The 72089-nt window shown below is 30.8% G+C and overlaps 2 protein-coding genes across 2 annotated transcripts; both read left to right on the top strand.

The window, feature by feature from the left end:
• Positions 1 to 3513: 3513 nt before the first annotated feature.
• Positions 3514 to 5473, top strand: LOC107422223 (protein PAL OF QUIRKY). Its single transcript, XM_016031646.4, has 2 exons — positions 3514 to 4113; positions 4248 to 5473. The coding sequence occupies exons 1-2, from the start codon at positions 3867 to 3869 to the stop codon at positions 5300 to 5302; spliced, it is 1302 nt and encodes a 433-aa protein (XP_015887132.3). The 5' UTR covers positions 3514 to 3866; the 3' UTR covers positions 5303 to 5473.
• Positions 5474 to 58562: 53089 nt separating this feature from the next.
• On the top strand, positions 58563 to 59236 carry LOC107422213 (uncharacterized). The gene is made up of 2 exons (XM_016031638.3): positions 58563 to 58994; positions 59090 to 59236. The coding sequence occupies exons 1-2, from the start codon at positions 58563 to 58565 to the stop codon at positions 59234 to 59236; spliced, it is 579 nt and encodes a 192-aa protein (XP_015887124.1).
• Positions 59237 to 72089: the final 12853 nt, after the last annotated feature.

Raw genomic sequence — 72089 nt, 5'->3', positions numbered from 1 at the left:
GATGAAGTTGGGATTGGAATAAGACTTCATTCATTTATAATTAACAAAAGACAACTAATAAACTTATAAGGGATACAACCACAACACTTAAAAGCTAGGTGACCACCCATTCATATGGCAAAACATAGAATACAAACTAAAATATAATAATAATAATAATAATAGATAATAAATTGAGATAATTCTTTCCCATACTCTCCATTTACACCCTACAAACTCTACATGCAAGCATAGAAAATGGCTGAATTTAAGGTTTATATCATGGGTGAATTGGATTAAATACAAAAGTCTATTTGGATTGGATGACCATTTTTAAAAATTAATCATTATTGGATTGGTTTTGGTTATTATAAAAAATTGTCAGTTTAGGACCGATAAGTGGCTATAAATAAGAGGTGTTGATAGTGGAGCTGATGCAAACCCTTTTATGCTTAAGTTAGGTTGTTTCCTAAAATAAGTTATTTTGGCTAATTTCTGGTAGAATAACAATAGTTGGGAGGAGAGAGATTAGATTGGAATATCAAATATTCAAATGGGCCCTTTATAGTAAGGAGGGTCTTTAGATGTGTGTTGAGTGGCTCTCCAGTTGTCAAATGGTTATCGTCTGGAACTTCAATCATGTTTTGGAAATGTTGAGTGGCTCTCGAGTTGTCAAATGGTTGTCATCTGGAACTTCCATCATGTTTTGGAAAGTTCTCTAACAAGTGTAGTTCACAACTTCTCAAGTGATGCTAGCTAGGATAACAAGCTTTGCTTACTTGGAGCTTATGCGTTGGTGTTTGAATCCTAACTAGCTGATTTTCTACCCTGGCTCATCTAAGAGTTTTAGATGAACTTGTGACAAGTAGTGCTTTTCGTTGGTTTATGACATGATAAGTTAATAGTTTACTTGTTTCCCGCACAATGATAAATATGCAGTCTAGGAAACACCATACTACCCCATATTCTCCATGCTTGAGCAAAGTGTTAGGAATTAGTTAACAATTAGACTACCATAGATTTGACCTGCTGCCTTTAGCAAACAATAGATCGAGGGAGACAACTACTATGGATTAATTGTGTAAGAGTTACTATGTGAAGCACAAAAATGCCAAAGCAAGGAATACAAGGAGGGGCATCTAAAGGCTCCCTCGACCAACAAATGAGAGGAAATAAGTTGGCAGGATGATGTTGCCTACCATTTAGAGAAGGATTTCATCCACATAGTGGGCATATATATATATATATATACACCATTTTGATCAGTTAGGAATATACTGTCTATTTGGCAAGCTATTTCAAAAGAAAAAAAATTTATTTTAAAAAATAGGAAACTGTTCTCTAGACACTTAGAAGATATTTGACCATTGTTTTCAAAAAATAATTTTTAAAAAGAAAAACAATTAAAAAAAATGAAACAAAAACATTATGGATTTTCTCTTGTTTTGGAAACAGTTTTAACAAAATAAAAAGGAATCTTAACGTTAATTTGATATCACCCAATGAGAACGAGTTCTGAGATGCCCAAACAAGGTTAGGGCTTAGAACGAGATAAGGGTCTGAGAGCACTAAAATGGGCTTTACGTAAAAGGACTGCTCGAATGGACTTAAGATCTAGGCTCTGGGACCACCCAAATGGACTTGTCACATATGACTACTCAAATGGGTTGGGTACCAAGGACTGCCTGAACGGACTAGATACCCAAAACCACCGTACAAGTTTATGATCTTAGATTGCTAAACACCCATTATTTTCTAAAACAATAGAAAACTGTTCATTATTCTCTATTTTGCAAACAATATTTTTGGGAAAAAAAGAAAAAAAGAAAAAACACAATTAAACATGTCCATAGTTTCGATCTTATATTGTGCACCTATTAACATAACAATTGTGAAGGATTGATACTTTTGCCCAATTAAGGTTTTAGTTTTAAATCATTAATTAATATAATACTCTCAACATTTGACATATTAACATATTATCACCTTATTTTGGGAATATATTCCTACATATCATACTACTCTATTTATATTTATATAATTTGATAAAAAGAAAAAAAGTGGTAAGAGGTGGAACAATTTATTTGGGTTTTATATTTAATTTTAAATAACTAACAATTGGTAATGCAGCTAGATAATTTGCTAAATCAAAATGAAAAATGATATTTATTACTATTGGTGATCATCATCAGTAGGATCTATATTTATGTTTTAGTTACTAAAAACATTTTTAATGGAAATGTGGAATATAAAAATAAACATATGCCAACAAGCAATAGGAACAACGTTTTAAATAAATTGTTCTCAAATGGTAATGTTTATAATAAATGTCAAATTGATGCGGCACACAATTTATCAAGATGAATGTCGATTTCTAAAATTTATGTGAAAATGAAAAGTTTTTTGAAAAGCAAAATATCCTTTTAAAAACAATCTTGTTCTCTTATGTTATGCCTTTTTTTTTTTTTTAAAGTTAATAATATATATATTAATTAATAATCATAAATAATTTTTATGCATATTGTTATTGAAAAGCAATTTTAAAATCAACTGTATATTTATATCATTTAAATTTAAATAATATCAATTTGTATGCTACATAATAAATAATTCACATTTACCATTAAAGATGATATAATATATTAATGCTAAGATTTCACTTTCTTATATGGTATTTTAGTTTTAATCATTAAAAAAATCAAAACTGGTTTACATGCAACCAACTACTAATTGATATGTAAGCATAAGACACTTTGATGGTCACCTACGGTGAGAATCTAGAATTTCCAAACTGGATAGGAATTATATTTTGAAATTAAATTTATAAGGTTGATCCAATATATGAAATCAATCTTTTATATTTAATTTTAATGCTAATACCCTGTCTAATTAAACAAATCAAACAAACTTATTGTTTCATTATCATTAGTGGTGATGATCGTATATTGAACTATTAGACAGTTTACTTATTGATATAGTTTAATTATGTATTAATTTTTTTATTTTAAAAATTAATTTGGTAAAATAAACCATAATCATTAAAATTGTCAAATTGATAATAGTCTATAGCAGTATTAACAAATAAAATATTTCGTTATATAATATATATATAGATATGTATAAAATGTTGGTAAGGTAATGATTGCCAAAAAAAATTTGCTAAGACCATCTTGTCAATGTTAATTGGTTACTACTTACTATATAAGAAAAATAATTTGCTTTCTTAATTTTGGTAAAGAATCCAACCCAAACAAAATTAATTCCTGTAACAGCAACAATTGGTTCTCTCTCAATCAGGTATCAAAGATTCCGAACCCTTTCTTCTGTCAACTTGCATCGTGAAATAAAACAATAAAATTGTAACAAATATATATATATATTAAGCTGGCCGGCTAACACGAGAGTAGTTTGTGGCTACTACTCCCCCAGCCCTCTCACGTCTAAAATAAAATGATTATATATATATATATATATATATATATAGAGAGAGAGAGAGAGAGAGAGAGAGAGAGAGAGAGAGGAGTTTTCAACAAGTGGTGGGTGGCCTAATATTAAAGAAAAATTAAAGTTGAGAGACTTGAGAGTTGGCGGGACCCAAAATGCATAGCTGATGTGATGTTCACCGTCCAAACCGATAACCACTGTTCTAGATGCGTCTACGAATGACGCTCATCACGCCCTTTACAGTATGCAACTCCTCAGACACTGACATTCCTTACCTTCTCACATTTCCAACTTGTCGTCGTCCAGGGCCATGGCCAACCGTACTTGTTTCCTTTCGTTACCAATCCTTACTAACCGCTACAACATTTTGGACATGATCTGATAGTTAATTGCTTCATTTCAATTTTCTTTTTCTTTTGTATTTTTTGGGTTGGTCCCGGAGGATGACTTCGTATCACCAGTACGAGCTGGAATCCGGCACCACAGATTCGGTGGCATCGTCCCCTCGCTCCGATCACCCGTCGTATGATCTGAATACACGTGCAAGGTTCATGTGCAGCTTCGGCGGCAAGATCTTACCCCGTCCGCACGATAATCAACTGCGTTATGTTGGAGGTGATACTCGCATAGTGGCGGTGCAGAGGAACTCCACCTTCTCCGCCCTTCTCAACAAGCTCTCTAAACTCTCAGGCAATTGAATTTTGATTTGCTTCTCTTTTTCTTTTTTCCTTTTTCTTTTCTGTTTTTGTTGAATGTTTTAATTTGTTTTGTGAAACGAAAAAAAGGAAAAAGAAAAAGAAATGGTATTTTTTTTTTTTTAACAGGCATCAGTAACATAAGCGTTAAATACCAGCTACCCAATGAAGAACTCGATGCTTTGATCTCGGTTACCACTGACGAAGATGTCGACAACATGATGGATGAGTACGACCGCGTGGCACTGAATCAAAACCCCAAATCAGCTCGTCTCCGTCTCTTTCTCTTCAATAAAGACGAGGATATCTCAAGGACCAGCAGTATCAGCTCGCTCCTTCATGGCTCAGCCAATCGTGAGCACTGGTTCCTTGACGCTATCAATGGCAGCTCGGCTTCGGGGCTCGAGCGTGGCCGCTCCGAAGCTTCTTCTATTGTTTCCGAAGTGCCCGATTATCTATTCGGGTTAGATAATTCCGAGGACCCTCAGCCTCGCGGCGAGCCCAAATTGAAGAACCGCCTGGCTTTGAACGACAATGTCTCTGTTTCGGATCCGGGTTCTCCTGCCCCGGTTGTCTCGTCGCCGTTTTGCTCCACCTCTTCATCCGTACCTTCTGTTCCATCGATCCCAAATCTTCCACCCGTAAAGACCAAACCCGAAAACTCAGCTCCGGTTCTAGAATCAAAGGAGAGCCAATTTCACGGTTATACAGAGACAGTTGAACCGCCTCAATCGCTGCCAACCGGGTACCCGGGCAATCCGGCATGGCAATACGTCTCGGATCCTCATTATTCGGGTCAATCCGTACAGCCAGTGCCAGTTTACTATGTTCCGGGTCCTGTACCACCCGGTAATGTTTCTGTCCAACCGTTTCAAGTACGGGCTCCGTATGTCCAGCAGCACTACCAAGCAGTACCGGGTCAGATTCCAGTCGGATACCACCATCCGAGTCCGGGTGTGGGTCAGGTGTACAGTGGAGGGGTGAGGCCGATATCCTCGTTGGATCCATATGATGTATCAGCTAGGGTAGTTCCTGATGGAGCGACCCAGCAGGTCCTTTATGGTGCAAGAAACGCTGGCATGGTTTCTGCTTATCCGGGTATGGTAGTGTCAACGGGTGAGGAATTGCATGGGTCTGGGTCCGATGTAAAAACGGGTTGGGTCTACCATGAAAGAACTGGATAGTGTGGTTGGTAATGGTACAGTAATTTTGAGATTTTTTGTTTGTCTGTAAAAGGTTTGCCTTTTTTAGCAGTACAAGGTTTGACTGTGTTTGAGGCTGAAGAGCCACATGATTGGATTGTAATTAGTTTATGTATCTTCTCAATATAATTGTGTGATGCAATTGTGAATGGATTTTGGAAGATTTTAATAATGTAGAGAGAACAACAAAATTTGCTTCATAAGTTCTTCTTGGCAAAGAAGGAAAAACTTCCGTTTTGTATTATTACTAATTGTTGGTTTTTATCACATTTCGTCCTGCCCAATTGAACCAACTTTTGTAGTTTTCTCCTAAGATAAAACTTCCTTATTGATAAACTTAAGATTGATCCTATTTCCTCCCAGTAATATTTGTGTCTATAAAACCTTGCAGGAGGGTATATTTTACCTCGCTGATTTGTAGGCTCCTTTCTTGGAAGTTGGGCCTGATGATTGCTTTCAATATCATAGGGCCCTTAAAGGCAGATTTTGGTTGAGCTTGTTGATCATCTAATTAGGTAGTTGCTTAAAGACACTCCGAAATACAAGATGTTTCGGGTAGAGATGTGCATAAAATCGGAATGATTGAAAAAACTAACCGATCAGCACCAACTGATTTTTCCGGTAACTGCCGGCTGGTTAACTGATTTGGGATTCAAATAATACAAAACCAGTCATCCAAACTGGAGTAAAATTATTTGTTAGAGGTTTATTAATTAACTTACTATGTATATATATATATATACATATATCATATCAAATTCAATGATTTGAAATGATTTGGTATGGTTATCCTTAACTTAAAAATGTTGTTATTCGAGTCTAATTGTACATCAATTATATATATATATATATATATATTCATATAAAATCTTTAAAATAAAGTTTAAATTAGAGAAAAATTTTGGTACAATGGTTATGCCATATCATGTACATAATATTCATTAATCAAGTATAGTGGGGGAGCCAGTTATAGAGTGGGGGGCCATGACCCCTAAGCATTTTAATTTTTTTAAGATACATATAGTGTTGACGAAGTGGGTAGCTCCTGTAGTTCAGCATTTTTATTTGTGCTCATGAGAATACAAAAAGATTTTAGATAGTTTGTAAATTAGGTATTTGTTAAAAAAACACAAAGATACGTACAGTGTTTTTTCAATAAATTATAAAAATAACTCTTTAATTAAGTAGTTGACCCCAACTATAATGTTTATCTTTTCTGTCTATATTATTTTTTTTTAAAGTATTTCTAAATGATAAACTTACTTAGTTGAATTATGTGAGTATTCTTTATCTAAAAAAATGAGTATTCTTGTTTTTCAGTTTGATACTTAATATTTATTTTATTTAGTATTTACTATAATTTTTGGCATTTCATTTAAAGTTTTGAATTTTCTAATTACTTATTAATTATTGGATTTTTTTAATTAGTGGAGTTTTTATTTTGATTATAACTATACTCTTTTTCTTATTGTACCGTTTATATTTTAATGTTTAACATTTATGGTTGTCTTACATTTAGTTAAAATAAATTCATTCTCTAATATGACATAAAAAAATATAAAAAAATTGTCTAACAATATTGTTATTTCTATTTTAATATTCCATCCAAAAATAATATAAGTATAATGTTCTAAAAGAAATACCATTTTTGGTAACACCCTGTCTCGAAATATATCGGAATTTTCTCTAGTTGACCGAAATTGACCGGGTTTGACAGCATTGATCGAGTAGGGGTAAATTTTGACTTTTTGATTCGGGTTGAATTTTTCATTGACAGAGCCACCATTGTGAAGTATGTGCCGACATGAATTCGAAGACTATTAGCATGTCAAAAAAAGGGTTACGGTTTGAAAAGTTATGAGCAAAACAAGTTGAGGTCTACAATGTCCGAGGATGCTGGAGTTGACTTTTTATTCTTGCAAAATTTTAGTTTGACTCCTATATGGTTGTAAAATATTTGTTGATAAGAGTTCATAAACTAGCGGCACATCTGATGTGGAAATGTAGTTTCAAAGTTACGAACTCGTGAAGTTTTTTTCGAGACAACATTTACTCTTCACGATCTGTGTGAGTGTGTACATAGTGTCACCACGTGTCAAAATCTGGCCAACCCGTGAGTGCATAATGGCACCCACGAGAGGCATTTTGATTAACTGAGAAGAGAGGAAAGAGAATAAGAAAGAGGAGAGAGAAAGAAGAGAGAGGAGAGAGAAACAGGACCACCACCCTTCGTTGTTTTCCGGCCACCATTAAGCTACACATGCTCAACCACAGTGACACCCACCTGAAAATCAGCCAGCCACCCAAATTTCACAACTAGATCGTCTACGATATGCCCAGATCGAGGGGTTTTTCTATGACAGTATCGTTTATTTATTTGCTAAATTCTTCTAATATGGATTCTATTATTTATTTATTTATTTGTGACTTTATTTACCTTATGGTATTCTATTATAAATTCAATTAATTGTTACTAAATTATTCTCAAGGTAAATTTTAAATTCTCAATATTTGTACTCTATTTGCATTTATTCATTTATGGATTTCCTTAATTTTTGGGGTATATAAATGTCGGGTTTTATGAAAGGGTTTTAAAAAGGGGGAACCTTTCCAATTGAGTGAATTATGAGGATTTTGAGAGCAATGTTATTTTCAAATATTTATTATTTTGTTGTTGGACTATTATTATTAATATTATTATTACTATTATATAGTAAATTTGGTCACTCACTGAGATGATTAGCATCTCACATTTTTAAATTTGCTCTCCTAGGCCCAGATTAGTAGAGATTGATCGTCCAGGAATGAGCTTGACATCTTTTCCGTTGCTGATAAATTCAAGGAGTTCTTTCTTTTCCTTGTTATCTATCGTGTACTATTTCTTTCCATTCCCTGTTGTAACAACTTTTATATTAGTGTTTGTAACTTTAAATGCTCTGTATACTATATTGGACATCGTTAGATCTTGTATTGCACTAGTTTCTTGTTTATTTTGGGAGTGCTGTAAACTTGTGGAGTAAATTGTAGTAAAGTAGGAGAAATAAGGGGATATTGTTAGAAGTTTGTTTTCTGTGTAGGAAATTTTTATGGTAAGTCTAACCCTTACGGAAGATGCTGTTGGATTTTCCATTGGAGGGTTTGGTAATATTTCTTTGGGATCAAAGCTTATCTAAGGTTTCGGCCAGAGATCTTGGATGGGTCCTAACATTTTTTTCTTGTAAAGAATCATACAAAATTCTTTTATGTTGTGCTTTTAAACATTTTTTTTTATGAGTTATAAGATGCACCCCCTCCCCCCCATTCCGCTCTGATCATGTGTAACTTGCCAACCCAAGAAATTGCCTGAACTTGAATTTTTCATCGAGTTTGACTAAGATTGACCAAAGTTGATTGAAGTTCACCAAGTGGGTTGCACGATTGACTTTTTACTACTGGAGAAATTTTGTATTGATCGAGATACCATGATAAAGTACTCATCAACATGAGTTTATAAATTGGTAGTATGCCAAAATTGGAGATAAGAATAAAAAGTTATGGTCAAAACAAAATGCGATTCGGAGTGATCAACGAGTATGGAGTTGATTTTTTATTTACATAGATTATGTTGACCCATTTGTTATATGAAAGTAATCATCGATACGAGTTCCTAGGCTAATGGCATGCTTAATTTAGATATGCAGTTGAAAAGTTCTGTTCATATTTTCCAAGACTGATTTTTACTAGATAGCAAAATAATGGAGAGAGTCCTTAATTTGCACCACATGTCACTACTCAGAAGATGCCATGTGTCATGATGAAGAGGGCCACATGTTACCATAAATTAATAATAAAATATATAAATATATATATACATATATTTTATTAATACTTTATTTTCTCTCTCTCTCTTTTCCTTTTTCTTTTTCTTTTTTTCCTTTTCTTTTTTTTCCCTCTCCCCTCTCCCTCATGTGACACTCTCTCTACCCCCTCTCCCAAAATGATTTCTCTCTCTCTCTCTCTCTCTCTCTCTCTCTCTCCTTCTCTCTTCCTCTCTATCGGGTCCTCTCAAAAAGCCCTCTCCGACCACCGGATGGCCACATGTGCCGGACGACATGACTCACCAAGATTGGTGGCCGACAGTCCTCCAGTTGGCCGATTTTCTGACAACTACCAGCCTTGTGATCGATCCCTCCCCCCTATTTTGGGTCTGCTAATCTAAAAAGTGGCCTCCATTCATCCATTTGTGAGACACATGGAGAGAAAATTTGGCCAAAAATTCCTGATCATTTTCCAACCACCACTAGTGAAATTAAGGTCAATTGGAGGTTAGTAACGCATTTTTCACCTCTTTAGCTTTCCATTGGTATCTTGTTTATGAATTATGATGGTGTATTTAAAAAGATGCCATTTTTTAATAGATTATTATATTAAATGTAAAAAAATTGAAAAATTGAATTAAATTGTATATATATATATATATTTATCGTACACATATGTAGGTGTCTGTTTGTAAGTACAAACATTTTGTATACATATATATTTGTATAAATATATATTTGTTGAAGCCTTTGTATATACATATAAAATATATATATATATATGGACATTATACTTGCTAATTTGTTTGTTAAAGATTTGCATGTATATATTTAAATGTATATATATATATATGTGAATATATGTATGGATATCTACAGATAAATATGTTTATATATATATAGATATGCATTTGTGTAAATATATGTATGAGTATATAGATATATATAAGAATGGGTACACACTTGCTAAAAGGTTGTATATATGTGTATGTGTGTGTGTGAATGTATAATTTGTGTTATTTAATTTTATTATGCTATTTATGTAATTTAAACATGTTTGTTATATGATATTTATTATATGGTTTGGAGAAATTAATTGTATATATTTATTATTGAATTTATTGTTATATTTATTTTGTATCATGAAATGTATTTGTGTGAAATTAAATTATATTTGAAGTTTATATAAGTTAGTGTAAATTTTGTATTAATAAATTTTAATGATTTAAGAAGAATAATTTTTTTTTAATGTATAAAATATATTTGTGTATTCGAATATTTGTTAGATTAAAATTATTTTGGTAATAACTAATTTTATAGAATCATCGGATCTATGCAGTTGTTTAAACAAGAATTATGGGATTTTATGGATCAAGTAGAAGCATACAAATTTAGTTTTATTTATCAAATTTTAATATTTATAATATTATAAAATTTTATAGTTTCTGAATGTACCATACAATATTGATGTTTTGTACCATATAATAGCGCGCAAGTATGTATGACAATCTTGTAGATGGTTGTTTATTATGGCTATCCTATGGGTGACATAGACTTGATAGCTGGCAAGTACATTTGTACAGTGAGCAGTAACTGTCCCTTTTCTTGGCCGTAGATGGTTGTTATGGATCAGGGCGCAGGTTACATTCATGGTCGTCCTTATGAGGGTAGGCATGTATAATATAGAGTGAGCACCAGCTATCTCCCCCTTGGCCGCAAGATGATTGTCATTATGGATTAGCGTGTATATATGTATGACCATCCTGTGGGAGATATGGGCCCGAGGTATGGTAAGTATAGTGTACAGTGAGAATCATCTGCCCTCACGGTCGAAGGACGACTGTTTAACCATAGCAGATTATAAGCAATCGGCACTATAGGATGCCAAGGTGACCGATTGGAGGTTTTTCTCTTTAACCTTCCCTTTAGGTAGCACTCGAGATGACGGGTACTGTCTGGCACTACTGGTATAACGTATGTGCATTAAGTATCTTTTCATATATACCTATATATATGTATATTATGTTTGTATGTACCATATCATACGGAGGAAATGATCCGATACAGTCTATGAGCAGCTTAGCCTCATGACTGTTGCCTACTAGTCCAGGGGGTCGGATGATTATTATAAGCAACCATCCCAGACTGTATTGGTAGCAGGATATCGACGACAGCTGATATTAAGGAATCGCATATTAGCATGCTATATGCTATTGTGTATGCCTTCGTATGAATGTGTATATTTTACAGTATATTTATAATTTTAAAATTTGATTTGACTTTATTTTATTTTATCCTATAGGATTTCTCTTGAGATCAAGAATTATCTAGAGTTATGGGAAAGGATCCTGGATGGGTCCTGACATCATATGCCTTGTAAATTCAATAACTTATAATCACGCATGACATCATGTGACATCAAAATAAGTATTTTTTTATTTTTATTTTTGCAAGTTATAACATACCCCCCTCCTTTGGTTTTGCTCTAATCATGTGCCATATAAATTCAATAACTTACAATCATGGTTGACATCATGTGACAACAAAATAAACATGTGTACCGTATAAAATATTTATTATATGACAGTACCACATTGTCCATAGAATGGTTTTATATGTATAGTCCTCCAATGGTACAGATGCCCGCACGTTAAAAATGTGAGTACGTACGTAAGATAATATGTTATCTAGGACTTTCTCTTTAGTAACATGCTCTAGGACTAAAGAAAACAGCACTTTGTGAACATTTGTACGTAACTAACATTCCACAACATGTTGCAAGATTTATAAATTAACTGAATTTTTTTTTTACGAGTGCCATAAGACATTAGGAGTACATAAGCGCCCACAAAATACAACATATATATAATTTTACTATAAAAGCACCATTTTATGCATGTCTAATATCCTGCAATATGTTGCAAGACATGTAAATTACATTAAGCACGTACAAACATTCATTATAAAGAGCATAGGACTTTATATGTACACATATATTTTTTTTTTCTCATTTTTAATATAATTAATGTCCCAAATAGAGGCTTGGTCCACAAATTCAATCTGAAAGTAAGAACAACTTAAATCCAAAACCAAACTAAATGGAATTTTTTTTTACTAATATCCTCTGTTGAACTAAGCTGAAGAAAAACGTCAAAATATACAAGAAATCAAAATTTTGCCTATTAAAAATTGGGTAAAATATATTTTATTCTTTTAAGCTTTGGTTTTTTTTCACTTCACCGTTTAAATTAAAAGTTTTGACACACTACTAATTACACTATTATGTTGCTGTCATTTTAGTACAACTCTAAACAACTGTCCAAATAAAGCTAACTTAATGGTCACATGTACACCTCATGTGACCAAAAGAAAAGGCATTAGCACAAAAAGAAGCAACCACCAAGGGGTCTACAAAAGCGAGAAAGCTTCAGCTTCATCTGTTACAAGTTGAGCAAATAGAAGACGAGGTAATACCTCTAAAGGACAGTTATGAAAAGAAAAATTCTTATTTTCCTAAGGGACATCTTAGCTACTCATCAGCATTTCCATTTGCTGATGGATATTTAAGTTTCTTATTCTCATCGCCATTTACCTGAGTTTTTTCTTATTCCTTTTTTTAGGTAAAAATATCCTTTTTTTTAGTTATTATTTTCTTTTTCCTTTTTTTTTTTTTAAATTTGTTAATGGATGGTTTTTTTTGTATAAGCTAATAAATGGAATTAACAAGTGTTAGAGAAACTGAAATAGCACCTCACGGTTGAGTGTGTAACTTGTGCTGGTCGTTTTAGATTAGTTAGAGAAGTCTAGTTCTAGTCTAAGACTTATCTTCATAACATTCTTATCACGATTGGTGTATATATCAGTTGTTGTTGCTGGTTGCTCTTATCTTGTAATGTGTATATAACTTTCCTTGTATCAATGTAAATAATCAAGTCATTGCATATACTACTTCCTTCACATTACAAAACCTTACATGGTATTAGAGCCATTAGACAAACGTCATGGTGACCATTCCTATAGTTTCTTCTGAAATACCTCAACTCAATGAAGTTTCCTTGCCAAACTACCCATTTTCTTTCAAGCTTGAAAAAGATAATTACCTACTCTGGAAATCTTAGATTTACCCTACTAGTGTTAGCAGTAATCTAGAGGGCTTTTTAACAAGTGCAATCAAGACACCACCAACATTGGTCATTGAAGAATCAAGGGATAGAGGATCATCAAAACAAGTTCCAAACCCAGAATTCTTGCTGTGGAGACGGTTAGATCAGGCACTCTTCGTGTGGATTTGGTTTTCAATTTCCAAAGAGGTACAGATTCAATTATCTCACACTAATACACGTTTTCAACTATGGAATTCCATAAGTAGATTGTTTGGAAGTCATTCACGTGCAAGGATTATGCATTTGAAGTTACAACTTCAATCAACAAAGAAAGAATCAATGACTATCACTGAATATTACGTGAAGATGAAAGAAATCTCAGATAATCTCAATATGGCTGGTTACAATCTTAATACTGAAGACTTCGTTATGCATCTTTTACAAGGTTTTCCCCTTGAATATGATGCTGTCATAGCAAATATTAACTCACATAGCTTGCCTTTACAAGTTGAGGATGTGCAGGCACTTTTATTAAGGCAAGAGATGCGAATTTCAAGTGCCACACTAGTCATACAACCTTTCTGTCCATGCCGTTGAGAGAACAAGTAGAAAACCTGATTAGATTAGTCCTAGATGTGGAGGAGCTTTTTCAAACTGAGGTGGATGAGGCCGTGGAAGGGGTCACGGTTTTGGATCCCGAGTCTTCTGTCAATTATGCTGACAACCAGGTCATCTTTCTCCTAACTTTTACCATAGATTAGATGGCAGTGGGATTAGATGGCGGTGGGATGGACTGGCGACTAAGATCCCTAACCTCTCTAACCCTGGCATTTAATCCTATGTAGCAAGATCCATGGAAAATATATGGGCCCACTAATAAAACTATTCCATCTTGACAAAAATATGTAGTTTTTTAAATTTTTATATAGATCGATTTGGATCAGTTTAGTTATATCAATTTTTAATTTCTATAACCTAATGAAACTAATCCAACGATTATTTTTAATTTTTACAACCAATCCAATCCAATTACAAGCAAATAGCCAAACCGACTATGTTGGATTGGATTGGATTTGTTAGTTTAATCAATTTGATTGATTTTTTGTGCACCCCTAAATTTGTAAAATAATAGCATTCTTTAGAAAGTTTGAAAAAAGATCTTCTCTCATCAAGCTTCTAATTCATGAAAGAAGGATAATAGAGAAAAAAATTTCCACCTTTGGAAACAAGTTCCAAAATTCTAGTTGAACTAGTGTCACTTCATGACATAATCCACGAAGCATTAAACGTGAGTAAGTAACAACACCACCATAATAATCAAAAACTTGTTTATTGGGAGTCAAATTATTTTAACCAAAAAAAAAAAATCTTTGTAAAAGTTCTTAACTAGAATAGGTTGAGGGCTCGAACTTCAAATGAGGTCTCATTACTTTTGGTTGGAAGTTATGAATACAAGGCATAAACCCTGCCTAGAACATATTGAGGGCCCCACGTTCAGATCGGGATCTTTCAATTGTTGTGTTAGAAGCCAAGAAGACAATGCATAGTCCCAATTCATAGTAGCCCTTAGCTTGTAGTAGTCAGGATCCATTTCGTGTATATAGAGCAATGTGAGGGATGTTAACCATGCTAGGATATCTCAGTTAGGATAGGACATGAAGCCAAAGAAGAAAAAGTATAAGGATGTGGGTCATCTATGTTGGATTTATGCTCTTGGAGCAAGCTAATCCATTGATTTGGAGCCTAGACTAATAATGGGCCATAAGATCTGCAAACTGGCTCATTAAATGATAAAGCTCATTTAACGGGTTATTAAGATACAAGAAGAAGCTCATTAATTGGGTCCAAAGTGTTAAGAAACCCTAGGAGGATTAAGGTTAGCAGTCTATAAATACACTGCTAACTAGCCTCCAGTCATATAAGATTTTATGTATTATTTGCTAAATGTAACACCCCAACTTGAGAAATTGCCTCGAATTTAAATTTTTGACCAAGATTGATCAGGGTTGACCAAGTGGCTCCGAAGGTTGAATTTTTACTATGAGAGGAATTTCATGTTAACCAAGGTACCATGGTAAAGTATTTGTTGACATGATTTCATAAACTAGTAGTATGCCAAAATCGAAGCTAAGAATAGAAAGTTATGCTCATAACAAAATACGATCCGGTTTGATCGATGAGCTTTGGAGTTGACTTTTTCTTTTTCTTTACATAGATTTTGACATTAACTCATGTACTATGTGATAGTGCTCATCACTATGTGTTCGTAGATTGGCGGCATACTTAATTTGGACTTATATTTGAAATGATATGAGTCTTTAAAGTCGAGACCAACATTTTTTGACAGTATCATGAACATGTGGAGGGATTTTGAAAAATGTCCAAGAGGTGCCATGTGTCACTAATCCATGAGTGCCACATGGGCGCCCTCTCTTTTTCTTCTTTCACTTCCCTTTCTCTCTCCTCACCCCCAAAATACTTTCTCTCTCCTCTCTCTCTTTCTCTCTATTCTCTCTCTCTCTTTCTCTCTTTCCCCCCTCATGGGTTGGTTGGAATTGATGAATTTGAGTCCACCCTTGAGTCACACGCGTCTGGCCATCGACATAGACCAGTCGCCGACAAGTTTGGCCATCAAATTTGGTAGTTAACTAGCTGGAGACGCACATAGATAGGGTGGTGGAAGCCAGCGACAGCCGTTTCTTTTCTCTAGTTAATCCACTATGCTCTGGCGTGTCCATGTTGTACCCACCATTTGATAGCCCATCATGTCAGCTTCGCCGAGGTGTGCTTCGATCATCAGGGAAGCCGCCACTGCACTAGAAAACAACCATGGAAACCAGTGGCGGGCACATCGTCCGACCACTAAATTCCGACCTTCTCGGGCCACATTCTCGATCCTTTCCCCCTAATTCAAGCCCCCTGAAGCTGATGGTGGCCTTCGTTTGCTCCAATTTGAGCTTGTTTATGACATACAAAGGGGGCAAGTTGGCAATGGCTTCCGACAGAAATTCTGGTTTCGAGCCAATCAAAGGTTAGGATTGTATTCTCGATCTCTTTAGCTTCCTATTGATACTTTGTTTGTGAATTATGGATGTGTATTGGTAAAGTTACCATTTTTGAATAAATTATTATAGTAATTGTGAAAATTTGAAAAATTGAATCAGAATGAATATATATGTATACATGTTTATGCACACATATGTATATGTTTATGCAAACTATTGATATGTGTGTAGATTGATTATATATAAATATACACATTATTTTATTTGTTTATATATTTGTTGAAAGAATGTGCATATAGTATATGAATATATGTGAGTGAATATAAATATATATATATATATATATATATATTAACTATGAATATATAAGTATGTGTATGCATACAACCTTGTTTGTGTATATCTATGTGAATATATAGGTACTTGTTAAAAGATTGTATATACGTATATACATTTGTGTGTGAAAATGGTATGGAATTGAACATGTATATGTGTTTAAATGTACATATGCATATAGATTTGCAAGTACATATATTTTTTTATACATATATATATATATGTGTGTGTGTGTGTGTGTGTGTGTTAAATGCATTTTTGTTGAGTGCTTCTGTATATATACATGAAAATATGTTTATGTGAACATTTATACTTATTAAAATATGCTTATTAAAGGTTTGTGTGTATATATCTAAATGTATGAATATATGTATGTGAATGTATGTATGTTTATATATGTATATATATATATATATATATAAATGTGTACATACTTGCTAAAAGGTTGTACATATGTATAGGTGTGTGTGAATGGATATTTTGTTTTGTTTAACATTTTGGAAAGTACTATGTATGTTTTGAAAATTAAAAAAATTGTTATTGAATTTTATTTTGCCATTTACGTGATTTAAATATATTTGATATATAATATTTATTATATGGTTTGGAGAAATTAATTGTGCTTATTATTGTTTAATTCTATGTTATATCTATTTTGTATGATAAAATGTATTTATGCGAAATTAAATTATATATGAATTTTATGTGATTTAATATAATTTTTGCATAACTAAATATTAAGGATTTAAGAAAGATAATAATTATTAGTGTATAAAAATATATTTGTGTATTTGGAAAATTGTGAAATTAAGATTATTATAGAAGTAATAAATTTTAGAAAATCATTGGATTTATGTAATAGTTTAAAAGGAAGTATGGAATTTTATGAATTTACTAAAAATATACAAACTCAATTGTATTCTATCAAATTTTGATATTTGTAATATTATAGAATTTTATAGTTTCTAGATGTACCATACACTACTGGTATTTTGTAATATATTGTTAATTAGTGTGCAAATTTATATGGTCGTCCTATGGGATGCCATAGATCTAAAGGTTGCCAACTATTATATAGTGAATATCAGCGGCCCCCTCAATGGCTAGGATGATTGTTATAAGTATTGGTGTTGTTGGGATGCCAAGGCGACCATTTGTAAGTTTCTCTCTTTAACCTCCTCGTTAGAGTAGTACTTGGGATGCTAGATACTATAGGACACCACCAATATGTAGTATGATGCGTCAAGTTGTTATGGCATTAGATACAACACACAGTACTGGTGTTCTATACTGTATTATTAATTAGCGTGCAAGTGTACAGAGTCTTCCTGTGGGAACCATGACCTGAGGGTTAGTAGTTATAATACATAATGAGCATCAGTCGCCCCCTCAATGGTCAGGATGATTGTTATACGCATTGGTGTCGTTGGGATGCCAAGGCGACAGTTTGCAAGTTTCTCTCTTTAACCTCCTTGTTAGAGTAATACTTGGGATGTTGGGTGCCACCTGACACTACCAGTTTATAGTATGATGCGTCAAGTTTTTATGGCTTTAGATACAACACACAGTACTAATGTTCTGTACTGTATTATTAATTAGTGCGCAAGTGCATAGGGTCTTCCTATAGGAGCCATAGACCTGAGGGTTGGCAAGTATAATACATAATAAGCATCAATTGCTCCCTTCCATGGCCAAGATGACTGTTGTTAGCATCGGTGCCATTGGGATGCTAAGGTGACCGTTTTGCAGGTTTCTATCTTTAAACTCCCCGTCATGTAGTATTCGAAACCCCGAGTACTATCTAGCACCACTGATATATTATATAATGCATCAAGTATTTTTTTCATGTATACGTGTATATATATAGATATACTATGTTACGTTTGTGTGTACCACACCATACGGGGGCAATAATCTAATTCGATACATGAATAGCTTAGCCTCATACTATGTTGCTTACAAGTCCAGGGGGTCAGACAAACATTATAAGCAATGACGCCAGATTGTATTGGTAGCAGGGTACCAGCGATAATTGATATCATGGGTCACATAATCTGCTATATGTTATCTTATGTACCTCTAATACGAGTGTTCATATTTTGTGGTATATTTATGAATTTTAAAATTTTATTTTACTTTATGTTATCCTTATTATTGGTTATTATTATTATTATTATTATTCTTATCATTATTATTGATATCGTTATTGTTATTATTATTGTTATTGTATTTGTCATTACTATTTATTATGATTATTTATTGTTATTTTCATTATTTATTATTATTATTATTATCATCATTATCTTTTTATTGATGTTATTTACTATTAAAATTGTTGTTGTAGTCGTAATTATTAATTATAGTAATTACTATTATTGTCATTAATATTGTTACTGTTATATTATTGCTTTTACTATTTATTTATTCATTATTGTTATCATTATTACTACTTGTTATTATCATTATCATTATTAGTATTATTATTATCATTGTTATTTTTATTGTTATTATCATTTAGTACTATTATTATTATTATTATTATTATTATTATCATACGGTAGTTTCGGGGAAAGTGTCACAACATATGGGTAAGAATGATAGCCATGGGAAAGTATAATAGTACTTGGGCAATTGGTAGCCTTTGGACACGTATGGTAGTCTGTGGGTAGGTATAATACTATTATTATCATTACTGTTATTAATATAATAATTATTTTTATTTTTATTGTGGTTGATGTTGTTTTGTTACATTCTTTCTACATTATGTATTGGTATGCTCATTAGTGTAGGCGGACATGAATATTTAAAGGTATTGCTTGTTTGTTAAATTATTTCTAGTATATATATATATTTATATTTTATTATCGAAGTGTTGCCATTTGTGAAATTATTTGTAGCAAGGTGAGAGAAATAAGGTGGTGCTTTTAGAAGTGTATTTTTTGTGGCATATCCAACCTTTAGGGAAGATGCTATCGGATTTTCCATAAAACACTGCGGTAGGATTTTACTTGGGATCAAGGCTTATTTAGCTTTCCCAGAAAAGATTCTAGATGGGTCCTGACACTAGAGATTGAGAATCTCAGTAGAAAATCAAACATCTTGAGAGAAAAATAGAAATTGTGAGGTTTTAGAGTAGTTTTCAAATTGACCTTCTTATTTCTTTAATGATTAGGTGCACCCACACACAGATCTATCATGTAGAGAATAATTTGGAAGGTTCTATAGATTCAAAAAGATATTTTCTGCACTACTACAAGTTAATAATGGATAATGAAAATATATCTATCACATATTTTATTCAACTGAGCGATTCTTGGCTTTTATTATATGACTTGAACAATTGATATCAGAGCTCTAGTTGATTCAGTGTGACATATTGAAAACATAATTTCAATTTTATGTATATATGATGTTTATTAGGTATATGTGATATGAACCTAGTTCGACTTGCGCCTAAACCCATATTATATTAGCTCGGATCGAAAAACTAAGTTCAAGCTTTTATGGTTACCTCAACCCCTAATCAACATGTTACTAGAAACCTTGGTATATCGAAGACACCACAATAGGTGATGGATGTCCTATTAATAAGTCAAACTCTTTAATGGTATTTTAGTTGTTCAAAGAGAACAAAGAGAATTCTTTCTCACAAATTATTTTCAGTAAAAATTCTAACTGTATTCTCATTGAAAAATAAGCCGTTAAATAGGCTAAAGTCACAGAACAATAAACCCTACAACAACTAGATAAAGTCGGCCATAGAGATTAGGAAATAAAGTGTTGGCCAAATTTTGTCTACTTTCCTAAACTAATTTGGATTAATTAATTCCCTTATTTTGAATTAGGAATTAATTAATTTAAAATTGAAATAATAAAATATCAACTTTTCTAAGTTAATTTTTCTAGAAAATAATTAAATAAAAACCAAAATAAAAGACTAATTTCCTAAAGCTAAAGTCAAATTACAAATTAGGAAATTAGTGACTAGTTTGCCAACTAAGCTATCTTTGACCAATCTCCAACTTGTTAAGGCTCTAAATCTGATCCTATATGCCATGTAGGATGCCAAAAGGATTAAATATGATTCCCATGCATTGCCCCTTATTTGAAAAAAGAGAAAATGCTTGAACAACAAAAGAGCTCAAAACCAACGGCAAAAGGACAATTTCGGCCAAAAAGAAGGCTTGTGCGCAAATGTAGTCCTTGGTTACTTTTGCTTCTATCTTATGATGATTCCATGGCCTCTTGTGATATGAATTGAGTTCATGAACTACTGAATTCATTCCTTGCTGTCCAGGGTCCATAAAGGCACCCTTGCAATGGAGGCCTTGAGGATTGGGCCATGGTGTTGTCCTTCTGAGGTGTAATAACTACAATGGTTTAGGCTTAATGCCACTACATTGAAAGTTATCGGATTAAGTCACCCCATTATCATAATGGCTAGGTATTTTAGTTTCATTCCTTACACTTAAGATAGGGCTCTGTGATTGTATGATTTTCTTTTCTTTATAGAATTTTAGATAGAGGTGTGGTTAATCCGTGTGCCTGACTTTTACTTTTCTATCATTTGCACTTATGATCTTGAATGCTTTCATTATAGCTGCTTTAGGAAGACTGAATTCTCATAGTGTACTTAATTTGTTGCTTTTATATCTATTGTATGAGGAGTGTATACATAGAGAAACTATGAATCTATAGTTTAGGGGTTCGAACATATATAAGGAGTGTATTATACTCTTGTAAGTTCCTGGTTCTAAAACAATGCCAAACAATAAGTTTAAATTACAAAGAACCTATCCAACCCCTTTTTAGGTCCATTCTACACTTTCAATAAGAGAAACTATGAATTTGTCATTTAGGGGTTTTTGATTTCATAGTCTTGATGTGATCTTCTAGGCCATTAGAAATGGACACAACCAAAGAATGTGGTTCAACTGTATGACCTTTTACTAGATGTTTCAAACTATTTGGAAGAGAAAATATGGGATTCAATTGTTATCAGTTAAAAAGCTCTAGTTGTATACTCTGGTGGTACTAAAATACCCAAGTTGATGAATCAGTAAACAAAATGAAGAAACTACTGCATGTTGTTGGAACTCCAAAGAATTAAATATAATTTTTTGTGCATTAACTACTAATGAGATTAGAAAAGTTCAAAACTATGAGGTAGCCAAAGAGGTATGAGATATTTAGGAATTGGCATAGGAAAGAAATGCAGCAATTAAGAGGTCAAAAATCCAATTATTAAGCACTAGATTTGAGACTATCAGAATGGAGGAAGATGAGAACTTTTTTATCTTCTAGGCCAAGTTCAATGCGATTGTCATTTCATACCATAGCTTGGAGAGAAGATTACTATGTATAAACTTGTTAGCAAGATTTTTAGATATTTTCTTGAAATATTCAAAGCCAAAATGACCACTATTAAATAAAGTAAGGAAATTGAGAAATAAAGCTTGATGAGATAGTCAGATCATTTAGAGCTTATGATATGAACTTTCACCCACTTAAAATAGGAAAGAATTTGGCCTTTAAAATGACTAGTGGGGATTTCTAGCATATTAATTTTGATGATGATGACCTTGGAATGGATGAGAAAAATGTGGATCTCTCTGTAAGGAAGTTCAAACTATTCATGAGAAATAGGAAAGGAATTTCTTCAAGCAATGATAAAGATTGAAACCTAAATGATAGAGAAGAATAGTATGGAAAAGGAAAGGGAAAATGGTAGATCTTAAATATAACTTATTTTAACTCAGAGGAAGACTCAAATAACTTAACTGACAGTGACTATGAGGATTGAAAAGGTGAGCTTCATAGCTTTTATGACTTCTTATACATTTTGCCATAGCAAGTCTCAGTCAGTTACTTCTCATAGTATTGGTTAAGATGATGACTTACTTTCAGAGGATGAATATAATGGAGAAGATGATCTACAAAAGGCTTATAATAATTTGTTTGATGAAAACTTGAAGATAAAAAGAAGTTGATCAAAGTCATTTTGAAGCTTAAATTAAAAGCGAAAAGGGTGGCTAATTGGTAGTTGTATAAAAGAAAAAAGAAGAAAGAATTTTCGAACTTATTGGCAAGATCACTAGTTTGTAAAAATTGAAAATTCCAACAAATATCTTGTTGATAAAGTAAGAATTTCGGAAGTCTCTATGAGTGAGGAGAACAAGCTAGTTAAACAATTGAAGTCTAAAGAAAACTTCTTGGTAAAGGAATTGGATCAAGCTAAGGAGACCATTTAGAAGTTGGTTATGGAACTGTAAGACTGGATTACATCTTGAGTATTAGAAAAGAATCACTTGACAAGAAAGGCCTTGGGTACATTGATGAGGTCTCCACTCTATCGAGTTTAAAGACTACTTTTATGAAATATGATAAATCAAGTTCACAAGAAGATGTTGTTAAAGAAGAAATCCTCTGAATAAAGCTAAAAAAAAAAAAAAATCACGAAATGAAGAACAATAAAGCCCCAATCAAAATTTCAAATGCCTTTTCATCAGTTTTATGGTTCATCCAGTGGAGTATTTATTCTTACCTACCATTATTGTGGAGGAAAACTTCACATAGACCAAAGTGCCTTCAATTGCAAAATGAATCATAACAATAGATGCAAATGAAGAATCAATGTTCAAAAGCCCCAATCCCTCAATTCCATAGAGTTCAATACATCGTCCTCCAAGACCTAGTTTTGTTCCTATTTATCATCATTGTGGGATGAGAGAACACATTAGGACTAGATGTTTTATCTAAGGAAGCTGAGCATTTTTTAAATGTAAATGACCATAGTGGTGCTAGAATTGATGGACTTTGGAGATCGGAATAAGATTCAAAAGTTAATTGAAGACATAACCAAGATGTCAAAATTAAAGCAAAATGGAAGCAACAAGGATTAAAAAAAATAAATAAAAAAAGAAGAAGAAGAAACATGTAAGAAACAAGGAAATGCTACTGATACAACCCGAAGTAGTTGCCTATAATGACCATCCAATCTTCTGGACTCATAGACAACATAGTTATGAGCCTAAGGTATTCATAGACAGAATCAGATCATTGGCCCTGTATAGCGTGGAGCAAATAAACATAACATAATATATATAAATATACGTATATATATATGAAAATAATACTTGATGCACCATACGATATACCAATGGTGCCAGACAATACCCGACATTCTAAGTACTACTTGATGGGGAAGTTAAAGAGTAAAACCTGATAATTCTTAATAACAATCATCCTGGCTATGGAGGTGAGGCGGCTGATGCTCACTGTATAATACTTGCCAACCCTCAGATCCATGACATCCTACAGGATGACCATACAAACTTAAGTGCTAATCAATAATACAATACAAAACACTAGTATTTTATGGTACATCTAAAACCATAACAACGTGACGCATCACAATATATCAGTGATGCCAGATGGCACCTAGCATTCCAAGTACCACTCTGATGACGAGGTTAAAGAGAGAAACTTGTAAACGGTCGCCTTGGCATCGCAACAGCACCGATGCTTATAATAATCATCCTGGACATGGAAGGAGGCAGCTGATGCCCACTTTGTAATACTTGTCAATCCTCATATCTACGGCATCCCAAAGGACGACCATATAAACTTGTGTCATAACAAACAAATACAGTAAAAAACACCAGTACCGTATGGTGCATTTAAAAGCTATAAAATTTTATAATATTATAAATATCGAAATTTAATAAAGTACAATCAAGTTTGTACATTTTTAGTAAATCCATAAAATTCTATATTTCCTCTTAAACTATTGCATAACTCCAACCATTTTATAAATTTAATTTACATATATAATAATTTCAATTTCACAATTTTTCCAAATACACAAAAATATTTTTATACACCAAAAATTATTATCTTTCTTAAATCCTTAAAATTTGTTTATCCAAAAATTATATTATTTCACATATAATTTAATTTCACATAAATACATTTTATCATAAAAAATAAATATAACATTGAATTCAACAATAAATAAACACAATTAATTTCTCCAAACCATATAATAAATATTATATGACAAATATATTTAAATTACGTAAAATGGCTAAATAAAATTCAATAACAATTTTCTTAATTTTCAAAACATACATGTAATACTTTCCAAAATGTTAAATAACTCAAAATATACATCCACACACACATACACATAGGTAAACCTCAAAATATACATCCACACACACATGCACATAGGTACAACCTTTTAGCAAGTATGTACACATTCATATATAATATATATATATATATAGAAATACTAAGGTGCGGTTCGTCCACATGCGGATCCGTGCCAAAGCAGATGCTTTTAAGAAAAAGTGTTGGCTTTACTGTGTATGTGTGTTGGCTTTACTGTGTATGTCTACAGAGTAAAGCCAACGCTTTTTTTAAAAAGCATCGGTTTTGATGCGGGTTCACATGCGGACGGACTGCACCATAAAAACGCTGTATATATATATATATACACATACATATATTCACATATATATTCAAACATTTAAATATATACATACAAACCTTTAACAAGCATATTTTATCAAATACAAATATCCACAGATATATTCACGCACATACATAGGTACTCACGTGTGTGTATATATATATACAATTCTTTTGATATATATATATACATTCATATACTCAAATATATATATAACTATATGCTAATATAAACATCTATACACATGCCAAGGGAGAACCCACACATACTTACACACACACATATATATATACAAGAATATGAATTAAAAATATCCATGTTCATATTTGTACAAAAATTATGTACGTATTACATATACAATTTAACATCATTCCATATTAAATACAACATATACTCCAAAATGGAAACTTTTCAAATACACACTCAAAATTCATAAGCAAGGTATCAATAGAAAGCTAAAGAGAGGAGAAACACTTTACTAATCTCCATTCGACTCGCCACAGCCGGCATTGGTCAGAAAACAATCAAGAAGTTTCGGCCAAACTTCCCTTCCATGTAGCTAACAAACGGCTTGTAATTTGGATGAGTGGAGGTCATTTTTGAGATCAGAGGGCCAAAAACTAAGGGGAGAGACTGATATTGTGGTCGAAAACAGCCGAAAAATCGACGAATGGGAGAATGCTAACCGCCAACTGTGGATGGTTGATTCTGGAGAGTCCGCCAGCCAAACTGTCGAAAACTCAACTGCCTGCATCGCCTAGCCGTGTTCTACCACACCCGTCCATGTGTGTCATAGTTTGGTGACCGAGGCATTGGCAATGGCTGGTCAATGGAGAGTTAGGAAGAGAGAGAAATTATTTTTCTTTCTGGGGAAGAGGAAGGAGAGAAAGAGGGGGGGAAAGGGAAAAAAAATAAAAGGAAAAAAGAAAAAGAAAAAGAGAGAGAAAGAAAGAGAGAGAACAAAATATATTTTTTGTTAATATTTTATTATTAATGTATGGTGACACAGGGCATCATCTGTTGATGACACATGGCACTATCGGTTGGTGACATGTGGCACCCAATGACTTTTTTAAATATTTCACTACCTAATAAAATCAATCCTAGAAAAATTAAGCTCGACTTTATGAACCTGTAACTTTTCAACCGTAGGTCCAAATTAAGCATTTTGCTAGTCTACAGGCTCACATTGACAAGCACTTTCACATGATACATGGGTCAATATCAAAATCTATGAAAATAAAAAATCAACTCCGAACTGATCAATCAATCCCGATCACATCTTATTTTGACCATAACTTTCTATTCTTAGGTTTGCCAAAATTTGGCATATTACTAGTTTATGTACTAGTGTCGATGAGTATTTTTCCATGGTATCTCAGTCAACACAAAATTCCTCCCATAGAAAAAAATCAACTGTAGAGTCCACTTGGTCAATTCCGATCAAACTTTATCAAAATTTCAAATTTGGGGCATTTTATCGAGTTAGGGTGTTACATCCTGAATCAATGATTCATTTATCATTGTAATTCTCTATTGAACAAGCCTCAAATACATGTAAATTACACATACCTAATTTTGGGCAATCCTTTTTCCGGTGACATTTTTTACCACAATTAAAGGACTTGCCTTTCAGCTTTTCACTGCAGTTAGTTTGGCAGCTAGAACAGCACCTTTCTTCTTTTATTCTTCTTTCCACCTTTAGATTGCCCCTTAGGTTTAAAAGAACCTTCAGCATAATACACACTAACTAGCTTTGCGAGTCTTTTTAGCACTCTCAAGCTGGTGCATAAAATCAATAGGAGAAAGCTTCATATTATGCGTATTATAGTTCAATTTTAACTATTTGATGCTATCAGGTAGATATTCCAAGATCATATCGCTCTGCACCTCTTCATCCCACTTAGCCCCCATCACCTCCATTCAACTGAAATGCCACATCATCTTGAGAAAATGTTCTCAAACACTCCCTTTAGTCATACAAGAGTACATCAATTCCCTTATCGCTGCTTGTCAAGTGGTACTACTGCTTTTAGCAAACATCTTAGCTATAATATTATGCATATTATAGTTCAGTTTTAACTTATTAAAGCTATCAAGTAGAGATTCCAAGATCATATTGATCTGCACCTCTTCATCCAACTTAGCCCCCATTATCTCCATACAATTAAAATGCCCCATCATCTTGAGACGATGTGCCCGGACACTCCTTCCAATCATATGAAAAAACATCAGTGCCCTTATTGTTGCTTGTCCAGCAATGTTACTGCTCTTTGCAAACATCTTAGCTAGAATCTTAATAATCTCTAAAGCATCTTCTTAATTGGTAATTTGCTTCTGCGGATGACTAGCAATTCCAGCAAGAAGATAATAGCAAGCTGTAGTATTTGCTCATTGCCTATCTGTATATCTCATCTTAATTTCCTCAAATGCATTAGCAACATGTTTTTGGGGCTTTGGGATTGTTAGAAAAAACTTAATTCTCTTAAACTCAAGGATAATAAAAAGATTAGTTTCCCATTTCTCATAGTCATTTCCATCCATAGGCTTTTGACTCAAAATCATAGCTAAGGGATGATTTGACATTTTCTCAAATAAAAAATGCACATATATTAACACGTAATTTTCACAACAAACATATCAATATGCAGATCCTTTAACTACTTATTTCTTATGTTCATTATAGCAATAATTTAGTTTCCATTACAAATACTTACATTGGGTAAGACATTTGTAATAAACTAAAATTTGAATATGGTATGCCTAGTGTCCTACTAAGTTAGATCCTAAAAAAGGTGAGGTGGATCTCAGACTCTTTAAAAACCTACCTCTTTCGACAGAGTCTTCTTAGATAACACCAACACCTATAACTCAAAATTGATTTTAGTAAAATATACCATTTTGAATATGATGTGTATAGTTTCCTACAAGGTTAGCTCCCAAGACAGGTGAGGTGGGTCTCAGACTCATTAAAAACCTACCTCCTTAAACAGAGCTTTCTTAGATTACACTAAAATATACCACTCAAAATTGATTTTATAAAAATCAACCATTGTTCCAATATTCTTTAGGTTCTGATAATATTGACAGAGCCTCGTTGGGATGATTATTAATATTATTAAAATTGATTGTATTAACTATTAAATTAATTTCAAAATTCTTTTAATATCTAAACATTGTCGATGTTTAACAGTACAACCTAATTAAGATTTTGAAATTAATTTAGGTCCAATACAATAAAACCTAGTTACACATATCCATTAGGGCATCACATAACCATTTTACTGTTGGACCCTTAATAGAGCTCATAAGTTTTAAATTAATTAAATTAATTTTAACAATCATCCATTCAATATTTTATAATCAAATTAAATGAGGAATTTTCCATAATAATATAATCTGAAACATATATTACTATGCACATGTATATATCACATGATGTAATAATATGGCACCACCTATTCTATATGGCATAAAAGCACATATAAACATGTTATATCCATATAATTTAAACAATTATGAAAAAAAAACAAATAAATAGGCCTCAATCCATTGTTTCTTGGAAAGAAAAATTACAAGCCCAATTAGGGCAACAATGCCCAAACTTGATTTCTTAACCCGTTCTTCTTCCTTTCTCCAGATCTTGCAAGTTCATGGGGTACAGGCCAAGCTAAAATTGGTTTTCTAAGGTTTTTAAGCCCAAAAACACAACCCTAGCTTGTCCCCTATTAAACTTGACATTGAAAACATCACTGGCGATTGTAGAAAACTCTGATTACCATGAAATTAGGTAAACCATTACTAAAGGAAGCTACCCACCAAAAATTAGCGAAAATAGACTTCATATGCGCCCTCACGTGCTCAAGGAATCTAAATGACTTAGATCCACTAGCAGCCACTTCCAACAGCGCATGCTAGCACGTCCAATGGCTTCTAGTGTCATTCCAATGGTCATTGGATTTGTCTCTCTGTGTATTATCTGTTCATGGTGGTTATATCTCAAACCAATCTCTAAAAGGCCTTGAAAATTGATGAATAGTGATGACTGCACATTTTCTTTCGGTTTTTTTACATATATTTTTTTTCAAAATCCAATTTTATTACAAACAAATAAAAAAAATTGCTAGAAAAATAAATAAATAAATTAAGGAGGAAACCTAATCTTATGATTAGCCTCTATGTTACATCCCCAATAAAAAAAAGAAGGCAAAAATCAGTCATGGATTAAGGCCAAAAACCAATCATTCATTCATAATACCAAAATTATAAATAATATAAATATAAGAACTCTAGGTGCCATATTGATGAGGCCCCTTATGTACACGTACAACCGATAACCCGTTGAGATGCTGATTTGACACAGTTGAAGACCAAGCCAATCACTAGGGTACAAGCCAAAAGATTTAAGGACAACCTGACTAGTTTCATACAAAAAGTTATAAATTCTCAAAAGGGCTTGACAATACCCGAAGATTCAAAATCTGTTTTATGCATCCAAGTGGTGGAGTCTGAGATGGACCCAGGTAGTTGTTTTTACAACGGTACTTTTTCAAGATCTTTTTATAGCAAATCGTAAACAGCACTAACTCAATAATGATGAAGGAAAGTGTTTTAGATTGTTTGAATGGTAGGACTAATTTTTGAGGTTTGAAGTTCAAAACATAGTAAAAATCGAATTGGTCAACAATGGTGGCTCTCCCATTTTTTCGCTCACCCCAAACCCAAGAAGTGTTTAGAATTTTATCAAATAGGGGGACATTTAAACAAAATTCAAAAATCATACAAGTGCATGATAAGTGTCTAGAAGTTACTCAAACAACATATGAATGATGTTCAAACAACATTGGATCCAATAATGTGAAACTGATACATGGCAAGACATGGTTCGAACATCATACATTGTTTAAACAACGTACATCCACTAAGAATAAAAAATGTGGTTAAGACATTGTTTCAAACAACATCAAATCCACTAATGTCCAAATGACATGTGGTAGATGGTTATTCGAACAATAGATTAAGATTGGTCAAACAAAGTATTTTGTCTTTCATAAATTTTCTAAAAATCATTTTAAACAAAGTTAAAGTACCTTAAGCATAAAAAAAAAAAAAAAAAGCTAAAAACAAAGTAGTGTGAAACAGTATATGCCTAACCACCTAATGAACAGAAAAGGTCTCTAAATTAGTTACCATTTCAAATAGAGGTTTGCTCGTTATGCTTTGAAACTGACTAAGACAAATACACTTACAGCTATATTTTTTAGTAATATAAATTTGCCAACATACAAAGCTGACTCACATAAAAGACAAATCATTAATCACACTGCTAGACAAAATCAAGATATGTATCATGAAGAGGATGGCTACTAAAAGGGATTTAGATAAGAAATGGAAATGAGATATTTCTCCTAAGGTTTTTCAAAGCTTTATAGTCTAACAAGCTAGATTCAAGGTATTGTGACTAACCTGGTATGGTCACATAAAATTCGAAGTTAGGGTGGATGATGGGATGCAATATGTTGTCAAATTGAATTCCAAGATTGCTTATGTAGGAAATGGAAACTAAAAAGTATGTAGCCATGCTATTTTTTCCATATACATAATAGGGAATTTAGAAGTAGAGGACTTTGCCAATGCATGCTACAAAAAAGGGGCATACTTGAAGGCTTATAGATTAGTTGTGTGTCATGTTAATGCCAAAAGTTGTGGCTAAAATCTGTGAGACCTCTAACTTGGCCACCAGGATATCATAAGCAACTAGCCAAACCAACTCGATGAACCTCCACACTTTACCAAGTTAGGATAAAAATGCAATGGAGCTATGACATGCTAAAAATGTGGTGAAACATGATATAATACGAGGGCTATGGCGGAAAACCATTCACCATTAGGAAGAGAAAAATGGATGAAAGTTAATTATCATATTTCCAACATATATTTCAATACATTGTTTCACTTGCATTCCTTGATTTTTTTGAAAGGTAAAAAGTGGTAGTGGGATATCTACACAAACTAGAAGTAGATGACATTCTAATGTTAGTTCGAGTGATCTCAATTCCAATAATGTTAATCCCACACCAAATGGAAGTAGAAGAAAAGGTAGATGAAGATGAAAAGGGAAATGCGAAGGAAGAGTCAGTGGTGAGAAACTAAAGGCCAATGGTGAAGAACCTGTAAATCTTGAACAACCTATCAATCATGATGAACCAAGAGATTGTGGTGTCACTATTGAACTTGCTAATTAAATGCAATGAGTCAGTGGGTTTTTCTTTTTTCTTTTTTTTTAAGTCACTTTTTATACAATTTAGGTGAACTTTATGGCTTATTACAGTGGTTGTATCTAATTAGGTTGGAGATAGCTTAGCTTATTTTTTTGAGATTCTTTATTTTGTGAAGTTCATAAAAGATACAGAGCTTCATAAAATAAACAAGATGGATGGCAACTGACGACTTATAGGTATAAAAATTATGCACCCTCATTTTGATCATGCCCCACAATACTATTTTGAGAAAATGTGAACTTGTCAACTTTAATGAAATGAATATGAGCAGGTTTTCTATCAAAGTTGTTTTGTATATGGTTGTACATATGTTTTATATATGAGAGATAGATATGTATAGGTTTGATGCATGAGTGAGTTACACAGATCTTGTAGCAGTTTCTTTTTTTTTTTTTTCCCTATAGTTTGGCAAATGGCATATCGAGCCAATTTAATGGATGTATGAATGAGTATGTCAAGCAAAGTACATGTTGCATATGCTAGGCAATTTGTTATAATGTTCAAGGGGTATTTATGCAAAAATATTCAAAGTTTGGGGTGCAAAACTAATTAATGCTCAATAGGTATTGCTGCAAAACATTGCAAAATTTAGGGGATAATTTTACAAACTTTTGCAAACAATAAAGACATATTAGCAATAAAAATACCTTGTCTTATGTTACACATCAGGCATATACAATAAACACCATAATATTACAATAAACACAAATTTTGCTTCTAAACTCTTAAACTTACAATAAACACCATCAAACAACTACAATATTTTCCTTCAAATTGCCTACTAAAATGTTATCTTTCAGTTTCCAATAAAATTACATCCTACATCCTCAAAATTATCTACTACATTACTGTTATTCAACTTGCAACTAGAACACTCATCATTTCTAAAATTTGCCAACATAATTAACAAAACACAACAAACAACAATGACAAGCCGTAGTTTCTTTTCCTATATCTAATCTTTGCATTGTTTTCCTCCAAGTTGTTTATGCATCTCAACAAGCCAAGGATTATTTCTCTATATTGAAACCTTAGATTGTCTTTCTCCAATTTTTCCCATGTCTAAACAAGCCAAGGATTATTTCTTTTGATCGATCACATAGTGATGGATCAACTAACCAAAGGAATCACATCCATTCTACAATAGAAACATTTCAAATATAGAAAACAAATCAATATGGTATAAATGCTTATTCATTATATATAACAAATGGTCTTTTAGGAAAGAAACTATAAATGCGTATTCATTTTGAAATTTGCTTGTTAGAGATATCCTCTTGTTGCATAGTTGTGTTGCTAACTATATGTTTTACATTAGGCACATAAATACCCTATATTCTTATATTGATACGTGTTATCTCTAGGATCTTTATACAACTGTTGCCAGATAGATCGAGCTATGTTGTTTAATGAGCAAATACACTCAGACTTTAAAGCTTTAATCTGCCAGTTTAATATCTATGGCTTATGTTTAACAACCTATCACTAAATATAAACATATATATATATATTTGTAACGGAATAGATATACATACATAAATACAAATACATGTATATATATTTGTATTTATGTATGTATATCTCTTTTCGGTTATCGGCCTTCATGCCTACATCTGTGACCCAAAAACATGCCTTGGCCATAGGAGATAGGTGTGTCATGCTTATGACTTAATTTGCATCTTTCATCTCATATGCATATAAACATATTATATACAATCATTGTATCATTTGTGCTTCATATCAAAAAGTACAATTATTTTTTCCTCTTAAAGGTTAAAAAGTGCCTAGCTACCTGATTAAATACCAAAAACTCATAGATAACCTAAATGCCGAGAAACCAATAATATAAACGATCAATACACATACCAGAAAGCAACCATACCAAATGTAGCCTATAACCGAAATGCATGCACCCAACCATTCCAGAAATAAGCAAGCAATCATATTAGAAAAGCAAGCAACCATACCATACCAGAGAAAAAAGGAAAGAATTAAAAATAAAAAAATAAATAAAACATAGAATACAAGGCTTCTTCCCTTATACAAGCAAATCATAGAATATTAAAGTAAATCAAAGAAGTCAATATGAAAATACGTGGTTAATTTTATTTATAGGGCCAAATTTGCACAATTTCTAGCAACCCATCTGCACATTTACTCGAAAATTGTAGAGCCAAATTGTAAGAATTAACGAGATTGCATATAAAGACGGTGAACAAAATCAAACTTCCAATCACTAACCTGGTAGTTTTAACAGCCAGGATACCTTTTTCCTGGATTTTGACCAGTCCAATCCTTATCACCGCAACCTTTCCACAAATAGCAAAGCATTTTTTCCATCGTTGATCAAAATATCATCTCTTTTCCCCAAAAAATCACTACCAGAAATTCTAGCTTTTATGAAGAATTTTCCTGTGACGTAATTAGATTTGGTCACTATAGATATAGTATTAATATCCAAACATAGTATTAATATCACTGATTTCATAGGAAAAAAGTTTCTTGCGACCAAATTATTTTTGGTAACTAAAGTATGGTCACTAACACATTTTGCACCTAAAATTGTTTTTGAATTAGTGAACAAAAATATTATTTTTACTGACCAAATTTTAAGGTAGTGAGTTACTGATTTTTTTTTTTATATATATATATTTTTTTAAGTGACCACTTTTTCTTTTACACAAATTATTTTTTTAGAGGAAAAAATGGTTTTTGAAGACATTTAAAAAAGAAATACATTTTCACAGTTTGGAATCATTTTCGCCCTCCTCAAACCCACATTTCATCAACTTCTTTCGCAGCCATTAAAAGCCCTAGTTGCTCTGCGAGCACGTGAATACTCACTACTTTAGAAGTACCCATTCCTGGTGTATTGTTTCTTGGTTACTCGTTGCTTTGTCAAGTGAAGAAAGAAAGAACACTTCAGCAAAAAGGAGAAAGAGAGAAACGAAAGGCGGCTAATTGTGTGAGACGAAGGGTACAAGTTTTTTCGGCTTCTGTGAAAACCATTTTGAGCTTTTGATCGTCAGCATCACCTTTCACTTCCAAAATTAATGTCGCGATCGAACAAAAGTGGTGCCAAAGCACAATGAATTAGGATTCTACCTTTGAGCTAAATGAGCATATGAAAGTCACATGAGATTTAACGTGAAAAACTGGATGGAATCAAAGCCGTAGGCATTGGTGCAAAAAGCTATAAGTTTAAGAGGTATAGATGGTGAATGTTAAATATGGGGAGAAGATTGCAATCTCTTGAAAATTCAAAGGGCATGAGTGTAAATTTAAAGGGCATAGGTGGTGAATGTTAAAAATAGAAAAAAGATTGCAAGTCTTTTGAATTTTCAAAGGGCATGAGTGCAAAAAACCTTTAGTATTTAATATCCTTTTTTATTTCTTTATTTACTTGTTTGGCAATCATTTATCTTTACTACTATTTTTACAATAGCTTTTCCCCGTTATGGTGTCTTAAACTCATTACCTTCGATTATGATAGATGTGAATAGTTTACCAATTAAATCAATTTCATTTAACTTTCTTATTATTATTTTAATAATATTTAGAATCATTAGTTTAGTTATTTGATAATTTGTTATTCAATCGCCTGCTGTTTTCTATATGTTATGCATCGAGGTTTTACTCTCAATACTTGTTAAATTACCTAGTTATTGATAAGTAAAGTACAATTAAAAAAATTAGTGCATGTAATACTTTTTTTGCTTTTACCTTTTTAATGGGAATGGTTCTATTTTTTTACTTAGGCAATTTAAATAAGTGAATCTAAAATAAAAATAAATATGCCTTTATTATTTCTTAGATTTGAATTTTTGTCTTAAATGTATTACCTTTTTAATATTAAATTGTAATTCCCAAAGAGCATATGCTGCGGACGCAGGCTTACACCTCGCCTCATACTATATAAAATTCCCCATTTTGTGCTAATAGCTATATGTCAGGACCCGTCCAAAATTCCTCATCGGAAACCTAGACAAGCCCTGATCACAGGGAAATATCACCGAACCTTCCAACGGAAAATCCGGCAGCACCTCCTCTAAGGGTAGGACTAACCAAAAATTTCCTGCACTGAAAACATACTTCTATAAACATCCCTTTATTCCTCCCACGTTACTACAATATAATTCCACAAATTTGCAGCATTCTAAATGAATAACAGTAAATCAGTGCATAATTAACAACTAAATATCCAATACAGTATACAGAGCATTATACAAATAAATGTGGAATTAATACAATGTCAAATAAGGAAGCAATACAAGATGGAGAGAAAAAAGGGAGGAAATACTTCTTGGACTTTTCTGCAATGAACTGAAACATCGGGCTCACCCCGGACGATCAACGTCTCCCAACCTGGACCTAGGGGAGTGAAATTTAAAAATATGAGATACTGATCATTTCAGTGGGTGACCCTATCTACTGAACAATTATAATACCACGATAATTAAGTAGGTAAATAATAATTAATTGGAAATAATATTTTCTCTCAAAACCCTTACGATTCTCTCGGTTGGAAAAGTTTCCCTTTTAAAATATTTTCACAAAACCTTTTATTCATATTCCCTGGAAACCAAGGAGTCAATTATTCAACTAAATATCAAATAAAATATAATAATTCAAGCATTCAGAATTTATAATGAAAATAAATCAATTTATTGAATAATTAAGTAAAGGGAAAATTAAGTCAATTTAAAACCTCCATTTGAAATAAACAATAAAAACAACATTAAGTATATTCTTAATTTAAATACAATTTCAAAATATTTATTTTGAAATCCAAGTTCTAAAAATCACTTGATGCACCCACTATATACTAGTGGCGCCAACAGTACCCAGCGTCCCGAGGTACCGCCAGACAGAAGGTTAAAGAGAGAAACCGGCATACGGTCGCATGGCATCCCACCGCGCTGCTGCAAACAGGCGTCCCGGCCATGGAGGGGCGGCCTACCCTCATCCGATGGCAAACACAGGACAACCCCATAAATCACCTGCGCGCTACTCACACCCACCTGCGCGTTAATCACATCCATGTGCGCACTAATCACATCCATATATTAGAACACCAGTACGTGTATGGTGCATCTAAAAATCATAAATCAATACATCTCAAAATCTCAAATTTTCCATAAACATGCCGGGTTTATCCCATCCAATTAAACCCGTAAATTTTCCACAATTCCTTTATAATCATCGCCGTAAATTCATCGCATAAATACCATAATTTTCAAATCCATCAGCTCTCAATTCCACCAATTTATATATTCAAATTTTCCAATGGCATAATTATTTTTGAAATATAATAAATTAAATCGCATAATGTTCCATGGGCATAATTATAAAATTTGAAACCACCAACTTAAACCAATATTTCCCTTGAAATATTTAAAAATCAAATCATGCCCAAAAATAATATTAAAATCCAAATACAATTAAATAATGAAAATACCTTGCTCATGCATAATAAATACAATTAAATCACAATAATAATAATCGGAAATTCTTAGTAATCCAAAATCTTGTTTGGCATCAATGGGTATATATATATATAAAATAATATTTTTTCCCCAACTATGTTTAAATTCCACCACATGAGCAAATTCTATATATCAAATTAACACAAAATAAATATAATTAATCACCCCAAAATAGTTTTAAAGGTGGGTCACTCACCTGGAGCACGCAATTATCCTAAGATCCTCCATGAGATCAATTCCACGACGCACACATGCTCCTAAAACAACAACATTATACAACTCAAATAAATTAATATTTTATTCGGATAAATAATACTCGGTACCCGGGGGGTTAAACACAAACGTTAACCAAAATTGATGGGTAATATACTGAATCGAAGCTTGAGTGACCAGGATTACGAATCCGGTCTTACTTCCCGAAGATCGGACCCGAGGTGGCCGAAATCTTGCCGGAAAGCTTTCGGGATTCAACTCTTCGATTCTCTCAAACCATCGCGAATTAGAGGAAAAAGGACACCAGATCTGGATTCAGGGGGTCGGAATTAGTGGGGAGGGATCGGCGGTGCAACTGGGTACTCGCCGGAACTGGATTTTCCGGCGAGCCGCCGCGGTCACCGGCAGTCGTCGCCGTCGGCAGTGCGTCCGATGGCAGATGGCTGAGATTTTTGGAGGTTTTGTAGATCGAGGGGAGAGGGTTCCAACGGGACCGGCGGTGAGGCAAACGGAGGCCGGACGGCAAAGAGATCTGGGTTTGAAGGTGGCGGCACTGCCGCCTGAAAAAGCCCAAATCCGAGCACGTCGCCGGTCGGTTGGCCGTGAAATTTGGTGGGCTGGCCAGAAATGAGGAGGTGGTGAGGGGTGGCTGGCGCGTGTGGCCTGAAAATGGCCGGAAATGGGTCAAACGATAGTGGCCGGTGGTGGAGGGGAAAAATCACCGTCGCAGGAAAATGCTCCGATCCGGGCGCGTCGCCAGTCGATTGGCCGTGAAATTTTGGGGGTTGGCCGGGAATGGAGAGGCGCTCCTGCCTGGACAGCACATGTGGCAAGATTTGGCCGGAAAATTTCGCAACTCCGACGGCCGGTGGTTTTCTCTCTCCCTTTCTCTCTCCTCCCCTGCCGTTTTGCCAAAATAAAAGCCACTGTGGGTGACACTGTTCACCCACGTGGACCTCTCAGATGTCGACACATGGCATCACTGTTCACTTAAGTCAAATATATTAAAATATTATGGTATTCGGAAAACTTCACATGTCCATAACTTCTTAACCAGATGTCCAATTTAAGCGTGCCACTAGTCTATTAACTCATATCGACGAGCACTTTACAACCATACAAAAGTCAAAGCAAAATTCTACAACCATAAAAAGTCAACTCCCGGCACCTTTTGGACAGTTTGAATCTCGACTTGTTTTGCCCATAACTTTCAAACCGTAACTCTGTTTTTTACATGCTACTAGTCTACGAACTCATGCCAATGTGTACTTCATAATGGTACCTCAGTCAACCTAGAATTCCATCCGAGTCAAAAAGTCAACTTTTGACCCTTTCGGTCAACGGTCAACCTCGGTCGAAGTTGGAAAATTTCTGTTGTACTTTGGGACGAGGTGTTACACATGTGTGTGGGTTTTTTACCCTCAACACACAAGGTCATTCATGTGCTTTAAATTGTCATTTAAGAAAAACAATAAAAGTAAAAGTATGAAAATTTTTCTCCTCAAGTATAGGAATTAATTATCCAAAATAGCCTAATTAATAATAAGCATTGCTAATGACTATTAGGTTTTCATACTCCATCAGTTTTGGTGCCAAAATTTCCCTTTTTATTAAAAATAAAAAAGTTTAGTGATGATTAGTCTTATTGATCTCCTCCAATTGGTTAAAAGTTTGTCAATTTTATCTCCTGGCTTCCACATAACTATATAATTTTTTCAAAGTGAAAACATAATATTTTCACTTAACCAAAAATAACTTAATAAAAAGTAAATTTTTTTAGTATATGCCAAAATGGCTGAATTAGGTATCCTCTCAGTTACTAAGTGCATTTTCAAATTTGACATATATAATTTAGACAAAAATAAAGAAATAAATAAATTGTTTGCTAGATGCAGTTTGGTAATGTGATAAATTTTTTATTTTTATTTTTTGTTATAATTTGCTTTTCTCAAATGACTATTACTGGTATTCAAAGTTTGTTAGACATCTCAACCAATTATAAAGTTAAAGGACACCATGCCAAAATAGTAAACTAGCGATACTAATTACACGATGCTACACAAAAACTGTGTCTGCCAAAAGAAAACTGCACCTTGAATATAAAACATCAGCTATAATGCTAAAATTAAACAACACTTTCACAATACAGACATCACTTAATAACAACAATACATGAAACTTTTTTTGGACCGTTTGTTCTATGAATAAAAACATTTGCCGATGCTTTTATAAATAAAATGTTAGTAAAAAAAAATTGATATTGGGTGACACTTTTGTGAGAAAGCGTTAGCTATTATAATTTTTTCCATAATTTTTTTCTAATTTTATTTAATTTTAGTAGTATAAAAAAAATAACTATATTGAGTAAAAGTGTACACCAAAATAACTAAACAATTTAATTGATTTGTGTTTCATTAATGTTGATATTATTAATTTGTAAACTAAAAAAATGTGTAAAAAATAATTTGACTAAGGTTTGGGCAATGCTTTGCTAGCGATTGAAAAGCTTCGGCTATTTGTATTTTTTATTTTATTTTTTTTAAAGAATATCAACATGCCCTATGACTAAAGTAATTTACAATAACACATAAGATAAAAAAACAAACAATCTCTAAGTTTCAAAATCATAAAGTTTGAAAAATTGTTCTAAGTTTAATTACCATAGGATGTATTTAAATGGTAAATATATCAATTAGAAATATACACCAAAAAATACACTCTTTAACTAATTGTTTTTTTTTTTATCAAATAAAGTGATTAATATGTATGTTGCAAACAAATTTGAAAAATTTTGGGTGACGCTTTTAGGGACAAAAGCATTATCTATTACTTTTTTTCAAAATATGTTCTCATTTTATTTAATTTTGAAAAGTATAAAAAAGATTAATTATATTAGTTAGAAGTGAACACCAAAATAAATAAACTATATAATTCATTGATTTGTGTTTCATTAATGTTGATGTTGTTAATTTGTAAATTAAAAGAATGTGTAAAAAAAATAATTAAATAACGTTTGGGCGATGCTTTTTGATTGAAAAGCATTGCTTACTTGTATTTTTTTAATTTATTATTTTTAAAGAAAATCAACGTGTCATGTGACTTAAAATAATTTACATTAAGACATATGATTAAAAAAACAAACAGCTTCTAAGTCTTACTTTCTTATACTTTTTTCTATTTTTTTAAGAAAATAATTTATTGATTGGTGAAGATGTGAACCCTTTGATTATCATAAGAAGATGAATTAAAGCAACTTTGATAGCTTTGTAGATTGTTGTCTATACAATATAGGAGTTAAAAAAAAGCTTGTTGTTTATATGATTAATCTATATATTTAATAGACAGTTAAGCTAAAAGCTACATTTCAATGATATATGAATTATTTGTTCTTGTAAAAATAATTTTTTAAATAAATTGTTTTTAAGAGATTTTGTCTTAATAATTGTTTCATTAAATACTTGAAAAAATTTCATTCATTTTATTTTATTTATGCTAAACAAGTGCTAGGTCGGCTTTTGTATATAATTTTGAAATTTCCATCATATGTATCTAAATATTGAATATATTAATTAGCAACATGAAGAAAAATAATTAATCTATTTATTTAATTTAATTTATTTGTGTTTAAATTTTAAATTAATTATTTTTAATTTACTCAAAGTATAAAAATGTAATTATTTTAACTTAAAAAAAAAAGGCAACACTTTTAAGATAAAAAGCATCGGCTTTGTTGTGAATTTTTAAAATTTAAATGCATTTTATGTTTTATTCATATACATATATAAAGATTAAATATATTAATCAGCAATATAAACTAAAGTAATTAATCTATTTATTTAAATTATTTGTGTTCCTATTTTAACTTTTTTTTTTAAATTACTATAATTTTGACATTTTTTTGGGGTAATTTAAAGGAATTAAGCATTGCCTATTAGCTTATCATTTGGAATTTAATTAATGTTATGTTTTTTTAATATGTATGTAAATATTAAATATATTAATTAGCAATATGAAGAAAAATAATTAATTTATTTATTTAATTTATTTGTGTTTAAATTTGAAATTAATGATTTTTTAAATTAATAAAAGATTGATAATGTTTTTATACAATTTTAAAGAATTAGGCGACAATTTTAACATTTCAAGCTACTCCTATTGTATTATTTTTTGAAATTTTAATTAATGTTATGTTTTATTCATATATATATATATATATAAATATTAAATATATTAATTAGCAATATGAAATAAAACAATTAATATGTTCATTTAATTTATTTATGTTTTAATTTTAAATTAATAGAAGATTGACAAAGTTATTTTTTTTTTTTAATAATTTAAAGTCATTAGGCAAAGCTTTTAACATCAATAGCATCACCTTTACCTTAAAATTTTGGAATTTTAATTAATTTTATATTTTATTCATATGTATATAAATATTAAATATATTAATTAGCAATATAAAATAAAATAATTAATCTGTTCATTTAATTTGTTTGTCTTCTAATGTTAACTTAATTATTTTTTAAATTAATATATAAGTTTGACACAATTTAAAGGCATTAAGTGACAGTTTTAGCATCAAAAGCATCACCTATTAGCTTATGTTTTGGAATTTTAATTAATGTTATGTTTTATTTATATATGTATATAAATATTAAATATATTAACTAGCAATATGAAGCAAAATAATTAATATGTTCATTTAATTTATTTATTTTTTAATTATAAATTAGGTACCACTTTTAACATAGAAAGCATCATCTATTAGCTTATTTAGTGGAATTTTATTTAATGTTATATTTTATTAATTTGTATATAAATATTAAATATATTAGTTAGCAATATGAAGTAAAATAATTAATTTTTCCATTTAATTTACTTGTGTTTCAATTTTAACTGAATTAAGTTTTAAATTAATATAAATTTGACAAGGTTTTTTTTATTCATGATTTAATAGTATTCGTCAATGTTTTTAACATCAAAAGTATCACATGTTAGCCTATTTTTGAAATTTGTATTATGTTTTATTATATGCATATAAATATTAAATATATTAATCAGCAAAATAAAGCACAATAATTTATCTATTCATTTAATTTGTGTTTCAATTTTAACTTAATTATTTTTTCAATTATTATAAGTTTGACAAAGTTTTTTTTTTTAATTTGAAGGAATTAAGTGATTTTTTAACATTAAAAGCATCGTCTATTAGTTTATTTTTTTACAATTTAAAATAATTAATCTATTGATTTAATTTATTTATTTTTTAATAGTAATTTAATTATTATTTAAATTAATATAAGTTTGATGAGTTTTTTTTTAATATAATTTAAAGGCATTAGGCGACGTTATTAAAAGCATCGCATATTAGCTTATTTTTTGGAATTATAATTAATGTTAAGTTTTATTCATATGTACATAAATATTAAATATATTAATTAGTAATATGAAGCAAACAATTAATTTGTTCCTTTAATTTTTTGTGTTTCAATTTTAAATTAATGATTTTTTAAATTAATAAAAGATTGACAAATTATTCTTTTATTATTTGAAATCATTAGGTAGTGCTTGTAACATCAAAAGCATCATCTATGCGTCTATTTTTTGAAATTTAAAATAACTAATCTATTCATTTAATTTATTTATATTTCAATTTTAACTTAATTATTTTTTAAATTAATATGCATTTGACAATGAATATTTTTGATAATTTAAAAGTATTAGGCGACGATTTTAACATAAAAAACATATCGTCTATTATCTTAGTTTTTGGATTTTTATTTAATGTTATGTTTTATTCATATGTATATAAATATTAAATATATTAATTAGCAATATTAAGCAAAATAATTAATATGTTCATGTAATTTATTGGTGTTTCATTTTAAAGTAGCTATTTTTAAAATTAATTAAAGTTTGATAAATTTAATTATTTTAAATTTAATAATTTAATAGATAGTTAATAAAAATATTATAAATTTAATTATTTTGAAAATGTTTGAGTGATGCATTTCATGATAAAAGCATTGCCTATTTGTTGAATTTTTTTTTAAAATGTTTTTACCCATTAAATGTACCATTTAGAATATGAATCAAATATACTAAAATATTACAAATAAGTGGCAATATACACCAAAATGAATAAAATATTAAGCAAATTAAATTTTCTTTCAAATTTGAAAATCATTTGTATTGGCCTCCAATTTTTTCAATCCTAGCATTTTGATATTTTAAAATCATCTTTATTACTTTAAAAATATATATATTGGGCGCGTTTTTCAATCCCTATCCTTTCAACAAGTACAAAGCCCTAAAAGATCTTAACTTTGTTATGCTCTAAGAAATAAACAGTTGGGTTAGTTAGGGTTTTAGGTTTCTTCTTTCTTTTGCCATTGTCACCATCAAGGAGATGTGTTGGTTTGGGTTTTTGTTCCATTTTGAATGATAGTTGTACTGGGTTCACCGGTGGGTTGGTGTGTTTGTTGCTGTGTTGCTGGGTTGCTATGTTACAGGGCTGCTAGGCTGCCAGGTTATTGTGTTGTTGTTTGCTAGGTTACTGTGTTGCTCAGTTGCTATGTAGCTGGATTGCTGTTTGTTGTATTACTGTGTTGCATAGGTTGTAGGCGGAAAAAGCTTGGGTCATAAGTTTTTCTTCAAATTTAACTAGTGGGTTTTCTTAATCTTACTTTAATTGATATTTTGTTTGCGATTTTGCTTGGTATTGGGGTTTTTGTCATGATTTTGCTTAGGAATGAGGTTTTGTTATTGATTTTGCATCGAGTTTGGGTTTTCATTTTAATTTCTGTCGCTCGTTGTGTAGTAGTTTGGGTTAGCACAGCGATCGGAGTTTGCTCCATTAGGTGATTGACTTGGCCTCAAGTTATGTTTGGGTTTGGCTACTGGGATTGTGTCAGATTTCGTTGAAAAATGTATGCTTAATTTTATTTTATTGGTTGATAATATGAACTTGAATTATTATATGAGTTTGAATTGGATAAAGAATTATGTATAACAAATGCAATTTTTGTCATTGGATTTGCTTAGATTGATAAAGAAATCAATAAGTCATGGATAAGAAAAGATCGAACATCAAACAAATTTGCCAAGAGTGTGAAGGAATTTTTGAAATTTAGCATGAAGAATGCAATTGATTGTAATATCATACGGTGTCCTTGCATGGAGTATGGGAATATGGAAATCCATACTGTTAAGGATATAAAAGGTCATATATATTGGAATGGGTTTGATATCAATTATTGTCGATGGATTTGATATGGTGATGATGGTATTGGGATATCTTCTCAATTTGAGAATATGAATGTAGCATTTGATGAAGATGGCAATGGTAATGAGGAAGATGTGACTTTCAATAACATAGAAATGACCTGTGTTGCCTTTGATAATTTTGATAATCATCCTAATGAATTTGCTAAGTCGTTGGAGGATGAGAAGATACCTTTGCACCAAAGTTGTACCAAATTTACCAAGTTATTGGCTTTGGTTAAATTGTACAACTTAAAGCCAATATATGGATATTCTAACAAGAGCTTTAATGTACTGTTGAAATTGTTATCTGAGATGTTACCAAATGACAATGTGTTGTTAACAGCCATGTACAATATTAAGAAGATTTTGAGTACTTTAGGGATGGAGTATGAGAAGATTCGCTCATATCCTAAAAGTTGCATTTTGTTTTGTTTTGGAAGCAATATGTGGAGCTTAACGAATATCCTAAATGTGGATATTCTAGATAGAAAATTAGTAAAAATGGAGTTATTGGCAATATTCAAAATAAGGTTTTATGGTACATTCCATCTATTCCACATTTTAAAAGAATGTTTTGTAGTGCTGAAACAGCTGAATTTTCCATGGCATGCCAATGGGAGAAAAGTTAAAAAAGGTGAAATGCAACACCCTACGGATTCTCCATCTTGGTTGATTGTTTATGGCCAAACTTTGCAGTAGAAGATAGGAATTTAAGACTTGGCATTGCAGCAGATGGAGTTAATCCACACAACATGTTAACTAGTAAGCATACTTATTGCCCTGTGATGACAGTTGTGTATAATGTTCCTCTTTGGTTGTGGAAGAAGCAAAAATTTATGATGTTAAGTTTTCTAATTTTTAAACCAAAACTACCTAGCAACTGTATTGATGTATACTTGGGGCCATTAACTGAAAACTGGAGAAGTTGTGGAATGATGTACTCTAAAACGTGGGAATAAAATAAGTTTTACCGAGCCTAAGAGATTTCTTCCTCCAAATTATCCCTACAGAAGGCAAATGAAGGCTTTTAATGGGTTTCAAGAGTTTGTAATGCCTCCAATACCATTAACTAGAGTTATAATAGCACAAACAAATGGAAAAAAAAAACAATTGATTCTGAATAACGTTGGACGAATGAGTCCTTTTTTTTTTCTTTTTTTCTTTTTTTTTGAATTGGAGTATTAGAAATTTCTCCATATGCAACACAACTTAGATGCCATGCAAATTAAGAAAAATGTTTATGAGAGCATATATGGTACATTGCTCAATATTCCTATTTAGATGAAAGATGAAGTTAATGCTTGATTAGATTTAGAAGAAATGAGTTTGTAGAAAGACTTTGCCCCTAAACCACAAGGAAATTGAAGTTTCCTACCACATGCTTGCTATACATTATCAAAGCAAGAGAAAAAATTGTTTTGCAAGTGTTTGGCAGAGTTAAAAGTTCAAGATGGTTATTCTTCAAACTTTACGAATCTGGTTTCCAAGGAGTTAGAATTGGTAGGATGGAAATCTTATGATTGTCATACATTGATGCAACAACTCTTGCTTCTTGCAATTCACCCAATCCTCCCTAAAAACGTGAGACATGCAATTGCAAGACTTTGTTTTTTCTTCAATACCATTTGCAAAAAGTCCATCATTCTTACCGAATTAGACACAATAAAAAATGATATTATCACAACTTTGTGCCTACTAGAGAAATTCTTTCCACCATCATTTTTCGATGTAATGGTTCATCTAATTGTGTATTTGGTACTAGAGGTTAGATTGTTTGCACCAATATATTTCTGGTGGATGTAACATTTGAGAGGTACATGAAAGTATTGAAAAGTTAGATTCGAAACAAAAATCACCTAAAACGTTATATTGTTTAGAGCTATATTTACGAAAAAGTGATTAAGTTTTGCAGTGAATATCAAAGAGGGTTAGATGCAATTGGAAACCCCATTGGTAGATACCAAAAATTAAATGATGAGGATGATGTTAGTGGCCCTATTAAAGGTGGAAAGACCTAATCAATTGATCAACAATTTTGGGAGTATGTCCATTGATGTGTATTATTGAATGTACCAGAAGTGGAACCATATATGAGGTATCTATATCCATGTTAAAGTATAAATTAGTTAATATTTTGAAGATATTTATTAAATAGGAAAACTTTTATTTGTTTTAGAATTCATTAGGAAGCCTTGAAGTAAATATCAGGACCAATCCAAAATCCTTTACCGAAACCATAGATAAGTCTTGATACCAAGAGAAATCCTACCAGACTGTTCTATGGAAAATCCGGTAGCATCTTTCTTAAGAGTTGAGCATGTCCTAAAAATTTTCTGCACAGAAAATACATTCCTATATCATATCACCTTATTCCTCTCACCTTACTATAAGATTTTCCATAAAAGGCAGTACTTCAATAACAAAGTATAAGAATATATATACTATAAATAATTTAATAAACAAGAAATAGCTTTAAATATTTATATCTGCCCACACCACCCATTTAATACAGAACTATATTTCAATATCACTTTACGAATATACCAAAGCATACTATAGATAGGAAGGTAATAAAATAACAATAATAATAGTAATAGTAATAACAATAATAGTACAACTTGTCCAAAGGCTATCACACTTATCCAAATGCTAACATACTTGCCTGAAAGTTGCAATGCTTAAGGATTACCGTATAACAATTATAATAAATAATATTAATAAATACAATAATAATTAGCAATAGTGATAATAACAATTATAAGAAAAATAATGACAATTAATAATGACAAATAATAATAACAATGATAAATAATAATAGTAGTAATAATAATAACAATAATAATAACAATAATAACGACTACGATAATTATTAACAACAGTAACACTGATAAATGATAAATAATAATAATAATAATAATAATAAAACATAATAACAAATGATAATAATAATAAAAATGATAACAAGTAATAATAATAACACCAACAATAATAATAATAACAATGATAATAACAATAAAAATAATAACAGTCATAATAATAATAAAAATAATAACAACACCAATAACAATTAAAAATAATAACAATCATAATAATAATTTCAACAATAATAACGATATTAATAACAATAATAATAATAAACAAAATAGTAATAATAACAATAACGATAATAATACCACTGATAATTAATAGTAATAATAACAATAATAAATAGATAATAATCGAAGATCATAATCAAAATAAAATAAAGTGAAATAAAATTTTAAGAATTATAAATATACTACGAAATATGCACACTCGTAGTGAAGATACATACGATACCATATAATATGTTAATACGCGATCTCATAATATCAGCTGCTGCAGGTATATTGCTACCAACATGGTCCAGGATGATTACCTATAATGGCCGTCCGATCAACTAGACTTGTAAGTAGCAGAGTTACGAAGCTAAGCCATTCATATGCCGAATTGGATCGTTGCCCCAGTACGGTATAGTACACACAAACATAACATAATATATATATATATATGAAAAAGATACTTAATGTACTATACGATATACCAGTGGTGCCACACAGAACCCGACATCCCAAGCACTACGTGATGAGGAGGTTAAAGAGAGAAACCTACAATCGATCACTTTGGCATCCTACAACGTTGAGTGCTAATAACTTGCCATGACTAAAATAATCGTCCTTTGACAGAGAAGGTGGCTGATACTCACTGTGCACTATACCTACCATACCTTTATCCCATAGCTCCCACAAGATGGCAATACATATATGTAAGCTAATCCGTAATGAAAGCTATCCTGCGACCAAGGGAGGAGATGGTTGGTGCTCACTCTGCATTATATCTACCTATCCTCTCTTAACATAGCTCACAAGGACAACCATGAATATAACTTGCACGCTCATCCATAATATCATAAACAATCATCCTACAGCCAAGGAGAGGGTGACTGATCTTCGCTGTGCAAATATACTTGCCTATCCTCAGCTCCCTGGCACACACAGGATGACCATACATACTTGAGCTCTAATCAATATTACAATACAGAACACTAGTACTGTATGGTACATTTAAAAACTATAAAAATTATACAATATTATAAATATTGAGATTTGATAAAATAAAATGAAGTTTGTACACTTCTACTAAATTCATAAAATTTCATATTTTCTTTTAAACAACCATATAAATATGACAATTTCATGAAATTAATTTCTTGCACAATAATTTCAGTTTTGCGATTATCCAAACACATGATATATTTTATACACTAAAATTTATTATTCTTCTTAAATCATCAAAATTTATTTATGCAAATATTATATTAAATCATATAAAAATTACATATAACTTAATTACACACAAATATATTATTATGCAAAATAATATAGCAGTAAAATTTAATAATATTTTCAACAATAAATAATCACAAATAACTTCTCCAAGCGATATAATAAATATTATATAACAAATATATTTAAATCACACAAATAGCATAATAAAATTTAAATAACAATATTCTTAATTTTTAAAATATACATAATACTTTTCAAAATGTTAAATAACACAAAATATACATTCACACACACACACATATGTTCAACCTTTTTGCAAGTATGTACATATTCATATATATATATATATATACACAAATATGTATTTATATATATATATATATAAATACATTCATCTATAGATATCCATACATATATTCACACATATATATATATATATATATATATATATATCTTAAATTTAAATATATGCTTATAAACCTTTAATAAGCATATTTTTAATAAGTGTAAATGTTCACATATATATTTTCATATGTATATACAAAAGCTCTCAACAAAATATATTTAAAAAATTATATCTACATGTATACATTCATACACTCTCGATATATATATATATATATATATTTTCGCATACACATATATACATCTATATATATATATATATATATAAATATATATGTGTTCGCAGCATACATGCACATATACATCTAAACACACACACACACACACACACACACATATATATATATATATGAATATATATTCAATTTTACATTATTTTCACACTAAATACAAAAATTCACTAAAAAATAGTAACTTTTCAATTACATCATCATAATTCACCAACAAGGTTCCAATGGAAAGGTAGAGAATGAGAAACATGATACTAACCTCCATTGAGCTTGATGTCATCAGCGATGGTCGGAATTCTCGTCAAAACTGCTGAAAATTTACCCTCTTCGTATGCCATAAACGAGCTCAAATTGGAGCAAAGGAAGGCCACTATCAACTTTAGGAGGCTCGAATTAGGGGGAAGGGACCGAGAACATGGTCTAAGACGGTCAAAATCCGATGGTCAGACGGTGTGTCCGCCGCCAACTTCCATGACTGTTTTCCAGCACATCAGTAGCTTCCCCAGCGATCAAAGCACACCTCGGCATAGCTGACCTGATGGGCTATTGAACGGTGTGGGGCAATGCAGCCTAGGCACACCAGAGCATGGAAAATTCACCAGAGAAAGAGGAACCACCGCTGCTGGCTTCCATTGCCCGATCTGAGCAGGTTGTCGGCCGGCCGGCCGTGAAATTTGGCAGTCGAGCTCACCAGTGCTGGGCTATGCCGATGGCCGGTGCATGTCCTTTATGGTTCATCATTTCTCGCCAATCCAAAGAGGAAGAGAGAGGGGGGAGAGAGAGAGGGGGGGGGAGAGAAAGTGATTTTCAGCCTAAGGAAAGAGAAAGGGAAAGGGAAGAAGAAGAAGAGAGAGAGTACATGTGGCACCCATGGATTGGTGACATGTGGCATCCCTTAGGCATTTTTCAAAAATTCCTCCACATGCTTATAATAACTGCCCAAAAATGTTGATCCCAACTTTACAGACCCATATCTTTTCAACTATAAGTCCAAATTGAGAATACCATCAGTCTACAAACTCGTAACAACAAGCACTATTACATAGCATATAAAACAATATCAAAACACATATAGATAAAAAGTCAACTTCAAACTCACTAATAAGTCCAGGTCACATCTTGTTTGGACCATAAAAAACTAACCTTTGTCCCGATTTTGGCATACTACTAGTCAACTAACTCGTATTGATGAGTACTTTGCCATGACAAGTTGGTCAATACAAAATTCTTCTCGCAATAAAAAGCCAATCGTGGAACACAATTGATCAAACCTAGTCAACCTTGGTCAAAGTTAGTCAAAATTCAAATTCAGAGCATTTTCTTGGATCGATGTGGTATAGTAAATATTTTTTGTATTTTTTTCATTGACTAAATTGAACAAGATCAAAGTCAACTAAATCATACAGTTTCCAAAACATTAAGATAGATAGCACCTAGTCCACAATGGGCGCTAACGAAGCATGAATGATATTAGATTAAAGGGGTTTGATTCAATACTTTGGATAAGGATAATAAGCAGGTCATCCAAAATAGTGGTGTGAAGGTAGTTGCTAAAAGTGAGCATTTTGCTAGTGTTAAGGACAATAGCCCTATTTTAGCTAAGATGACATACTATAGAATAATAAGAGAAATAGGGGATGTCAATTAACTGTGTTTCAAATTTCCATATCCAAGTGTGATTGGATCGGCAACAGTAGTGTGAAAGTTGATGAGATGAGTTTTACATATGTTAACTTAAATAAAATTGGATATAAATCTGACCCATTCATTATGGCTTCACATGTTCAACAAGTATTTTATGTTGAGGATGTTTTGACCAACCCAAGATTTCTTATCAGAACCTTAGACGAGCCCTAACTGGAAAAACCCAACCAAAACATCCTACAGACAATCCAGCAGCATCTCTCCTAAGGGTTAAGCATGTTCCAAAAATTTTCTGCACAGAAAACATACTGCAATAATACACCACATTATTCCTCCCACCTTACCATAAAGGATTTCCACAAAAGGCAGCACTTCAATAACAAAAGCATAAGAATATATACAATAGAAATAATTTAATAAATAGAAAATACCTTTACATTTCATATCCACCCACACCACCTACTTAGTACAATTCTACATTTCTATACCATTTCATTAAAACACCAAAATAAATGCATATAGAAGCATTATAAAAACATCAATAATAATAGTAATAATAATAATAATAATATAACCTCTTAGGAGTTTGGTTAACCTGTTCAAAGGCTACAATACTTATTTAAAGGCTTTCTTACTTGCCCGAAGGCTATAATACTTGCCCGAAGACTATATACTTACCCAAATACTATAATATATACTCATTTGGACAAATACCATGAATATGCAATTGACACTAATGATAATAATGATAACAAAAACAAATATTAAGATTAATATTGTTTGTAACGATAACAATAGTGATAATGATAATAATAATAATAATAATAACAGTAATAATATTAACAAGTAATGATAGTAATAATAATAATAACAACAACAGTGGTAACAACAACAATAACAATAATAATCATAATCATAATAAATAATAATAACAACTACAATAATAATTAACAACGGTAACAATGATAAATAATAATAATAATTATTATTATTATTATTATAATGATAATAAATAATAATAGTAATAATAATATCATAAACAATTAGTAATAATAATAACAAAAATAATTACAATAACAAATAATGATAATAATAGAAAATCATAATCATGAATAGATAAAAATAAAATAAATTAAAATTTATAAATTTATAAATATTCTATATAACTCGCACACTGGTAACGGAGATATGCCTAACATACCATATAACATGCTAATCCATAGTCTCATAATATCAGCTGTCACAAGTACATTACTACTAACACGATCCATGATGGTTGTCTATAGTAGTCGTCTGACTTATTAGTTTCGTAGGTAGCAAAGTTACGAAATTTAACTACTCATGGGCCGAATCGGGTCGTTGCCCCCGTACGGTATGGTATATACAGACATAACATAAGGTATATATACATATATATGAAAAAGACATTTGATGCACCACATGATATACCAGTGGTGTCAGACAGTACTCAGCATCCCTAGCACTATTCTAAAGGAGAAGTTAAAGAGAGAAACATACAATCGATCATCTTGGCGGTGATTATTAATAACTTGCAATGGCTAAACAAGTCGTCCTTCTGCCAAGAAGAGGGTGGCTGATGCTCACTATGCAAAATATTTGTGAATCCTCAAGACTATAGCTCCCACAGGATAGCCATACATATGTGAGTTCTAATCCATAATAACCATCCATCTTACAGCCAAAGAAGGGACAGTTGATGCTCACTGTGCAAAATTCTTACCAACATTCACTCACCACAGCTCATAAAGGACTACCATATATATAACCTGCACGCTAATCTATATAATAACTAGTCATCCTGCTGCTAAAGAGGGAGACAGCTGATGTTCACTGTATAAAATACTTGTCAACCCTCAAGCTCATAGCTTCAACGGGATGGCCATACATACTTACATGCTAATAAGGAATACAGTACAGAATATCAGTACTGTATGGTGCATGTAAAGACTATAAAAATTCACAATATCATAAATACCGAATTTTGATAGAAATGTCATCTGGTTTATACGCTTTTACTAAACCCATAAAATTTCATATTTTCTTTTTAAACAACCACATAAATTCAACAATTTATAAAATTAATTATTACCATAATAATTTCTTTAAAATCATAACTATAATTTTATGCAACAAATATATTTAAATAACGTAAGTTTTACCCGATAAAATTAAATAATAATTTTCTTAAATTTTAAAACGTACACAATATTTTTCAAAATTTTTAATAGCACAAAATATACAAATATACACATCTATATGTACACAAATATATATATATATATATATATATATATATATATATATATATATATATTCATTTGCATACATTCATATATGTTCACACACATATATATATAGTCATATACAAATAAACACAATCTTTTTAGCAAGTATATACCTGCTTATATATGTATTTATACATATATAATATAGATTCATATACATTCATACATATATCTAGTCATATATATTCTTACACATATATATCCATATATATACAATTCTTTTAACAAGTATATATATACATATATATATATATATATATATATATATATTCATATACTCAATATCAACAAGCATTATTACAGAGTACATGAGTCAATATCAAAATCTATATAAATAAAAAAGTCAACTCAAGTTCATAGATCAGTCTAGTTGCATTTTGTTTTAACCATAACTTTCTAATCTTAGCTCTGATTTTGGTGTTCTACTAGTTTATGAACTCATGTTGATGAGTACTTCCCCATGGTATCTCGGTCAGTACAAAATTTCTCTTGCAGTAAAAAGTCAACCATATAACCCATTTGGTCAAATTCAATCAACTTTGGCCAAACTTGGTCAAAAATTCAAATTTAAAGCATTTTCTTGCGTCGGGATTTTATAAAGGATCAACTTGATTCTAAATGGTCCATAGTTTTAACTCCACCACAACATAGTACTTTTATTGACGGTGAATTGATTGAAGAAGATGTTCTTGGAGATACTACGATAGTTCAAAATTCATTTGTCTTTCAGTAGCCAAGTGTGGTTGAAAGTGATAATGAGGAAGAATGTACTAATGATTATGTTCATAATGATTGCAAGGGGATATGGATAAAAACGATACCATCTACTAAATAAATTGGTAATTAGATTCACTAACTTATGTTTAAATAATTATATTTGTTATTATTGTTTTAATTATTTTTTGTTCCATTGTTATTATATTTTTTTGTTAATTATGTGTACATTCACAAATCCTTATTTAATTTTTTTGTTATTGTTGTCAATTAATTTGTGCTTGATTAAATTGTGCTTATTTAATTTATTGATTTGTTATATTTGTTATTATCGTTTTAATTAATTTTTTATTCCATTATTATTATGTGTTTTCCATTGTTATTATATTTTTTTATTAATTATGTGTACATTCACAAATGCTTAATTCATTTTTTTTGTTATTGTTGTCAATTCATTTGTGCTTAATTAAGTTGTACTTATTTAAGTTATTAATTTATTATATTAGTTATTATTGCTTTAATTAATTTTTTATTCCATTGTTATTATATATATTTTTTTTAATTATGTGTACATTCACAATGTTTAATTAATTTTTTTTATTGTTGTCAATTAATTTGTGCTTAGTTAAATTGTGCTTACTTAATTTATTAATTTGTTATTTTTGTCATTATTATTTTAATTAATTTTTTGTTCTCATACTTTTGATGTAAATTTACAGACCCATTTGATCAACATGGCCTCCTAGATAATGATGATAATAGATCATCATCAAGTAATGAGGCCAAACTGAGTATGTCAGCTAAAAAACATGAAAGAAGAGTTTGGAAGGTTCATTATTTCGAAGTACAATACCAATTAGTTTACCTAATTGGAAAGTTGTGACATACAATTGAAAAATAACCTATTGGATTCAATAAAGGTAATGCATTATTTGTTTATGGCATATTTAATTATGAATTTTTATTACTTCTTTTTAATTTAACTTATAATTAAATTTATTAGTATTTTTTTTTTTACTATATACTTCAATATATGATTTTAACTTATATCAATTTCTTTGTATGCATTTTTTGTTATAATTGGCTATATTTCATCTGTTAATCAATGTTACTAAATAAATTTTAAATTCGTAATAATATTTCAATAAGGATGAGAGATTTAAGAAGGGAACTCTTAAAAATTACGGTGAGAAGAAGAGAAAATTTAAGAGTTTCTTGTACACAAAATATATTTGACCATATTTTAACACACCCAAAGTATCTAAGCATCCATTCGAAATGTATCAGTTCATAAACCAAGATGTGTGGAATGAAGTTTTAAAGGGAACTTCTAGTTGCACTACCATTTGAATTCTATTAAGTTCCATTATTGATTTACATTTTATCCGCATTTAAAATTACTATTAAAGACATTTGTTAACTAAACCTATTTAAATAATTTTTTATACAGTCTCATTCTTCCTCTCAAATACTACGTTATATAAATCCATCTAACTTATACTCTATTAAAAATTAGGGTTGCAGATATAACAATTATTCATAAATTATGGAAGCTTAAAAATATGAAATAGTAAGTTGTATTTAGTTTTTTCTTTTTCTTTTTTTTATTTTGTGATGATTACTTTAGTTTGGAATTTTTTTTTTCCATCGCCTACCAATGACCAGATCGGAACAACATTCTTATATTTGATCCTAGTATATTAAAATTCATCTTTTATTTGGAAGTTTAAAACTAAACATTTAATTATTCAGAAGCATTCATCCGAACATTATTAAGATGTTTAACTTTTATCTATCGAACATTGTATGTATATATAAATATTAAATACCGTACATTATGAAACATGCTAATTTTTTTTTTTTTTACTCATTGATGGTTTACCAACGAATAGGTCGGAACAACACTCTTATATTTGATCTTGGTATATTAAAATTCGTCTTTTATTTGGAAGTTTAAAACTGAATATTTTTCAATTGTTCAGAAGCGTCCATCCAAATGTCATTAAGACATTTAGATTTTATCTATCAAACATTGTATGCATATACAGATATTCAATATCGTACCTTATGAAACATGCCAATTTTTTTTTTTAACCATTGATGGTTTATATCTAATTGAATATGAAAAATATGCAGGTTGAAAAAGATATAGATAATGGAATTGTTGAATTAGAATGTGGTGTTGATTACACCAATACATTTACAACGGACAGGGTAATCATTTTTTGTTTTTGTACATTTATATTTAATTTTCAATGTACATATAAAATTTTCATTGTAGATTTTAATGCTTTTATATTTTATATTCTATAGGTTTTTACAAGCAATGATTCTTTCATTAACTGGGCAAGGGACATTGGAAAAATTAATGGCATAGTTATTGTGATTAAAACATATACTAAAAGTGGTGATGGGAGAAAACCAATATTATTTCTTAATTATGAGAAAAGTGGTTTTTATAGACGTTTTGCAAAAGTAAAAGATCAACCAAAGCAAAAGAGATAAAAGGTAAGTGGAACCAAGAAGTGCAATTGTCCATTTACTTTGAAAGGGTGTAAATTGGCTAGCAATAATGATTGGATTTGCAAGTTGTTTGTGGGGTTCATAATCATCTAATAGCCCAACATCTTGAAGGACATTCATTTGCTGAAAGGCTTACAGAGCAAGAAATTAATATTTTGGTTGATACGACTAAAAGACAAGTTAAACCAAAAGAGATATTGATTACATTAGAGAGGAGGGATGAAAATAATGCTCGACATAGGGGTAAGTTAATTGATAAAGCTAGAATATCACAAATGCAACAATTATTAAGCAAGTTGTCTGAGCATGATTATGTTGAGTGGCATCGAAGTAAAAGTTAAAGATCAACCAAAGCAAAAGAGATATAAGGTAAGTTGAAACAAGAAGCACAATTGTCCATCTAGCAATGATGATTGGAGTTTGCAAGTTATTTGTGGGGTTCATAATCATCCAACAGCCTAACATCTTGAAGGACATTCATTTACCGGAAGGCTTACCGAGCAAAACTAATATTTTGGTTGATATGACCAAAAGACAAGTTAAACCAAAAGAGATATTGATTACATTAAAGAGGAAGGATGAAAATAATGTCGGTACAATGAAGACCATATAAAATGCTCGACATAGGGGTAAGTTAATTGAGAAGGCTAGAAAATCACAAATGCAATAATTATTAAGCAAGTTGTCTGAGCATGATTATGTTGAGTGGCATCGAAGTAATGAAGAAATATGATCTGTTACAAACTTGTTTTGGACGCATCCTTTGGGAATCACTTTGTTGCAAGTTTTTTATCGAGTGTCGATAATGGATTGCACATACAAAACAAATAGGTATCGTTTGCCTTTGGTGGAAATAGTTGGTGTTACAATATCTTCAATTTGAATGAGAGGAAAATTAAATATGGGCATTGGAAAAATTGTAAAGTATGATGCATGAACATGTTTTTCCAAATATTATTGTGACAGATAGAGAAATAGCTTTAATGAATGCCATCCAAAAAGCTTTTCCCGCTGCAACTAATCTTCTTTGTAAATGGCATATATCAAAAAATATATTGACTAAATATAAGAAGACGTTTGAAAAAGGGTGTTGGGAAGCATTCATTACTTGTTGGAGTGTGCTTGTGCTTTCTTCCATTGAAAAACAATATCAGCAACATTTGCATTCCCTAGAAATAGATTTTTCTGAATATATGAATGCGGTTGAATATGTTAAGAAAGCATGGTTGGAGAAGTACAAAGAAAAATTTATATCAGTATGGACCAACAAAGTTATGCACTTGGGAAATGTGACAACTAACAGGTAAATTTTTTGTTGATGCATGTATAATGATATTATTATATTTATTATGCACTTACACTATTGTATTTAAATATTTATTAGAATGGAGTCTGCTTATGCAAAACTAAAAAGACAACTAGGTTCATCCTATGGAGATTTTGAACAATCATGGAATAAGATTCATTCATTACTATAGCTTCAACATAAAGCTATAAAAGCTTCTTTTGAGAAGAGTTTGAATGTTGTCCAATATCATTTCAAACCTGTAATATTTAAAGAGTTAAGAGAATTTATTCCATTGAGTGCAATGAATATAATCTTTAAAGAGTTTAATCAAACATATTCTATTGGTCCAAATATACTTCTATGTGGTTGTTTGTATCATCACACATATGGGTTACCTTATGCACATAAGATTGCAGAATACAAATGTGAAGGTCGACCAATTCATTTCTCATGTGTAGATTCTCGTTGGAAGAAACTGGATTTGATGGTTCCTCCTAAGGATATGGCATCAAATGTGAGTTGTACAACTGAAGTAAACATGTTTGTTCATATGTTTAATGAAACTGATACCATTGGAAAATTGCATTTACTTAGAAGGTTGAAAGAAATATTAAATCCATCGTGTACTTCTCCTAGTGAACCCGATGTTAAGATAACTTCGCGAGGTTGACCTAAGGTAAAATTGGATATTTCAACTCATCATGATCCATCTGGTTTTGAATATGTAGAATCTGGACAAAGTAGTTATTCACCAGAATTTCAATAAAATGTCCTTTCTGTTAGGCCACCAAAAGCATCGAAAGCATCAAAAGCTCTAATAGAGAAAATGCATCAAACATTATTGGCCACATATCAATTATATATGGAATCATTTCCAAATGAGTTAAGGCTTTACATTGCAGATGTGCAAGATGTTGCTACTGATGGCAATTGTGGCTTTAGAGACATTGCTGAATTGATGAATATGGGTGACAATAAATTGGATCAAATAAGGAGAGAGTTGATAGATGAGTTGAAGTCTAATAAAGACGAGTACACTGCTTTACATGGAACCAGTGATAGAATAGAAGAACTTAATTATATTGTATCATATTTTGAGAGCAATCCAAGTTTCAATCATTGGATGACAATGCCAGACATGGGCCATTTGATAGCTTCCAAATATGATTTGGTCTTAATGCATATATCTAAAAGACAATACCTTATCTTTCTTCCTTTTTGTTCAGAACCACTACATGTGGATTGTCGTAAAGTTATCTTCATTGGATTTGTCAATGATAATCATTTTGTCAAGGTATTGTAATTTTTTTTTTTTAATAAAGTTTGGTTAATTTAATTATATTAATATTTATGTTGACAATATTTTTGCTACCTTCGTTGTTTTTGTAGTTGTTCATGGTACCAAAATGTCCTATACCTCCAGTTGCTGATAAATGGTTTAAACATCATCAAATATGTGCCCAGGGATGGGAAACAGAATATTCTCTCCAAATAAAAGCTTTTAAGGGTTTAATTTCAGATGACATTGCCATTTAGAAGACAATAGATTTTAGATAATCCATAGTTTTGAACAAATTACTTTGTGATTATGATACTAAATGCAATCTCAAAATGATCTTTTTGTACTTTTATTTTTTATGATTGATAAAAAGCAAGTCCATTGTAGTTTTACATTTTTATCTTTAAATAAAATTAGGACATTCATTAATTTAATTCATAATTGAATATCTCTAAATTTAGTTCAAACATTTACAATCGAACAATTTTAACATGTTCAAAAGTATAAAAATGAATAGTTTAATGTTGTACAAAAATTTACGACTGAACATCTAAAAATGTACCCATGTGGAATTGCACGTTCAAAAGTATACAACTAAACAAAATGATAATGTTCAGAAGTTCAAGAACCAAACATTTGAAATTCGCACAGAATTTTATGACAGAACGATCCAAAATAATAAGTTACAAATTTAAAGATATTCAAAAGCACACTACTGAACAAATTTAATATGTTTAGAAGCTTAAAACCGAACATTTTCAGTTGTACAAAAGTTTACAGCCAAACAACTTGAAAAGCTTACAACTGAACAATATCAACGTTTAACAAAAGTTTACAGTTGAATCATCTAAAAACATACTTTACAAAAAATTACAAAATTATTAGGTTGAACAAATTCAAATATTCCAAATATATTCATAAGTTCATAATCGAACATCTTGAATATGTACAGAAATTAAGGCCGAATATTTCAAAATAATAAATTACAACTTTCAAGATGTCCAGAAATATAAGTCAACAATTTTAAAGAAGTTCAAAGGTATAAGACTGAAAATATTAAAGACGTTTAAAAGTTTACGACCAAACATTGTACAAAAAAAAAAAAAAAGTTCAGAAAATAGTACAGAGCTTAACTACTTTAAAACTTTCAGTAGTATATGATTGATCATTTCCAAAGTTGTTTAGAAGTATACTACCAAACACCCTATAAAGATATATTCACCTCATGGAAATTGTTACAACAAATGTCAAAGCTACATCCAAAATACTTAAAAGATATATATTTGACTATATACAAAGTACTTAAATGATCCAATTACATCATGCAAATTAATCCTACCACAGCAAAAGCTCAATTACATTCAGAGTTATATCTTAATACAACTAATCTTTTGTCCTTCTCCTCCTCCTCCTACAATAGTTACTACAAGGGGTGGAACTCTCTCTATGAGTATAGTTGGACTGCACTCCATCCGTGGGTGCATTAGAAGCTTCACCAGTATGTTGACCTCGTAGCAAATCACAAATTTGTACTACTTTATCAAACAACACATTAGCTGGTTGTGAATGACTTTGTTGGATTATGGCATCAACCATATATAATACTCGTGAGATACGTTGCACAAAAATGTAAGTAATGAGTAACTTATAATATATAAAGTAATTTATAATTTTCAAAAATATTGTTAACAAATGCAATTACCAAATGACTATCATCACGAGAAGCACATAGGATTCTTGAATTGTAGTTACATTTATGTTTTGGATTTTATACCCTAATATGTGATATACGTTGAAACCAATCTATGTATTCTGGTACACAATCCTATGGATGTACTACTCTTGCATCACGTCGCTCAAAAGAAAGTACATGACTATCCCGTCTCTCCCAATATTGATCAAAAAAGCTATATTGAACATTATTCCACCCTAGAGTGCATCCTCGATTTGCATGAACTGCGAGAAGTGGTGTTGGAGGAATTGTTTGAACTTTGCCAAATTGTTAAAGTACCATTTCTGGGTTATATGGCTCAATGATGTCTATGCATTTCAAACAACCAGTATAATTAGAAAATTGAGGTGTAGAATGTGCACAAGGACTCCATTATGACCTATCAAATAATCATAAACTAAATTATAATTTAAAAGAAATATGTATAACTAGGTATTTAATATAAAAATATAATTAATAACTTCACCTCATTGCTTTTTAGCACATCAAGTGCCTCACACATAACTTGTAAGTGATCCATAGAGGATCCAGAATCTCTACGAGGGATCCAACAAAACACACGAGCTTGGGCTTCCTCAAAATTCAAATTGACAAAAGGTCTAGCAAATGGAACATGTTCATAAACCCATGCCTAAATGGAACAAAATAAAATTAATATGCTGCAAATAAAAATTTCTAAATATGCAAAACATACATATTACCAAATTCAAATAAATAAGTAATTTATAAAATACCTCCAGCAGTGTCAAATATCCAAGAATTTGTCAAACTCCATACCTACTAGCATAACCCAATTGGTGATATAAAAATGCTAAACCTTATGCATAAGGGTGGACATTATAAAGATCTATTAACAAACTAAGGTATACAACCAGTACTCTTATTCCATTTGTGTCACTAAATATTGTGCATCATAATAGATATAATAGACAAGCCCTAGCAGTAAATTATATAAATTCTTCACTGTCTGAATTTGAAACCTTCATGAATTTCTCTCTGAACTAGTCTAGTCTAATCGATTGCCCTCAAAAAGTTTGTAACTCCTTATAAGCCTCATCCCTATTAACTCCTAATCCATCAATTCAAAGTGTTTCTACCTTTTCGAGATGATAATATAGGGCAAGATACAGATCGACCAACAACATTAATTTTAAGAATGGTACTAACATCATCTAATGTAATTGTCATCTCACCAAAAGGGAGATGGAAAGTGTTAGTTTCAGGTTTGCCATATCTCAATAAAAGCACATATAACAACTGGGTTAATAAAATGATATGATGATTTTACCAATGTTAATAAACCTGAGCGTCTAACGATGTTTCTCTTTTTAGCATTTGGAGCTGTCTCATCCCAAATCCATTCAGCAACCTTAAATGCATGATTCAAACATTTAAGGGGAGGATTTTCCTACATAAAAATATATAAATATGCAATCATTTCTACATAAAGTTTTATTAAAAAAAAAAAAAACTAAAGTGAACAAAACCTTACATTCTTTTCCCATATTGCTGCAGTTATATGATTTTTAAAGCTCTTAAAAATTGATGGATCTTCTGGACCACCTGGGAATGGTCCATTCAAATCTGACTGTTCAGGATTTGTATTTTCTTCCTCTATTTTCTGTCATCACATTCTCAGTATTGAAATTGTTTAAACTTCATTTTCAATATTCGCGTTTGGCATCACAACAACCTCTGGTATCACATCAATTTCAGATTCAGGCTCTAGAGCACGGTGTCTCCTATTTGATGCTGTGGGATGAATACTTGAAGTTGAAGTAGAGCTATGCAAATTCCCTCCACGAGGTTTGGCCATATCTAAATAAAATTAATTGAAAAATAGTTTCAGAAATTTTGATAAGCTATATATAAATTAGCATGTTAAGCTAAAAGAATTATAAAATATATACACACACACACATATATATATACACAATTGAATTAGTCCAATATTATATTTCACTATTTATTAAAGTAATTTGTAGCATGTGCCCAATGTGATTAAATATAAATCTGACAATCATAAAAATCAAAACAATAAACATTGGAATAACATAGTTTTTCTCAAGTATCTTCTACAAATTGACAGGATACTCTATATGCATTACACACATACACACACACACACACACACACACACACACATAGCAAAAATATGTCTACTTGGTCAATGGTCAACCTATAGCAAAAATAACTTTTCTTCTAAATATGTATATATGACACGTAGAAGTAGAGAAAATTGATTTCCTAGAAGAAAACCACTAGTTAAATGATCTACATTACAAATGAGCAAGGTGATGTGCACATGCATAGCTTACTAACCAATGGCGAACAAATTTATGTCACAATACAAATTATTTAAATGGAAAAATTTTTAAAATTACCTGGGTTTTGCCAAAATTGGGATGCTACTATTTTCCTCTATCCAAATGCATTCTACTAGGAATTGCGATCCCAACTATCAATTTTTTTTTTTTTTTTTTTTTGCCCAAAAGAACTTTACTGTCCTCAAATTTTAAGTTTTCTACATTACCTTTTTTCCACACTATTTTTCTCTAAGAAAGAAAATGAAGAGGAGGCATATAATGCCTTGCCAAAGATAGGATTGTGATAAAGATGATGAACAGTGATTTAAGATTGATATTTTTCTAATCAAACTTTGCTACAACTTTCTTTCCTAAACGCACTCCCTTTCATTCAAAACCAAGAAAACTTAAATTTTAAACTGAGAGAATGAGAGTGAAAGAGATAATTTTTTGCTTTTAAGATAGTTTTAACTTCTACTGGTTTTGGAAGAAATGAAAAAGGGACTAAAATAATAATCAAATTTTTTTGTCTTGAAAAGAGCAATTGTCTTGATAAATGAGATGGTAAAATAATAATAAAACCTTTTTATCTTGAAAGGAGCAATTGTCTTTAAAAATGAGATGGTCATGTCAATCACAATCACCATTACCCTCCATTGTTCACCATTGTTCATTGATTTTTTGCTTTCAAATAAATAATCTTTTATGTCATTAAAAAAATGAGAAAAAAAATCAACCTAATTCATAACGAAAAAAAAGAAAATTAGAGTATTTTAGTGAGAGACTGTATATAGTATTTTTGGAATTGTAAAAATAATTTTTATTTATAAGAGATATATAATTTTGGAATGGTATAAATTAGGGATATTTTAAGAATAAATAATATTGTATTAAGTAATTTTATATCTTTTATTATTTATATAGTAGTGTATAAAGAATGAAACTGTAAAAAGTTATTTTAGAATTGTAAAAAGACCCACTTAATTTTAAAAAGAGAATGACAGAAGAGTTCAAAGTATATTTTTAAGTATTTATCAAATGCACAAAAGTTAAGTTAATTATATAATAGTGTTGTCATTAATTACTTAAAAATAAACTTAATTAATTACTTAAAAATTAATTATTTAATTTTTTTAATATGTATTTGCGTTTATAATTTTATAGAAATTAAGTGAGCAACAATCTCAAAGAAGAAAATTGAACAAATATCTCCATAAAATAGGTGCATTGAAATATGCAAGATTGGAAAAAATCATGATATGTTTTCTTGTTTTTACATGCATTTTTTTATTTTAATCACACGGCATTATTAATATTTATTTGTAACTTTTCTAGCAAATTGAAAGAGGCACCCAAGAATAAAGAGAATGTGAGGATCTATGGACACAAGCACAAACGGGGAAAAATGGGAAATATACAAATGAAGAAATTGAAATTTTGGTGAAAAAATTGTGAGTATTTTTATTTATGATTGAAATATGGAAAATTTATATATGATTAATTTTATAGTTTATATATTTTTATAACTGAAATATGGATATTTTTGTTTAGTTTTTAAATTTATATTTTTTTATTCATTCACTCAATTATGCTATGAATTTTATTATTATTGTTGCCATGCAAAACATATTAATTTTTAGTTAAATATTGTAATTAAATATTCATTCAGTCATTTAATATATATTGTCAGCATAATGAATTAATTTTTACCACTATACCTTGTTATGATTGAAATATATATAATTTTGTTTAGTTTTCAATTTTATATTTTTATTCATTCACTTAATTATGCTTAAATTTATTATTCTTATTGCCATGCAAAATATATTAATATTTAGTTAAATATTATAATTCTCTAATTATTATATATTGTAGAATATCCTAAGGATAAAAGCAAAGGAAGGAAAAATTGAGTCTTCATCTCCACATGATATACTTATACAAGCTTTGGGAACCAATAAGTATGGAGGTCAGCATAAGGGTAGAGGCAAAGGTTATATGGTGACTAATTTTTTCCACACAACTAGGCAAAGTTCACAAAAAAATAATAAGTCCAAGGAGAGTGAGAGAATAATCAAGCTAGAACTCGTTGTTAGTGATTTTTTGGATATCATTCAAAAGAAATCCAACATTGAAAAGATTAGTAAGTTAGTATTTGCATGTGGTAATAACCTATAGTCTCAGCCTCATACACCTGAACAATAGCCTTTATATGGAAAAACATTGCATTCTCGTACTCATACTCGATTATCACATGAAGACCGTGCAGTACATGATGACGATGTTGTCGATCTAGGGACCCCACCTACTACTAAGCTTGATGCTCCCCCTATTTATCCATCACCTATAACATCTTTAGAGGGATTATAATAAATAAATAAAAATTGAAATGTATATTTAGCATTAATATATATGTTTAAATAATAATATTTTATCCATTTTATTATATTTATCTTAAGTTTGTTATCATTATTGTCATGAGAAGTATATAAATATATATATATATATATATATATATATATATATATATTCCATATTAATTAGTTATTCTAACTTTGTTTATAATGCAAGGTGTTAAATGCAATCTTGCATAAGGCAGTGTTGAAATATAGTAGCATGTAGTACTTTGATTCTTTCCATCCCAACGGATATGTGCTATAGTGTTATGCTAGATGATCAAAATTTGAAAGTTACTATTGATAAGATGATTGATGGATTTGCCCCTTTACTTGTTCCGTCATTTGAAATCAAACGTGTCGGTGATGCAGAAGGGACATTTATTGCATGGCCTAGATATTTTATTATTTTACCATCAAATAAGGTACCTTCTGATAAAACTATATATAATGATTTATATGTATGTGTGAGTACTATTTTTTCTTTTTTTTTGGTTATACTAACATTTTGTTTGTTGATATTTGTAGGGAAGTTTGAAGAAAAACATGTTAAGGATGACCAATGTGGTGATGGTGATGCCTTATCAATAGTTACCCCACTAACCAGGTGTTATTACATCGGATTGAGAATGTCGAGAGCGATCATTTATGAATATTTTATATGATTAAAAGAATCATGGGGTATGAACAAGATTTGTGTATATTGAAAAATGATATAACTGAGTTTTGTTATATGCATGAATTATCTTTTGAGTGCATCTAGTTCTACACAAGGTAACTTAAATTTAAATGTGTTTATTGTTAATTTTTCAATTCAATTAATTATAATTGTCATTATAAAAATTATATTTACTTATAATTTGATTATGCAGGCACTTATATAATATATTGATAGGCACACAAGCTGAAAAGAAGTAGATGGCAACATACAAGACAATGTCATTTATGGTCCTTTTCATATTGTGCAAAATATGTTGTGTTAAGTTATAATATATTTTGTTACATAGTTAATTTAATCAAATAATATATAAACTAATAATTTACGGCTGTTTTTAGTAATCATTGGGTGTTAGGTGTTGTTGATCTCTACTAAGCAGTAGTATAGTTTTATGATTATTGAAAAATCGTATTCAGAAGGACTTTAGATCATTGCTCGATGAGTAAGTTAATTAATTAATATTTTATTTAATTAATTGTATAATAACTTTTCATAATATTAAAATTTAATGTACATATTTATATTTATATAGTGTATTCATTAAATGGAACTAAGGGAAAACATTTATGAAAAGCTTCGATGGCAAAACAACACAAAGTTAACTATTATATCTACAGTGAGCATTATTAGTTGTTAATTATATTTGTTATCTTATACATGAACTTCTTATCTAATATTACATTTAAACTAATGTTTAAAAATTTAGACTCCTAAGCAGTCTAAGAATACTGAATGTGGTTATTATATCATGATGATAATGAGAGATATTATTAGAAGGAATGTACCTCGTTAAACTTACAAACAATGGTAATTTTGACATTTTAATATAATCATTTACTTCATACTAATTAATATTTATTTATTTTGTAAATATTTTAATAATTTTTTAACATAATTTTTTCATGTGCAATATGAGGGGTGTAACTTAGTCATAAGATAATGTAACCGGTTTAGAGCTGAATGGATATCAATTATGATCTTAAACCTTTCATCTCAATGCGTATAGTAGTTTATTGCTTTTGTTTGTACATAATTATATAAAATAGTTGATCAAATAGTATTAAATATTATATGAATTAATATTTAATTTATTTGAAATATTATTTTGTTATGCAAATATTTATTTGAATTTGAATTTTTATTTATTATTTTGTATGAAGCTAGCTATTTAACAAAATTAAAAGCACCGTTCAAAATAAAAAAATAAAAATAAAAAGGGGCCACTTTTAGGTAAAATGTCACTATATAAGAGAAAAAATGATGCCTTTATGATAAAAGCATCACTAGAAGCGCCGCTAGTTGGGAATAGACAATGCCTTTTTAAAAAGTATCACTACATGTATATGTGAATACCCTAGCTTTTTTAAAAAATGTCACTAAATGTGTATGAGAATACCCAATGCTTTTATAAAAAGCGTCGCTATATACCAAATAAAGCGACAAATTGTTTTTAGAAAAAGCCTAGATACTAAATTAGGTGACACTTTTTGTAAGAAAAATATCGCTAGATATCATATAAGATAACGCTTTTATTAAGAAAAAAGCATCGATAGATACCAAATCATATGACTTTTTTTTTTAAAAAGAAAAAAAGTATCACTAGATACCTAATTAGGCGACGCTTTGTAAAGCATCAGCCTTTATTTTTATAATTTTAGCGACGCCGTATCAAACAAGGCTTTGTTAAGCATCGGTTTTTATTTTATAGGACGCATTAATTGCGTCGTCTATCATTATTTTTTTTATAGTAGAAAAAAATACGAAAATAAATACCAAATTGAATACAATTTCAAATTGTATTGGTATTTTATTTTTGTTTTTATATTCCTTTATTCAAATTTATAATTAATTAATCTTTAACTAACAAAAACAAACATTTAAAATAATTAAATTACACATAATTAAATGAAACCCCCAAAAAAAAAATCATATTATCAAGCAACAGTTTTTTAAAAAAAGAAAAAAAAACTTTGGTTTCACTGTTTTTTTTTTGTAATTTTTAATTTTTTTAATTGTGAATACGCTCTCCTGTGCGGTGCTACTGATGGTGTGGCACACTTGAAATGGATTCATCTTATTGACCGACTTTATTTGGTACATGTATGTCAGTTCCAATATAAGAAGTTTATGCTAATTGAACGTTTCCTTTTCCTTTTTTATTTTTTTCTAAAGATGGGAATCCAAAATCTTTTTTTTTTTTTTTTTTTTTTTGGGGCCAATGGGATTTCAAAATTACTGTATGAGAAAATTGTAACAAGAATATGTGAATTTAACTTATGATAGTATTATTCTTTACTCGCTGGAGTAGATTTTTGGTACTAAATTTCATAGCCCAATTAATTTAATCGTATTAATTATTTAGTCGGGTGCAAATTACAATATGACAAACTAAAGTGAAATAATTTGCCTGTAAGATAGATAGAGGGTGGGGACCATTTTGGCTTATTAACCTTTTAGTCCCAGACCATCAATTTATATGAGGCTTAATGATTTTGAATAGGGTCACGTGGCAATCTTGTAAGCTGAACCATTTTTACTACCACTAAGGGATAAAATCTTATGATTATGTCCCAAGCAGAGTAGGCCCCACTTGATCGTCTACCACTCAGAAGAAAACGATATGATGCTGCCATCTGCATGGGGGCAAAGCGTGCGTTCATGCACTCATAGTATCACATGCATACCCAAACATTTCTCTCATCTTTGCTCTGAATTGTCCATAACAACATTTATAAAATAAAATAAAGGGAAAATTATTAAAATTATGCCATGTTCTCTTTGAAGTTTCATTGAATATCTTTGAATACTTTACATATAATATATAATATATATTTTAAGAATAACATATAAGAGAGGAGGAGGGAGACAGAAAGGAAAAGAAAAAAGAAAAAGTAAAATTGGTGTCCCCAATACAGGAAAATGGGATTTCTCTATTCCATAAGCTTTAGGCTTTCTCTTGCACCAACGCCCTAACACAGAGAGAATCCATCTGGTTGCCTAAGGTTTATGAGAAGAAGACACTCACTACCAAAGCAAGGAAAGAACAAATAAGTCATGGGTGTTATTCTGTGCTACAAAAAAGGACATTCTCTGGGGACTATTAATTGATCTGGATTTATATGCTAAAGCTATTTGGCATCTTCCCTCTTTATATATATATATATATATATATATTTTATGTCTTCCTCATCAGATTAATCCAACATATATGTATTTATATCTGTATGTGGTGTATTATATGATTATTAAGTGTATATATAGCTCTTAAAAATCATTATATGTTATTGATTTATTGACTCATTATTCTTTTCGGAAAGCTTAAATTGTTGGTAGATTATCATTATATTTATATTATCTTTATGATTTTTAGCATTTCTTAGTTAAATTGCCATTCACTATGTATATACAATCCCACTTTCCTTCCCGCAAAGGAAAAGTCAGCAAAGGTATCATTTCTCTTTTTTATCCTCGACGAAGGTACAATTTACTAGCCTAAGCCAATGTTTGGTAAGAGGTAATGAAATATTAAGAGGGATAGAAAGAACAGGGGGATGAACTTTTTTTTTGTTTGGTATGGATGGAAAGTGGAAAAGAAACCAAAAATATATATATATATTGGTAACTTAATTAATATTTTAGTCATTAGTATTAGTTAAAAATAAACATAATTAAAATTTGAAAGGGGTTTGGTTGTAGTTACACTTATTTCGTTGAACATCAAATATTTCCATACTCCCCCAACATTCTATTTGATTTTGCATGGTTATTGTGGACGTTAAGTGATCATGTTTGAGGAGAACTTGGTGTCCCGAATGGCTTAATATTTTTGCGAGATTCTTTTGCTGAATGAACGATTTACGACAATGTTCACCTAGACATATATAGGTCAAAGTACCAAACAAAAATGATTGTTCATTTCCTTTTCTTTGCAAGTTCTTTTCGATTTGGAAAATTTTTAAATCTGATCATTATGAGGTTTCATATCCCCATGAAACTGCTAACTGTTCAATGATAACAATACAAATATTAGCTCTAATATATAGAAGATAATGAAAGATAAAATTAATATTGTATCATAAATACTAGCACGGGTGCATATGTCCAAGTTAACAAACTAGATTAATAATTTGTTTGGGAAAACGTTTGCTTTTGTTTATTTCAGAGCTTCAGTTTTCTTAGAAAAGCTTCCTAAGAAGCCATACTAAATTGTTTGGAAAACTGTTCAAACTGCTGCTTCTAAACCTTAGAAGTAACAAACAACATTTGAAAATCCATGCTATTCAGGTCTAATACTCATAGTTGGAATAATATTATGCTTAATTTGTATATATAATTCAGTATATAAGTAGCACGCTTTAAAACAGTCTTTGGCCAACGGATTGCAATTGGACAATGAAGGATATATTATAAAAAGGAATAAAAGTAATATAGGTTCGCTCAAAAAGGGGATAACAAATACTATAAGTCTTAAAGCAATGTATACATATATATATATATATATATGTAGTTCTTTTTTCCCATGAGAGAAGGGAAAAGTATGGGACTTGGTCTTGGGGCTGGGAGATCAAGCGTGTTCCACATTGATCATAACTGTTTCCCTTTATGGTTGCGATCGTTAATTGTTCTGTGTGTGGCCCCCATTAGAATATTCAGCATACGATTTATAATGCAAAAGTAAGGAAGATTTGGACACATTTATATTTATTTATATGTTAATCAGGGTAAAGTGAGAAGTAAAGAATTAACATATATATATAGGATTATTAACTTTTTCTGGAAGTTTCGAGCAAGTCCTTTATTTCTCTATTTCTTCTCTTGGTCTATATTCTGCTTTCTCTTCAATTTCTACCAAACTAAATGAGAGGCTAATTAAAGCTCACCAATCTGCACACATACACATATAATTATGTATGGATAAGAAAGTTTTAAATATGCATGCACATGATGTGTATCCAGTGGATGAACTCTGACATGTACACATGACATGGTCTTAATCCTTGTTGTGCACATTGATGATTGATTGTCTTATTCTATGGATTCAGATATAAGAATGAAGACTGCAATTAATAGCCACATACCCCAAACTTTTCTATAGCTAGAAGTTAGTATCAGCTTTCTAAGGACATTACTGTCCCCATTCATTAACTAAAACTCTCTCTAGGTAGTTACTTTGTGTACATTATATTTATTATATATATATATACTGATATGTGTGTATGTTGATTCAAAAATTTTCGAACTAAAGCCTACAAGTACGAGGTATATAACTTCCAAAATACCCAAATGATGAAGCAAGGAATAAATAGGTGCTGGCTACCTATATATTAATCCAATAAAACCACGTGTCTAATTAGTCCACTAGAAGGGTTTGATATATACGCAAATATAAACAATATCTCTCACAATTACATAAGGGCATTTGTAATGGCCAGGAAACTCAACTGAAGAAAATACATATGGATTTTATATTATAATTATTGAGTACCTCATGATTGCCACCGTTAAAAAAAAAAAAAAAAAAAAAAAAAAAAAAAAAAAAAGAAGAAATTTACACACTCTCATTTAACATAAGGGCACGAACCGAAGTTGTCAAACTGGCATGACAAGGAAATGCATGCAACATATGTTATATCCCTCAAATTCAAGAATATAAAATCTAAAAAAAACCACAAGGACGACTACTACTACTCTCATTGCTGAAATAGCTAGCTGTATGGTTTGGTTTGCAGTAGGTAAAGATCAATATCCTTGTTGTCTTTATGTTACTTAAAAAGAATCACGGAACACAAAATATATAATATGGGATGGAAATTTATAAGGTCAAGGCCCTCTTGTCTGTTTCCTTGAGATTCTTGGGTAGCGAGCATTAATCCATAGGCCATACCACAAACAAGCTCTCTATGTCTTTCTCTGCCTTTTTGCTAAAGTATAAAATGACTTCTTCTTTTTTTTTTTTTT

Source organism: Ziziphus jujuba, chromosome 1, assembly GCF_031755915.1.
Source record: "Ziziphus jujuba cultivar Dongzao chromosome 1, ASM3175591v1".
In the NCBI taxonomy this organism is placed as follows: Eukaryota; Viridiplantae; Streptophyta; class Magnoliopsida; order Rosales; family Rhamnaceae; genus Ziziphus; species Ziziphus jujuba.
Note: the sequence above shows the minus strand (reverse complement) of the source record. Positions and strands in the feature narration are given on the sequence as shown.

What these genes read in the sequence shown, in the direction of transcription:
- LOC107422223 (XM_016031646.4), top strand. Translation starts at nt 3,867, where the DNA reads ATGACTTCGTATCACCAGTACGAGCTGGAATCCGGCACCACAGATTCG. An exon ending in CAAGCTCTCTAAACTCTCAG is followed by an intron (nt 4,114 to 4,247) that starts GCAATTGAATTT and finishes TTTTTTTAACAG; the next exon opens with GCATCAGTAACATAAGCGTT.
- LOC107422213 (XM_016031638.3), top strand. Translation starts at nt 58,563, where the DNA reads ATGGAATCATTTCCAAATGAGTTAAGGCTTTACATTGCAGATGTGCAA. An exon ending in ATGATAATCATTTTGTCAAG is followed by an intron (nt 58,995 to 59,089) that starts GTATTGTAATTT and finishes TTGTTTTTGTAG; the next exon opens with TTGTTCATGGTACCAAAATG.